The following is a 72,089-nucleotide window of genomic DNA, read 5'->3' on the forward strand; positions in this document are numbered from 1 at the left end:
TGCCATAAGGGTGGTGTCATCTGCATATCTGAGGTGACTGATATTTCTCCTGGCAGTCTTGATTCCAGTTTGTGCTTCTTCCAGCCCAACGTTTCTCATGGTGTACTCTGCATAGAAGTTAAATAAGCAGGGTGACAATATATAGCCTTGACGTACTCCTTTTCCTATTTGGAACCAGTCTGTTGTTCCATGTCCACTTCTAACTGTTGCTTCCTGATCTGCATATAGGTTTCTTAAAAGGCAGGTCAGGTGGTCTGGTATTGCCATCTCTTTCAGAATTTTCCACAGTTTATTGTGATCCACACAGTCAAAGGCTTTGGCATAGTCAATAAAGCAGAAATAGATATTTTTCTGGAACTCTCTTGCTTTTTCCATGATCCAGTGGATGTTGGCAATTTGATCTCTGGTTCCTCTGCCTTTTCTAAAACCAGCTTGAACATCTGGAAATTCACGGTTCATGTATTGCTGAAGCCTGGCTTGGAGAATTTTGAGCATTACTTTACTAGCGTGTGAGATGAGTGCAATTGTGCGGTAGTTTGAGCATTCTTTGGCATTGCCTTTCTTTGGGATTGGAATGAAAACTGACCTTTTCCAGTCCTGTGGCCACTGCTGAGTTTTCCAAATTTGCTGGCATATTGAGTGCAACACTTTCACGGCATCATCTTTCAGGATTTGAAATAGCTCCACTGGAATTCCATCACCTCCACTAGCTTTGTTCCTAGTGATGCTTTCTAAGGCCCAAGTGACTTCACATTCTAGGATGCCTGGCTCTAGGTGAGTGATCACACCATGGTGATTATCTTGGTCATTAGCTACCCTGCGTCCGAGGTCAGGGGTGGCGGCCTGGAGGAGCTAGCCCACGCCTGAGGCCAGGGGAGGCGGCCAGGAGGAGCAATCCCACGTCCAAGGAGCAGTGGCTACACGGGTGCAGGAGAGCCTAGAGGAGCTATTCCATGTTCAAGGTCAGGAGGGGCAGCGGTGAGGAGATACCCCTCATCCAAGGTAAGGAGCAGCAGCTGTGCTTTGCTGGAGCAGCCATGAAGAGATACCCCATGCCCAAGGTAAGAGAAACCCAAGTAAGATGGTAGGTGTTGCAAGAGGGCATCAGAGGGCAGGCATACTGAAACCATAATCACAGAAAACTAGTCAATCTAATCACACTAGGACCACAGCCTTGTCTAACTCCATGAAACTAAGCCATGCCCATGGGGCCATCCAAGACATGCAGGTCATGGTGGAAAGGCCTTACAGAATGTGGTCCACTGGAGAAGGGAATGGCAAACCACTTCAGTGTTCTTGCTTGAACCAGATTGGTGTGCATCAACTCTACTTCCTTTAGTTTGAATTCTTCATAAGAGGTTTCTGGGTGCCATGTGAAAAAAAGACCCAAGTAAACCAATCCTTGTGCAGACTCATCACCATGACCTTCCCCTCAACACAGCTCTACACTCATCTGGTTCATAGACACTGGCCCAATCTCATCAAAGCAAAGGGAAGCTGCCAATTTCTTACCTACCAGCCTGGGACACAAGTCATGTGGCAACCATGAAGGAAATTTGCTTTGGACTATGTGATTCATTGTTTCACCATTTTACCCCAAAGTACCAATTTTAGACGGAGAAGGCAATGGCACTCCACTCCAGTACTCTTGCCTGGAAAATCCCACGGATGGAGGAGCCTGGTAGGCTGCAGTCCATGGGGTTGCTAAGAGTCAGACATGACTGAGCGACTTCACTTTCACGTTTCACTTTCCTGCATTGGAGAAGGAAATGGCAACCCACTCCAGTTTATTGCCTGGAGAATCCCAGGGACGGGGGAGCCTGGTGGGCTGCCGTCTCTGGGGTTGCACAGAGTCAGACACGACTGAAGCGACTTAGCAGCAGCAGCAGCATCAATTTTAGAAGATGACAAAACTGGTCCCAATTTCATAAAATGTATTCTCTCAGCCCTGGTGGCTCAGAGGTAAAGAATACATCTGGCAATGCAAGAGATGTGGGTTCATTCCCTGGATTGTGAAGATCCCTTGGAAAAGGAAATGGTCATCCATTCCAGTATTCTTGCCTGGAAAATCCAATGGACAGAGGAGCCTGGAGGACTACAGTTCATGGGCTTGCAAAGAATCAGACACAACTTAGCGATTAAATATTTGTCTCAGTCCCTCCATCTTATGGCTTTTTATTGGTATGTCTTGTAGAAATGGTCATCTTCATTTTAATTATTTAGTGCTTTCTCCTTACATTTCCCCCAACTTCCACCCACAGGAACCAGTTAAATGTTTTCCTGATTGGGCCCTGATGTCTGAGAGCTCACTCAATAATGGGGAGAAGTATAAAGTTAGAATAATGCTCCCTGAAAGATAGAAAGGGAGTATGATTGGTAACTTAGAGATCACACCTCATTATAAAGACCTCTGAGGCATTTCTCTATCCCACTGTATGTGCCCAAACTTGAAAAACAAAAGTTACTAATTTGTTCTCCCCTGCAGCTTCCCACAGCCAAAGAGCCTGAAAACTTACTTTCTACATGCCTACTGATTTTTTTTTCTCATTCAGGTGTGCACTGAAAAAGATCCTAATGCTGGGAAAGATTGGGGGCAGGAGGAGAAGGGGTGATAAAGGATGAGATGGTTGGATGGCACCACAGATTTAATGGAGATGAGTCTGAGCCAACTATGGGAGACAGTGAAGGACAGGGAATCTTGGTGTACTACAGTCCATGGGGTCACAAAGAGTCAGACCTGACTGAGCAAGTGAATGACAAGTGTGTATATGTGACCAGAAATTAGTAAATACAACTTTCATTTTGTAATTAAGTCCAGAGGCTAATTTGCTTTCAATAAGGGTTCAATTAATTTTCTCTTTTGGAAAGTAGCATTGGCGTGGAGCATCCTTTCATGGTTATACTGGTCCATTTTCTCTAGTGCACAGAAAGATACCTTCAGGCTGCCAGGCCAGCAGCAACAAGAATGGCACGAATGTTAATGGGTTTGTGATCAGGTATCCACTGACATTTCAGGTGTGTGCTGTCTCCTCCAGGCTTTTCTGTGTTCCCAGAAAGTAAAATCCATCAATTCTTCTTCCCTGAGATAAATGTTTATGATTTGTTCACACTTTCCAGAATACTAATGCTATTTAGGATGCAGACAAGCTTTCCAAAACTTCTTCAGAGGTTTTCTTTAGAGCTGGAAAAAAGCTTAAGGTTCAGTTCAGTTCAGTTACTCATTAATATCCGACTCTTTGTGACCCCATGAACTGCAGCATGCCAGGCCTCCCTGTCTATCACCAACTCCCGGAGTCCACCCAAACCCATGTCCATTGAGTCAGTGATGCCATCCAACCATCTCATCCTGTCGTCCCCTTCTCCTCCTGCCCTCAATCTTTCCCAGCACCAGGGTCTTTTCAAATGAGTCAGCTCTTCACATCAGGTGGCCAAACTATTGGAGTCTCAGCTTCAACATCAGTCCCTCCAATGAACACCCAGGACTGATCTCCTTTAGGATGGACTGGTTGGATCTCCTTGCAGTCCAAGGGACTCTAAAGAGTCTTCTCCAACACCACAGTTCAAAAGCATCCATTCTTAGGTGCTCAGTCCTCTTTATAGTCCAAATCTCACATCCATACATGACCACTGGAAAAACCATAGCCTTGACTAGATGGACCTTTGTTGGCAAAGTAATGTCTCTGCTTTTTAATATGCTGTTTAGGTTGATCATAACTTTCCTTCCAAGGAGTAAGAGTCTTTTAATTTCATGGCTGCATTCACCATCTGCAGTGATCTGGTGCCCAGAAAAATAAAGTCAGCCACTGTTTCCACTGTTTCCCCATCTATTTGCTATGAAGTGATGGGACCAGACGCCATGATCTTAGTTTTTTGAATGTTGAGTTTTAAGCAACTTTTTTACTCTCCTCTTTCACTTTCAAGAGGCTCCGTAGTCCTTCTTCACTTTCTGCCATAAGGGTTGTGTCATCTGCCTATCTGAGGTTATTGATATTTCTCCCGGCAATCTTGATTCCAGCTTGTGCTTCTTCCAGCCCAGCGTTTCTCATGATGTACTCTGTAAATAAAGTTAAATAAACAGGGTGACAATATACAGCTTTGATGTACTCCTTTTCCTATTTGGAACCAGTCTGTTGTTCCATGTCCACTTCTAACTGTTGCTTCCTGACCTGCATACAGATTTCTCAAAAGGCAGGTCAGGTGGTCTGGTATTGCCATCTCTTTCAGAATTTTCCACAGTTTATTGTGATCCACACAGTCAAAGGCTTTGGCATAGTCAAGAAAGCAAAAATAGATGTTTTTCTGGAACTCTTGCTTTTTCCATGATCCAGTGGATGTTGGCAGTTTGATCTCTGGTTCCTCTGTCTTTTCTAAAACCAGCTTGAACATCTGGAAATTCACAGTTCACGTATTGCTGAAGCCTGGCTTGGAGAATTTTGAGTATTACTTTGCTAGCGTGTGAGATGAGTGCAATTGTGCGGTAGTTTGAGCATTCTTTGGCATTGCCTTTCTTTGGGATTGGAATGAAAACTGACTTTTCCAGTCCTGTGGCCATTGCTGAGTTTTCCAAATTTGCTGGCATATTGAGTGCAGCAATTTCACAGCATCATCTTTCAGGATTTGAAATGGCTCCACTGGAATTCCATCACCTCCACTAGCTTTGTTCCTAGTGATGCTTCCTAAGGCCCACTTGACTTCACATTCCAGGATGTCTGGCTGTAGGAGAGTGATCACACCATCGTGATTATTCTGCGCCATCACAGCCGCCGTGCTTCCACGGCCTGAGAGGAGCTAACCCACGTCCAAGGTAAGGAGCAGCAGCTGCGTTTTGCTGGAGCAGCCAGAAGAGATACCCCACTTCTAAGGTAAGAGAAACCCAAGTAAGATGGTAGGCACTGAGAAAGAGCATCAGAGGGAAGACAGACTGAAACCACAATCACAGACAACTAGCCAATCTGATCTCACAGACCACAGCCTTGTCTGACTCAATGAAACTAAGCCATGCCATTTGGGGCCACCCAAGTCAGACGGGGCATGGTGGAGAGGTCTGACAGAATGTGGTCCACTGGAGAAGGCAATGGCAAGCCACTTCAGTATTCTTGCCTTGAAAACCCCGTGAACAGTATGAAAGCTTAAGGTTACCCAAACCATGTTTCAGACTCAGGGAGTATGAATGACCAGCTTGAGACCACCCAGGCTACAGGCAGTAAAGCCCTGAAAGGCCAGTACACCTGACATGCAGTCCTATATTTTTAAAGTTCATGTGGCTTTTGTCATGTCTTACAAGAAGTGTTCCTTACAGGATTAAACCTCCCATCTCTCAGCTCCCACTTTAAGGTGTAGAAAGCAGTAGCACGTGTTGTGAGAATAGCCTATAAAACCAAGCTGGAGCACAATGTGAGGAGCCCTGGTTATCAGCTTGTCTTGGTTGGTTGTAATTTTTTCACATAGTTGCAGCTAGTTTTATCCATTATGAAACTGAGGATAAGGTTGGTGAGTTACCTTAGCCACAGGGTTATGGTGAGGTCACCATTGTGAAATAGGTTGCAAAGACAGAGTGGTACACTTAGCATTCTACTATTATGATGTACTCTTATTCCCATTCCTTGGAAGGAAATTTATGACCAACCTAGACAGCATATTAAAAAGCAGAGACATTACTTTGTCAACAAAGGTCCGTCTAGTCAAGGCTATGGTTTTTCCAGTGGTCTTGTATGGATGTGAGAGTCAGACTATAAAGAAAGGTGAGCACCAAAGAATTGATGCTTTTGAACTGTGGTGTTGGAGAAGACTCTTTAGAGTCCCTTGGACTGCAAGGATATCCAACCAGTCTATCCTAAAGGAGATCTGTCCTGGGTGTTCATTGGAAGGACTGATGTTGAAGCTGAAATTCCAATAGTTTGGCCACCTGATGCGAAGAGCTGACTCATTTGAAAAGACCCTGATGCTGGGAAAGATTGAGGGCAGGAGGGGAACAGGATAACAGAGGATGAGATGGTTGGATGGCATCACCGACTCAATAGACATGGGTTTGGATGGACTCTGGGAGTTGGTCATGGACAGGGAAGCCTGGTGTGCTGTGGTTCATGGGGTTGCAAAGAGTCAGACACTACTGAACAACTGAACTGGACTGAACTTACTCCCATACTCCCAAAATATAAAACAATTCCATATTTAAGATATGCAGCATTGACTGATTAGAATTTGGAACCAGGACTGCTTTTAGATCATTTATCCACACAAACATTGGGTTCTAGGAAATATGTAAGCTTCTAAAGGCAAGAAAGGAGGGCTGGGTCTTTTAAAAAAAAAAAAAACATTTTTAATATTAATTTCTGCTGCTGCTACTGCTGCTGCTGCTAAGTTACTTCAGTCGTGTCTGACTCTGTGCGACCCCATAGACGGCCTCCTACCAGGATCCTCTGTCCTTGGGATTCTCCAGGCAAGAACACTGGAGTGGGTTGCCATTTCCTTCCCCAATGCATGAAAGTGAAAAGTGATAATGAAGTTGCTCAGTTGTGTCCGATTCTTAGTGACCTCATGGACTGCAGCCTACCAGGCTCCTCCGTCCATGGGATTTTCCAGGCAAGAGTACTGGAGTGGGGTGTCATTGCCTTCTCTGTATTAATTTCTATTGGAGTATAATTGCTTTGGGGCTTCCCAGGTGGCACTAGTGGTAAAGAATCTGCCCACAGTGCAGGAGCCACAGGAGACTCAGGTTCGATCCTTGGGTGGAGGAGATCCCCTGGAGGAGGGCATGGCAACCCACTCCAGTACTCTTGCCTGGAAAATCCCATGGACAGAGGAGCCTGGTGGGCTACAGTCCATAGGGTTGCAAAGAGTCGGACATGACTGAAGCAACTCAGCAGGCATGCCAGTATAAATGCTTTACAATGTTTGTATTAGTTTCTACTGTACAACAAAGTGAATCAGCTATACGTATACATATATCCCCTCTTTTGGGGTATTTCCTTCCCATTTAGGTCACCACAGAGCACTGAATAGAGTTTCCTGTGCTATACAGTTGGTTCGCATTAGTTATCTACATTATACATAGTATCAATAGTGTATATATATATATATACATATATATATATATATATATATCAGTTCAGTTCAGTCGCTCAGTCGTGTCCAACTCTTTGTGACCCCATGAATCACAGCATGCCAGGCCTCCCTGTCCATCACCAACTCCAGAGTTCACTCAGACTCACGTCCATCCAGTCAGTGATGCCATCCAGCCATCTCATCCTCTGTCATCCCCTTCTCCTCTTGCTGCCAATCCCTCCCAGCATCAGTCTTTTCCAATCAGTCAACTCCTCCCATGAGGTGGCCAAAGTACTGGAGTTTCAGCTTTAGCATCATTCCTTCTGAAGAAATCCCAGGGCTGATCTCCTTCAGAATGGACTGGTTGACTCTCCTTGCAGTCCAAGGGACTCTCAAGAGTCTTCTCCAACACCACAGTTCAAAAGCATCAGTTCTTTGGCGCTCAGCCTTCTTCACAGTCCAACTCTCACATCCATACATAACCACAGGAAAAACCATAGCCTTGACTAGACGGACCTTTGTTGGCAAAGTAATGCCTCTGCTTTTGAATATGCTGTCTAGGTTGGTCATAACTTTCCTTCCAAGGAGTAAGTGTCTTTTAATTTCATGGCTGCAGTCACCATCTACAGTGATTTTGAAGCCCAAAAAAATAAAGTCTGACACTGTTTCCACTGTTTCCCCATCTATTTGCCATATGTATCAGTCTTGATTTTATTACAGCATCTGCATTTCTTTCAAGACTTGGACCTTGCCCTGTGATTGATGAGACACCTCTTTTCTTTAGTTATGCTAGTCTCCACAGACTTTTTATTCTAGTTTTCATTCCAAAGCTTGGCCACTATTGTCAAAGATGAAAAAGTCCATGATCAGAAACACACATCAGTGCTGGGTGTGACCCACATTTATAGACTCTGACAACGGTTTCTTCCAATCAAATAAAAGCCAGAGAAAGGGAATATAGTATTGCAGTAGGATGTGAGAACTATACTTAAATCAAGGCTTATAAGAGCTTTTCTAAGCAAGTCCAAATTGAACAGTAAATTTCATGAGTGGCCAACAAATAAGTAATAAAGGAGACACAGAGATTCTATATGTAACCCAATATCCCAAGTTGAGAAGATGGTCTCTGAGAGCCTGAGATATTAGTCTTATAAACACTGGTTTTCAGTTTTTATCAACAACTGGATCACTTTGTAGTTTGCAGACCTAAAGACCCTAAGGATACCTCTATTGCCTTTTTATTCACATCTAACAAAATGTTAATACCATTTCAGCATTTTTAGACTCTTGAACTAAAGCATAACAATGATTATTTGTTTAAATGCTATTCTGTCAACTTCTTAAATTTTCCTAGAATACAAAAATGGCAGGAAATTAACATTTCATGACACACTATATATTCAGTTCCAATATGAAAGTAACTTCTATTCCTATTTAATAAATCTTGAATAAGATTTCCTTAGGACAGAGCCAGCTGTCAAATTCTGACTGGATTCACATTTGATATGAAAGGACTTCTGTTGAATAATATTGCTCAGAAGTCTTCATTGTATTAGCAATAGTTTGCATTTTAATAGAAATTTCAATAAAATTTGGTCTCAGCTCTACTGAATGGGCATTATAATGTTCCAAAAAGCAATAGTTTATTTAACAAAAATGCAATCTTAGGTGGGGAGGCAAGAGTTGGTAATTCATATATCAATTTAAAATATCAGCCTTGCTATGAATGTATCTTATGAAAAATATCATTCATCTCAGCCTTTCCTTTCTCACATCATCAGCCTATTTGTCCATAACACATACCCATCAGAAACACCAATGGCCCATCCTCTTTGTTTCTTTTATATAACTTTGGCTTTACAGAGACTAGAAAGTAGAAATTTTTCTAAACGTTTAGTCTATATATATCCATTTTACTTTTCAATTAACCATGTGTAGCTTAATAGCTTTTTCAAATTTATTTTATTATTATTAAGGGCTTCCTAGGTAAAAAATGTGACCATTAATGTGAAAAGAATAGTGAAAATTATGTTGATAAAAAGATGCATTATAAATGCATGAAGACGGAGACCCACTGGATTAGCTAATTGTTGTTGAATAACCAACCATCTCAACATTCAGTGGCTTTGGGAATTCCCTGGTGGTCCGGTGGTTAGGAGTTGGCACTTCCACTGCCAGAGGCCCAGGTTCAGTCCCTGGTCAGGCAACTAAGATCATAATCCCACAGGCCTTATAACAGGCCAAAAAATAAAAAACCCTTAGTGGCTTAACAGCAAACATTTACTACCTCACAGTTTCTGAGGATGCATCTTAGCTGAGTCCTCTGGCTCCAGGTGTCTAACAAGACTCTAGTCAAGGTGACAAACAGGGATGACGTCATCTCATAGCTTGGGTAGAGATCTACTTCCCAACTCACTCATGTGGCTGTTGTCATGATTCAATTCCTCATGGGTTGTTGGACTGTAGGACTCAGCTTTTCACTGGCTTTTGGTAAGAGATGAATCAAGGAACCAACCTCCGTTCCTTTCAATTAGCCTTCTTCAACACAGCAATTTACTCACCAAAGTGTGCCAGTAAGAAAAGTCAAAGAAAGAGAGAGAATGAAAGCAAGATGGAAGTCATAGTCCTTTTTAAGGTACTCAGGAGTGACATTCCATTACTTTTGTCATATTTCATTTGTTACAAGCAGGTTAGTAGGTCCAGGCATACTCGGTGGGTTTCCCAAGAAAAGCTCAGTTCTAGTTACAAGAGGTAACACATTAAAGATGATAGGTAGAAAGGGGATGCTAAAAGTTGATATCCCGGACAATGTTCAGTGGTGACAACTGAAATAGCAGGGATTGCTTCAATTACGAATGATATTGCTACCTGGGGCATTTAATGTAGAGACGAATGGAAATATTATCAGAGGGCATCGGACCAGTACAGGACATTCTTCAGGGGAATCAAGCCATGGCACTGTGAAACAAAGGAACTCCTTCACATATCCTTTTGAGTGATAGAGTAATAAATCAGATAATGAAGAAGAGTGCCTTCCCAGCAAGGCATAGGCTCTCTGAACTATTATAAAATTCTCTGCCATCAAGGATAATGGGAAATAAATTCTGACATAAGCCACAATCTAGATTTTAATATGGAATTTTGTTTCATTGGCTGAATCTTTCACCAAAATTACCAGCAGGGCACCAGACTAGAAATGCATAAGATACAGGTATAATCAAGAATCTGCTCTGAAGGAGTGCACTCTTTCTGAGAAGGAAGCTGTGTTTCCAGCAGACTCTAATACTAGGCAGAATAGTGGCAAAACACTGCTTCTTGATAAATACTGGGACTCTGCTCCTCAAAGTAGACCCGAAGTCCAACAGCACAGGTGTCCAGTGGGAGGTTATTAGAGATTCAGAATCTCAGCTCCATTCCAGAGCTACTGAGTCAGAATCCACATTTTAACAAGACCTCTAGGAGACTTGATAAAGTCTGAGAAACATTTCTAATAGAGCTTTGAGAGAACCATGGAGAGAATGACCAAGTTTAACTAGAGAAGTTAAAGAGTTAGATAGAGAAGGTATCATTTGAGCTAAACATGAGATGTGTATGATTTCTACAGAAATAAAAAATTTCTTTGTTGGGGGAAGTTAAAGCATTGACAGTAGTCTAGGGCAGGGAAGTAGACTGTTCCTGAAATTAAAAAGGAACACATTTCAGTTGCAGTCAGTTTACAAAGGGCCTTGACCATTTGCTAAGGAGTTTTTACTTTATTCTGTTGGCAATAAGTGAGACCTTGGAAGTTTTTGAGCAGAACACAATAGCAATAAGAAATACAATATAGTGGTAGCATGGAAGATGTATTGGCATAAGGAGAGGCCAAAGACACCCTAGTTGGGGGTGATTAATATGGATAGATTTCAAGTTAGAAGCTATAGTTCAGGGATGAGGTTATTCAACCTTGAAATGCTAGAGCAGTAGTCATGAAAATTAAGGGGAAGTAATGAAAGTCAGAGACATTTCAGAGGTGGAAATTACAACTCTTGGTAAACATCAGGGGCTTTCTGCCCAAGGGATGGGGAGGAAAATGATGTCATTCAGAAAGATGGGGTCACAAAAACACGAGCAGATTTTGAGAGAAGAAGATTGTTTGTCTTTGGTCATGAGATAGTTGCTGAGAATTTTGACCCTGTCAGTGATGTTATAACCTTTCCTGCTTTCTTCATGTAGCACTATTGTCTTTCTGGTTTTACAATTCTCAGGCTTTTTGTGTCTTCCTGAGATTCCCAGCCAAATGCCTGAAGAATTCAGTACACCTTAATCCAACTGACGAAGTTTTATTCTTTTTTTGGTTTAAGGTGTCCACATGGAAAAAAATAACTTTGAAACATGAATCACATCTTTGTCATTTCCTAGAAAGCTCTCGACTCAGTTTCATGTTGGACAAATTGAATAAAAGGAATCCCTTTCAGTAGAGTGCCCAGAGAAATTGGTTGTGTCAAATTTCAAGAAAGAACAAAAAAAGAGAGTGTGAAAGAAAGGTAGTTATTGTCCTGATTGGAAAGAGGGAGCGACTCTTCACAACAATTCCCCAAAGAAAGAAATCAATCATTTTTTTTTTTTTTTTTTTTTTACTGATTTTACTTTGTATTTTAAAAATAAGGATTCCCAAACCCATTGGTGTTTCCATTGTAAATGAAAGAGAAGCCTAAAATAAAGCACCCAGCTAATGGCAAATTAATATTACCTGAAATATGCTTTCCCTTAAAAAATTAATATGGCTAATTAATGACAAACACTACAAAGTTAAATGAAAAAACCTAAATGGCATTTATTTATTTATTATTTTGTTGTTGTAATAATATTCTTTTTTTTAATTTTATTTTATTTTTAAACTTTACAATATTGTATTAGTTTTGCAAAATATCGAGATGAATCCACCACAGGTATACCTGTGTTCCCTATCCTGAACCCTCCTCCCTCGTCCCTCCCCATACCCTCCCTCTGGGTCATCCCAGTGCACCAGCCCCAAGCATCCAGTATCGTGCATCGAACCTGGACTGGCGACTCGTTTCATACATGATATTATACATGTTTCAATGCCATTCTCCCAAATCTCCCCACCCTCTCCCTCTCCCACAGAGTCCATAAGACTGATCTATACATCAGTGTCTCTTTTGCTGTCTCGTACACAGGGTTATTGTTACCATCTTTCTAAATTCCATATATATGCGTTAGTATACTGTATTGGTGTTTTTCTTTCTGGCTTACTTCACTCTGTATAATAGGTTCCAGTTTCATCCACCTCATTAGAACTGATTCAAATATACTCTTTTTAATGGCTGAGTAATACTCCATTATGTATATGTACCACAGCTTTCTTATCCATTCAGCTGCTGATGGACATCTAGGTTGCTTCCGTGTCCTGGCTATTATAAACAGTGCTGCGATGAACATTGGGGTACATGTGTCTCTTTCCCTTCTGGTTTCCTCAGTGTGTATGCCCAGCAGTGGGATTGCTGGATCATAAGGCAGTTTTATTTCCAGTTTTTTAAGGAGTCTCCACACTGTTCTCCATAGTGGCTGTACTAGTTTGCATTCCAACCAACAGTGTAAGAGGGTTCCTTTGAGGTAGCCCAAAACTTCTTAACTGATTGAAAATGACACCAAAGAAGACATACAGATGGCTAACAAACACATGAAAAGATGCTCAACATCACTCATTATCAGAGAAATGCAAATCAAAACCACTATGAGGTACCATTTTACGCCAGTCAGAATGGCTGCGATCCAAAAGTCTACAAGCAATAAATGCTGGAGAGGGTGTGGAGAAAAGGGAACCCTCTTACACTGTTGGTGGGAATGCAAACTAGTACAGCCACTATGGAGAACAGTGTGGAGATTCCTTAAAAAACTGGAAATAGAACTGCCTTATGATCCAGCAATCCCACTGCTGGGCATACACACTGAGGAAACCAGAAGGGAAAGAGACACATGTACCCCAGTGTTCATCGCAGCACTGTTTATAATAGCCAGGACATGGAAGCAACCTAGATGCCCATCAGCAGATGAATGGATAAGAAAGCTATGGTACATACACACAATGGAGTATTACTCAGCCATTAAAAAGAATACATTTGAATCAGTTCTAATGAGGTGGATAAAACTGGAACTTATTATACAGAGTGAAGTAAGCCAGAAAGAAAAACACCAATACAGTATACTAACGCATATATATGGAATTTAGAAAGATGGTAACAATAACCCTGTGTACGAGACAGCAAAAGAGACACTGATGTATAGATCAGTCTTATGGACTCTGTGGGAGAGGGAGAGGGTGGGGAGATTTGGGAGAATGGCATTGAAACATGTATAATATCATGTATGAAACGAGTCGCCAGTCCAGGTTCGATGCACGATACTGGATGCTTGGGGCTGGTGCACTGGGATGACCCAGAGGGAGGGTATGGGGAGGGACGAGGGAGGAGGGTTCAGGATAGGGAACACATGTATACCTGTGGCAGATTCATTTCGATATTTTGCAAAACTAATACAATATTGTAAAGTTTAAAAATAAAATAAAAAAAAAAAAGAAAATGACAGGGCTTTAAGGAGACTTGTTAAAAGGTGTTTCTGAAAAGCTACTTGCAAGCTGTGTTCAGCACAGTGCACTTTCAGTGGGTGGAAGTGATACTCCTTCCATAATGCATGGAGTGAAGTGTTTCACCAGCCTTGTAATAAATTAGTTTCTAACAACCTATTTGCAAGCTGTGTTTTGTACAGATTTCTTTAAGGGAATGAAAGTGATATCCATTTTGTAATACATGGTTGTAATAGTTTCCACTTTTACAAGCCACTTAAAAGCTGCATTCAATGTACTGTTCATTCAGTGAATGGAGGTGATACCCATTCTGTAGTGCATAGAGTGAAGTGTTTAAGAAGACTTGTAATAAGGATGTTTCTAACAAGCTTAAAAATGAGCAGGTGGGACGAACTGAGAGAGTAGCATTGAATCATATACATTATCATATGTACTAGCCAGTGAGAATTTACTACATAATGTGGGAGCTCAAACCTGGTGCTCTGTGACAACCTAGAGGAGTGTGATGGAGTGGGAGGTTGGGAGAGAGGTTCAAGTGGGAGAGGACATATGTGTACCTATGGATGATTCATAATACATGGCAGAAACGAACACAATATTGTACAGAAATTAACCTCCAATTAAAAATAAATAAATTTAAAAAAATGATTTGGCATCATGTTCCAATCAAAAATTTTTCTCTCTTGCTTCATAACCTCATTACTTTCTTGACTGATTATTTTTCATGTTATTATCATATCATTTGTCATTGAACATTCATGTGAAGTGCTTTGTGTATGGTGCAATCTCCATAAGAGCTCTAAAGGGCAGATCCTTTTATATTAGTAGGTTTAGATATCTTCAAATATGGCAAGAGTTTTTGGTTAATTAATCACATAGTGAATCTATGTTGAAAGTATAACAATAGTCATAATATATCCCAAAAGACCCTCCATAAGTCATCTGGATGAAATATATGAAAAAAGGGGAAGTTTAACTAAAATTAATAAGGCCAGATTCCATCTAATGTTGGATAGCAGTTAAAATCAACTTTTAACTGCTAATATTTCTCAATTTTTTTCTGAGTGTATTATTGATTGAAAAACTTGACAAGAACATTATGAAGAGGTATGATTTCTTAGAAGGCCAGTCATAGACTGGCAGAAAACTTGCAATATATATGGATACCCTCTATATCTATATCTATATCCATATACACAATACATTAAAAATTCCTGGGACTTCCCTGGAGGTCCAGTGGTTAAGACTTTGCCTTCCCATGCTGGGGGATGTGGGTTAGATCCTTGGGTGGGGAACTAAAATCCCACATGCATGCAATACAGTGAAAAAAAAAGAGAGAGAGAGATGGTAAATCAGTGGTGTTTTGGAATGCTTGATCAAAGAGCAAAAATATTTTTTAATCAAGAAAATCATGAATAAAAATCTACCTCTTCAGTTCAGTTCAGTTCAGTCATTCAGTCATGTCCAACTCTTCGCAACCCCATGGACTTCAGCATGCCAGGCTTCCTTGTCCATCACCAACTTCTGGAGCTTACTCAAACTCATGTCCATAGAGTTGGTGTTGCCATCCAACTCTCTAACCTTCTGTTGTCACCTCCTCCCATCTTCAATCTTTCCCAGCATCAGGGTCTTTTCAAATGAGTCAGTTCTTAGCATCAGGTGGCCAGAGTATTGGAGTTTCAGCTTCACTATGAGCCTTTCAATGAATATTCAGGACTGATTTCCTTTAGGATTGACTGGTTGGATCTTGCAGTCCAAGGGACTCTCAAGAATCTTCTCCAACACCACAGTACAAAAGCATCAATTCTTCAGTGCTCAGCTTTCTTTATAGTCCAGCTCTCACATCCATACGTGACCACTGGAAAAACTATAGCTTTGACTAGACAGACCTTTGTTGGCAAAGTAATGTCTCTGCTTTTTAATATGCTGTCTAGTTTGGTCATAACTTTTCTTCCAACTACTCCTTTACTTCTTAATTAATTTTAACTAAAATTATGGCTACACTTACAAATGCAGATGGGGATAATAATTGAGAGGACCATTAAGGGAGTTTTTGAGGTACAACTTTCTATTTCTGATGCTGCTTACGTGGTCACTTTGTGACAATGTATTGACCTGTAACTTTTTGGTTTAGCACTTTTCCAGGTGTTAGTAAAAATTATTAGTTAGTAAAAATTATCAGCTTCTTCTATGGGTTTTTCAACTTCTGGATAATATACAAAAGCAATCAAGCCAAACAGAAGGGGAAAAAATCTACCAAGTCCATTTTCAACATCAGAAAATATAATCTTGTCTCTGAAAATGTGGACGAGCATTTAAAAGAAGCTAAGAATGGATAAAATTATTGAATTGGGAATGATAAATGGTAGGGAAGAAAATGTTGATTTTCATTATAAACCTCATAGAACTAATCAGCTTTTTAAACTATGTATTTGTATAGCTTTGATTCTTTTAAATGTTAAAAGGACTGTAAAATCAATAAAGAGTGTTTTCATAGTTGTAATAGTTTCAGAAAAGTCTAAAAGGTAATGGTTTAGTCAAAGGCTTCAGTCACTGGTTTTACTATCCACCTGTGGGAGTCCTTCGTGAAAAAGGAAAGGACACTCCTCCCACCTCACTTTCTGTTCTCTTCTCCTGGAATCTTCTGAGGTTTCATGAATGACTACTTTTCACTTATGAATAATTCTTCTGTTTGGCGACTGAAGAAACCAAGACAGAAGAAAATCTTTGTCTTTGCAATAGGAATCTAGCTCTTCTGAGAAAAGAATCTCTCAATGATAAGAAATTAAGATGGCCTTTCAACCATGCAAACCTGGTCATTGTAGAGCTTTTGAAAAGCCAAAGGCACATGGGAGGCTGCATTCTCTATTTTTGTTTGTTGATTTTTTTAAATTTATTTAATCTTTCAAACTTAAGCATTCACTGTTGATAGATCTCCTTACCTCTCCCCAGGTATGCAGAGGGCTGTGGGCTCTTCCATGAGGACTTGGGTAGAAGAGAACATACAGGCTAGAAATTGACTGTACACTGGAGAGTTTTTGTCTGCTGGCCAACTCCTGCCCAGAGGACTGGGGAGGGGAAAACTGCTATTTAATGTACCTTTTGTCAAAGCCCAGAATACTTTGCAGAAAGCAGAGGCCAAAAGAACCTTCATGGTGGATGCCTGGATTCTGCACTACCTGGCTTTGCATCCTGAGGGATGGAAGTGGAAGAGGGAAGCCAGAGAATTCTTCCTCAGGTTCATGGCCTGTGTCTTACAGCCTGCCCCAAATGCAAAGGCTTTTGTTCACTCTGAGAATATTGATAGGTTACATTATGCAACATACAGTTTCACATGGGGGAAAAAGTTTTCTCTCAACTCACTTTTAGCCTTTTAAGTCATGGTTTCTTTGCATTCCCAGATACATTTTGGCTGATGATGAGTACGTAGGCACTTATCAAAATAGCAGCCAGTGTGCAGTGTTTTGATTATTTTCCCTGAAACCTAAGATTTGGACAACATTTTACGCACAATTAAACTATTCAAGCAACACAGACTTTGGAAGGAAAAAAGGTTCTGGCATAAAAAGTTGAATGTTGCTCATGAAGGGTTCTGTTGCTACATATTTTCCTGTAATTGCTATTAGCAGAAGACATTAGTCATTTTCCTTCTGAAGCAGAACAGTAAAAAAAAAAAAAAAAAAAAAGTGGCAAAATGAATCTCATAGTCATTGAACTGATTCCAAAACAGATATAAATTCATTTAAATGACAGTATAATTAAGTTGGTGTGGATTATTGCCTTTAAATTTAAAAGGAGAAAATATAAGATACTTGCCAAAAAAATTATATAATCATATTAGTTGTGCCATATAGTATGTCTGGTTGAATTAAAACAATGAACATTTTTCCAGACAATGAAAACTATTTCAAATGGGATGAACTTCAGATTACATTGCTACAAGGACATAAAACTGCTGCCTAGAAAAAATATCAACTTGTATCAGACTATTAAATGACTCACATCACTTTGCATTACTCTGTGTGTGTGTGTGTGTGTGTGTGTGTGTTCAGTCGCTGAGTCATATCTGATTCTTTGCGACCCCATAGAGTGTAGTCCACCAGGATCCTCTGTCCATGGGATTTCCCAAGCAAGAATATTGGAGTGGGCTGCCATGGAAATGTAGCAGCAGCCATTTCCTACTCCAGGGGATCATCCCATGCCAGAGATAGAACCCAGGTCTCCTGCATTGCAGGCAGATTCTTTACTACTGAGCCTCATCTGCTGCTGCTGCTAAGTCGCTTCAGTCGTGTCCGACTCTATGCGACCCCATAGACGGCAGCCCACCAGGCTCCCCCATCTCTGGGATTCTCCAGGCAAGAACACTGAAGTGGGTTGCCATTTCCTTCTCCATCTAGAGACACTAAAATGTGCTATCTTACTCTTGAAACTGATGTTCTGGGATAGAATATTGATTTATCTATTGGAAGGTTGACCATTTGGTTTTGGGTCCATGTCATTCCCATAGTGAAGATGGAAACAGTGGTGTGGCTGTCACTTCATAGCTCTTGCTGTGTTTACTGTCATGTTATTATCTGACTAAAGGCAGTATTCACAAAACAAGTCACTACTTTGAGCATTCATGGTCTACTGCCACTGTAGAAAACAAAAAATTGTTTCTATGAATATAAGTGCTGCTTTAAAGTCATTTTAAGTGTATCTTTTCATGACTTCTCGACTTATTTTGACCTCTGACCTACTTAACAACTTTCTTTTGTCTTTCTAGAACTGAGTTTAACTTTGTAAATTTCCTTTAAAGCAGTGGTTCTCATCAGGTACAAGGGGACATGTGATAATGTCTGGAGATATGCTGGGGGTGGGAGGAGGGAAGCATCAGGGAGTGGTCCAGGACATGCTACTGGCATACTGGCATCTGGTGAGTGGGGCCCCAGGGCACTGCTAAATCTCTTTCAAGACATAGGACAGCCCCTGCCACAAAGAATTATCCTGTCCAAACGTTCAGAGTACCAAGATTGAGAAATGCTGTTTCAGAACAGGGGTCAAAGGTGATAATGATCTTGTTCAAAGTGATCAAAATAAGATTCAAGCCAGTAATTTCGAAACATGCAACTAAAATTCACCTGAAGAAGCTCCTGGTATCCCACCAGGAAAAACATGCTCCTGCAAATTATACTGGGGCAAGAGTTCCCTCTGTATTCACCAGAAATGAAAAATGAACAAGCAGAAGTGCCTCTGTGGAGAAAAAAATTGAAATAATGAGATTTTTAAATGTCACGAGATTAAGACTGGTTGTGAGAGGGAAAAGATTGCAAGAAAGCCAAAAGGCGATAGCAGAATTAAAATCTGCACTGAAGGTAAAAAGAAAGGGTTAGCACTGGATGAAAGCACGATCTTTGATTATGAAGGGCAGACCTGAAAAGCTTGCCAAGAATGTAAGGAGGAAAGACAAAGGTATTCAAATTATGATAAGGAAGAAAGAAATAAAAGAGAAGGTAAATCACACATGAGAATTATACATATACCTACATAATAATTCACTACAACAGGCAAAATCAAAGTACCAGGCAAGATATTAGAAGACATCCACAAAATGTCTCCAACGATACTATCGAATTGAAAAGATATAGGGAAAATTTCTACAACTTTTATACAAAACGCATCAGAGTGTTCTCTCTACTGCTAAATGTCAGAGAACTGTGAAGCAATATAAACAGAGGTTTTAGGTGAAAACGCTTTTTTAAAGAGGCTTTTTTAAAAACCTTTTTTAAAGAGCCCTTATAACAAATCCCAAATAATTTGTTATTCATATACATAAAGACAGCAAAGTCCTTCTCATATGTGCACAGCCACAAAATATAAACCACTGACAGGACTTTTCTTTAATTACTTGAAGTTATTTTCCAGCTAAGGTATGGATTAAAAATTAAGAACCCAATATATAAATTATACTTTTAATAAGCCTTCCACATTCTATCCAGCAGTCCCACTTCTGGTATAGATCCAAGGAAAACAAAAATATTAATTTGAAAAGATATATGTACCCCAATGTTCATAGAAACTTTATATACAATAATCAAGACAACCTAAGTGTCCATCAACTTAGGACACATCACATCTTAGAACATCTTATCTTAGAAGATGTGATACACATAGACAATGGAATATTACTCAACCATTAAAAAGAATGAAATTTTGCCATTTACTTAACACAGTTAGTCGTGGAGGGTATTAAATATAGTGAAATAAGTCAGAAAAAGACAAATATATATGTTTTCACTTATACATAGAATCTAAAAAATAAAGCAAATGAATATAATAAAACAGAAACAGACTCAGATACAGAAAATAAACTAGTGGTTACTAGAAGACAATAGTGGAAAAAAGGAGAGGCAAACTAGGCAAAGAAGGTTAAGAATATAAGAATGTTATATACAGCATAAGGATATACTCAATATTCAAAAACAACTTTGCATGAAGTATAATCTATAAAAATATCAAGTTACTATGTTATACACCTGAAACTATAATATTTTAAGTCAACTATACTTCCGTCTAAAGTATAAATAAATAATAAGCCCACCAAGAAACACTGAAAACATAAAGTTAAATCTAACTGCCTGTTGTAACAATGACAATAAAAATTAAATTCATATGCTGAAATGATTCCTGAAAGAGAAGATAGGTAGTGTAAAAATAGTAATTTTCAATTATCATTTTAAAGGAAAAAACTCCAGGATATTAACAAAAGCTAAAATGACAAGGATAAGGAGAAATTAGGTTAAGGAAAATACACTAAATTCCTCATCCTACAAAGGTAAGAAAGAGGAGTTCAAATGTTTATCCTTCATTTTTTGAGTACTAAAGATGTAAATAAATATACTTTTAAAACATTATCAAGGTAATCTAGTGATAAAGTTAAAGGTCATTTCCTTCTCCAGAGGATCTTTCTGACCCAGGGATTGAACCCAGGTCTCCCGCACTGTAGGCAGATGCTTTACTGTCTGAGCCACCAGGGAAGTCCAAAAATAAATTTATTTTTTTTTTTTTCAAAAATAAATTTAAAAGTTTCAAATCTCCAAGAAAGAAAACAAAAGTTAAAGTAAAAAAAAAAAAAAAAAAAAACACACACACACACACAAAGAAGAAAACAAAAAAATGCTAAATGTACGACAATTTTTAAAAAGAGACTTAGCTCCTTCAATAAAAGAATAAAAATGTAATACTCAACTATAAATTATTTATGAGACATTCTAATATTAAAGGCATTAAACGTGGAATATTACTTTGCACTTATAAAACTGATTAATGTTTTAAAAACTCATACTAGACTTGGGAGGAGTGTGATGAGTCAGAAATTCTCATAATTTGTGAAGTGCTACTGGAAAATTTTTTCCACACACATTAGGGGTCTGATATAAGTTTACAGTCTGTGACCAACTAAATTAAGTTCTTGAAAATCATCATAATTAGTATAACAAGATATAGACAAATAGCAATTAGTTTTGTTGAAACACTATTTTGATACAGAAAACCTAGACATTTCTTTATGTCCAATAATAGAGAATAAGTGAAACAAATTGTCATTTATCCACATTGTGGACTATTATACAGCTATTAAAAATTATGACTTCTAAAATTAATTAATAATGTCAAAATGCTAAATACATAATTCTAATTAAAAATAGAAGGCAAAATTGCAATATGAAATTAAAATATGTAATTTAAAATAAACATACCTATGATGGCTGAAGCTGAAACTCCAATACTTTGGCCACCTGATACAAAGAGTTGACTCATTGGAAAAGACTCTGATGCTGGGAGGGATTGGGGGCAGGAGGAGAAGGGGAAGAAAGAGGATGAGATGGCTGGATGGCATCACTGACTCGATGGACATGAGTCTGAGTGAACTCCGGGAGCTGGTGATGGACAGGGAGGCCTGGCATGCTGCGATTCATGGGGTCTCAAAGAGTCAGACAAGACTGAGTGACTGAACTGAACTGAACTGATGGTGAAAGTGGCCTTCCCTGATGGCTCAGATGGTAAAGAATCTGCCTGCAGTGTGGGAGACCTGGGTTCAGTCTCTGGGTTGGGAAGATCCCCTGCAAGAGGGCATAGCAACCCACTGCAGTATTCTTGCCTGGAGAATCCCAGGACAGAAAAGCGTGGTGTGCTGCAGTCCATGCAGTCACAAAGAGTCAGACACGACTGAGAAACTAAGCACAGCACATTGTGAAAGAGTTAGCTGCTTAGTCATGTATGACTCCTTGCGACCCATGGACTGTAGCCTGCCAGGTTCCTCTGTCCATGGAGTTCTTCAGAGAAGAATGCTGGAGTGGGTTGCCATTCTTTATCCAGGGGATCTTTGTGACCCAGGGATAGAAACTGGATCTCCTGCATTGCAGGCAGATTCTTTGCCATCTGAGCCACCAGGGAAACATACCTATCGGTTCAGTTCAGTTCAGTTCAGTCACTCAGTCATGTCCCACTCTTTGCGACTCCATGGACTGCGGCACGCCAGGCTTCCCTGTCCATCACCAACTCCCAGAGCTTACTCAAATTCATGTCCATACAGTCAGTGATGCCATCCAATCATCTCATCCTCAGTCATCCCCTTCTCCTCCTGCCTTCAATGTTTCCCAGCATCAGGGTCTTTTCAAATGAGTCAGTTCTTCACATTAGGTGGCCAAAGGATTGGAGCCTCAGCTTCAGCATCAGTCCTGCCAATGAATATTCAGGACTGATTTCCTTTAGGATTGACTGCTTTGATCTCTTTGCAGTCCAATTGACTCTCAAGAGTCTTCTCCAACACTGCAGTTCAAAAGCATCAATTTTCGGTGCTCAGCTTTCTTTCAGCTTCCCTGATAGCTCAGTTGGTTAAGGAATCCGCTTGCAATGCAGGAGACCCCAGTTTGAATCCTGGGTGGGGAAGATCTGCTGGAGAAGGGATAGGCTTCCCACTCCTGTCTTCTTGGGCTTCCTTGTGGCTCAGCTAGTAAAGAATCCACCTGCAATCTGGGAGACCTGGGTTCAATCCCTGGGTTAGGAAGATCCCCTGTGGAACGGAAAGGCTACCCTCTCCAGTATTCTGGCCTGGAGAATTCCATGGACTGTAAATACAGTCCATGGGGTCACAAAGAGTCAGACAGGACTGAGCGATTTTCACTTGCAGTTTTCTTTATGGTCCAACTCTCACATCCATACGTGACTACTGGAAAAACCATGGCTTTGACTAGGCAAACTTTTGTCAGCCAAGCAATGTTTCTTCTTTTTAATATGCTGTCTAGGTTGGTCATAGCTTTTCTGCCAAGGAGCAAGAGTCCTTTAATTTCATGGCTGCAATCACCATCTGCAGTGATTTGGAGCCCAGAAAAATAAAGTCTGACACTGTTTCCACTGTTTCTCCATCTATTTCCCATGAAGTGATGGGACCGGATGCCATGATCTTCGTTTTCTGAATGTTGAGCTTTAAGCCAACTTTTTCACTCTCCTCTTTCACTTTCATCAAAAGGTTTTTTAGTTCCTCTTCCCTTTCTGCTGTAAGAGTGGTGTCATCTGCATATCTGAGGTTATTGATATTTCTCCTGGCAATCTTGATTCCAGTTTGTACTTCTTCCAGCCCAGCGTTTCTCATGATGTACTCTACATATAAGTTAAATAAGCGGGGTGACAATATACAGCCTTGACATACTCTTTTCCTGATTTGGAACCAGTCTGTGGTTCCATGTCCAGTTCTAACTGTTGCTTCCTGACCTGCATATAGGTTTCTCAGGAGGCAGGTCAGGTGGTCTGGTATTCCCATCTCTTTCAGAATTTTCCACAGTTTATTGTGATCCCCAGAGTCAAAGGCTTTGGCATAGTCAATAAAGCAGAAATAGATGTTTTTCTGGAACTCGCTTGCTTTTTTCGATGATCCACGTCCGAGGTCAGGGGCAGCAGCCAAGAGGAGCAACCCTACATTCAAGGAGTGGTAGCTGCGTGGGCGCAGGAGGGCCAAGAAGAGCTACTCCACGTTCAAGGTCAGGAGGGGCAACCTTGTCCAAGGTAGGAGCAGTGGCTGCTCTTTGCTGGAGCAGCCATGAAGAGATACCCCACGTCCAAGGTAAGAGAAACCCAAGTAAGACGGTAGGTGTTGCAAGAGAGCGTCAGAGGGCAGACACACTGAAACCATAATCACAGAATACTAGCCAGTCTGATCACATGGACCACTGCCTTGTCTAACTCAATGAAACCAAGCCATGCCGTGTGGGGCCACCCAAGACGGATGGGTCATGGTGGAGAGGTCTGACAGAATGTGGTCCACTGGAGAAGGGAATGGCAAACCACTTCAGTATTCTTGTCTTGAGAACCCCATGAACAGTGTGAAAAGGCAAAATGATAGAATACTGAAAGAGGAACTCCCCAGGTCAGTACGTGCCCAATATGCTACAGATCAGTGGAGAAATAACTCCAGAAAGAATGAAGGGATGGAGCCAAAGCAAAAACAATACCCAGTTGTGTGTGGGACTGGTAATAGAAGCAAGGTTTGATGCTGTAAAGAGCAATATTGCGTAGGAACCTGGAATGTTAGGTCCATGAATCAAGGCAAATTGGAAGTGGTCAAACAGGAGATGGCAAGAGTGAACATCGACATTCTAGGAATCAGCAAACTAAAATGAAATAGAATGGGTGAATTTAACTCAGATGACCAATATATCTACTACTGTGGGCAGGAATCCCTTAGAAGAAATGGAGTAGCCATCATGGTCAACAAAAGAGTCCAAAATGCAGTACTTGGATGCAATCTCAAAAACGACAAAATGATCTCTGTTCATTTCCAAGGCAAACCATTCAGTATCATGGTGATCCAAGCCTATGCCCCAACCAGTAGCACTGAAGAAGCTGAAGTTGAATGGTTCTATGAAGACCTACAAGACCTTTTAGAACTAACACCCAAACGAGATGTCCTTTTCATTATAGGGGACTGGAATGCAAAAGTAGGAAGTCAAGAAACACCTGGAGTAACAGGCAAATTTGGCCTTGGAATACGGAATGAAGCAGAGCAAAGGCTAATAGAGATATACCTATAAATGTACTTAAATTGAAGAAAATTTGCCAAAATGTTCACACGGATGATGTGTGCTCAATTTTTGTTAACTTGGCACTGTTATGCATCTTCCAAATACTCTACAAAGACCATAAACTCTTTGATTCAATGAGTTTTGTTTTTGTTTTAGATGCTGGATAAGCAGCCAAATGACCTGATGTAAAACTTTGAGAAAATGAACAGAAGAAAATGTGAAGTTACCCATTTGCACAAAAATTGTTACCAGTAATTTAGTACATTTTTCTTCAAATTCCTGTTTTTTGCTCTATTTTTGATTTGGGTTTCCAGTGGGGGGTAGGGTGTGGGAATCCCTAGAATTTCTTTCAATTAATATTTCCTTATTTCCACTAACTCCAAGTGATTTTTCCTTCCAGGAAGCAACTGACTTTTCTTAGTTGTGCTTGAGTTTTAACTCTTAAGAACATAATAATTCACTTTAGGGAATGAAAAGAATAGGAGAGGGTCCTCCAGGATACAAGAGGTATCAATAAATTTTGGTGGATTAAGAAAAGTAGAGTGAAAGAGGATCTGTATGAAAGCATGAAGAAGTGGTGACTATAAAGGCAAAAAGAAAAAGAAAAAGGAAACCCGAAACTTGGGGAAAATAAATGCAATGGAGATTGAGTAAGAAACATAGCTGGAAAACAAATCAATTAGTTAGAAGTCAATATACAATGTCATATAAACCCACTCAACATCACTCTACACCTATGACACAAAATGCCAAAAGGCAGGTATTTCTACTCCATCATGGGGGAAAAAGTAAGGATATTCTATATAAAAATTGAACACAATTTTAAAGGAAAATCAGAACAGCTTTTGTGGGTGTCAGCACCACTGTGAGAATTTCCCACATGATAGTATTTGGGGGACCACCACCAAGGACAAACAACAAACTCCTGCTTTTGTATGTGGAAACAGCAAAATAAATGAAAAACAACCTGTGAAATGAAAATGGCATCTTCTCCTCCACAACATTTAATGCTAGAAGAGAACAGTATCTTCAAAAGTCTGAGAGACAGGATTTACAACCTAAAAGTCATTTCCCAATAATTTTATGAATATATTGAATGTGAAAATAAAGACAAAAAGGAAATGAGAAGAAAGAGTAAAGACATACCCAGATATGCAAAGATGCAGTTATCTCCCACACACCCTTTAATTAGGAAGTTAGTCAAAAGACATAGTCTGTAATTAATTATAATTGATGGAATAAGAGATAATATGTACTTTATTATGTGAAGTTACAAAAGTAAGTAATTAAGTAATTAAATGTAGTAATACAACTATGTTGGAAGAAGAGAAGGATGAGATGATGTTATAAGTGAATTAAATCATCAACCATAATTCCAGGAAGTCAGTATGTAGTGATATAAATACAAGTATCAAAATAATTCAAGCTAGAGAAAGTTAAAAAGAATGGGGTAGGAAAGGAGTGGGAAGACAAAATAAAGATGCTTTTTTATTAGTATAAGTCCTTCTACTCTAAATTATTGTGAAATTATGTACATGAATAATTTTTCAAGTTATAAAAAATTTAAATAAATTGCAAGTGAGGATATAGAGATAGTATGTACAGTCGATTCACAAGATAAACTTACCTATTAAAGGGAGCAGAGAAATGGGGAAATCAATCAGCAAAGATGAGGTCAAGGAAAACTATGTCAATTTGGTTTTTAATGGAAAATTAATATTATTTCTGCATTGATTGGAATGATACAAAAAGACAGAGAAATTGATAATACTTTCTGCCCCATCCATTGCAGTAGAAAGCCAGTACCCAAGCTGTGGGGTCGCAAAGAGTCGGACACAACTGAGCAACCACACTTTCATTTCACATGTAAGATAGATAGCCAGTGGAAATTTGCTGTATGACTCAGGGAGCTCAAACCGGTGCTGTGTGACAATCTAGAGGGGTGGAATGAGGTGGGAGGGAGGTTCCAGAGGGAAGGGATATATGTATACCTATGGCTGATTCATGTTGATGTATGGCAGAAACCAACACAATATTGTAAAGCAATTATCCTTCAATTAAAAATAAAATTTTTTAAAAAGAAACTGCTCAAAGAATTCTAGCTTTTCACAAAGCATCAAATTGATTTAGTTTCTTTTTTCTGTGAGGTCTGGGCTGCCATCTTAGTTCAAAGCCCACCTGGGACTCTTCCCCCAAGAAGTACTAGCCAGGAGTTATAACCGATGGTCTAATAGCTCTGCATATGCTTCCCCCAGCACTTTGTTTCACTAAAAGTAGAGGTGAAAGATAGTTCAGTCAGGAATCCATACCAATTTTGAAGGATTCTTCTGAACTTACCTCAAACAGACTTTGCCCAGATATTAAACATCAGGCGCCACAATCAAAGCCCTACACTGTCATGTGAACAGTTGGATTGATTACCTGACATCCTCTGGCAAAAGGCCAGTCTTTGCTTCAACTGTATTTTGTAATGTGTATACTGATCATTTGTCACTAGTAAGACTAAGACAAATTTCCAGTCTGACATAAGGATGCCCAGGAAAGGAAGACTGAAGGTAGGGGCAGATGAGCATTACTAGGTTTCTAATCATTAAAGACATCACCCTATCTTTAAGAATAGGAGTTATTACTGCTAAATTACTCATGGAATTCATGTCTTTGATTTATGACAACTATTCCTGTTTAGACTTAGCTGAGGCATACAAGTAATAAAGATCAGCAATGTGGTTTGGGGAAATATCTGTTCAGTTCCTTTGCCGTTTTAAAAAATAATTTTAGTTATTAATTTTTGGCTGTGCTGGGCCTGTTTTGCTGCTTGGGCTATTCTCTAGTTGCAGCAATTGGGGCTACCTCCTAGCTGGGGTGTATGGGCTTCTCACTGGGGTGGCTTCTCTTTACTGTGGAGCATGGGCTCAAGAGTGCACAGGTTTCAGTAGTTTCAGCACGTGGGCTCAGTAGTCGTGGATGTGGGATCCTCCCAGACCAGGGATGGAACCTGCAGATTCTTTACCACTGAGCCACCTGGGAATCCCCCTGTGCAAACTTTTAAATCAGGTTGTTTGGGATTCTTTGTTGTTGAGTTGTATGTGTTTACTATATATTTTGGATATTAACCAAATTCACAAATTTCTTCTCCCATTCTGTAGGTTGTCTTTTTGTTTTGCTGATATTTCCTTTTTAGTTTGGCGTGATCATATTTGTTTGCTTTGTTTCCCTTGCCTGAGGAGACATATTCAGAATGATATATATTGGCCAACATCAAAGAACACACCGCCTAACGTTCTTTTTAGGAGCTTTGTGGTTTCAGGTCTTGCATTGAAATCTTTAATCTATTTTGAGTTGATTTTTGTATATGATGTGAGATAGTTCAAAAGAAGACATATGGATGCCCAATAGGCATATGAAAAGATCTGCATCACTGATTATTGGTGAAATGCAAATCAAAGCCACAATGAGATGGAATGGTTCACATTGTTAGAATGGCTATTATCAAAAAGGCCAGAAATAAAAAATGTTGGACAGAATGTGGAGAAAACGAAATTCTCATACTCTATTGGTGGGAATGTAAATTGGTGCAACCGATATGGAAAACAGTGTAAGTTTCTCAAAAAATTTAGAACAAAACTACCATATAATTTAGCTATTCCATTTCAGGGTATGTATCCAAAGAATATGAAAACACTAGTTTGAAAAGATAGATGTACCATTATCTTCATCATAGCACTGTTTACAATAGCCAAGATATGGAAACAACCTATATGCCCATCAACTGATGAATGGATAAAAAATATATTATATATATGTATATATAGGGGCTTCCCAGGTGGCTCAGGTGGTAAAAAATCTGCCTGCAGTGTGAGAGAACTGGGTTCAATTACTGGGTTGGGAAGATCCCCTGGAGGAGGGCATGGCAACCCATTCCAGTATTCTTGCCTGGAGAATCCCCATGTACAGAGGAGCCTGGTAGGCTATAGTCCATGGGTCACAAAGAGTCAGACACAACTGAATGACTAAGCACAGCACAGCATGTACATGTAAGATTATGTTGACTAAACAAGAATGATTATTACTTATGCCAGAGGATTCTGTTTCTGAACTGGTATTTGTGCCTTTGAGTTTTTGACAGCCATAAACTACAAGAAAGTAGAGCATGAATTCAGTTATTTCTAGCAGTGAGTAAGCTTTTCTTGCTGAAATATGCTCATCTTCTAGCCACTACTGATCCCCAAACTGAAGACCTTATGGTCAAGTCAAAAGTGATAAAATGGTGCCCTTTTTTTGGCTCAGTCAGGCCATTAAACAAAGCCTACTGAAACTCTACCTAACAGCTTATTAATCTAAAATCATTTTTTCTTTTTTTTTCTGTTTATTTTTATTTTTTTAATTTAAATTTATTTATTTTAATTAGAGGCTAATTACTTTACAATATTGTATTGGTTTTGCCATATATCAACATGAATCAACCATGGGTGTACACGTGTTCCCAATCCTGAACCCCCCTCCCACCCCCCTCCCCATACCATCCCTCTGGGTCATCCCAGTGCACCAGCCCCAAGCTTCCTGTATCCTGCATCAAACCTAGACTGGCGATTTGTTTCTTATATGATATTATACATGTTTCAATTCCATTCTCCCAAATCATCCCATCCTCTCCCTCTCCCACAGAGTCCAAAAGACTGTTCTATACATCTGTGTCTCTTTTGCTGTCTCGCATACATGGTTATCGTTACCATCTTTCTAAATTCAATAAAATGTAATTTTTAAGAAAAAAATATCATTTTTTCCTTAAAAATTACACTTTAGAGAGATCTTTCAGAACCAATCTTGCAGCAAAAAATTCAAGTGGGACATGATAACAAGTTGTATACACATATATTAACTAAGCCATTCTCAATTTTGAAAACTATTAGCTTAAATATACAGCCAATTTTTTTTTTCTGTTTATACATTGCTTTTTAATAGCTTTAGAGAGTTATTGATACCAAACTTTTTTTTTGTTTTGTTTCATCTCTGTTAGGCTTTTTATCCCTAGTGGCTGTTAGAGACTACACAAATAAAAAGACTCCAATGCCAGCAGAGTTCAGTTCAGTTCAGTTCAGTTCAGTCTCTCAGTCATGTCCGACTCTGTGAACCCATGAATCGCAGCACACCAGGCCTCCCTGTCCATACCATCTCCCGGAGTTCACTCAAACTCACGTCCATTGAGTCGGTGATGCCATCTAGCCATCTCATTCTCTGTCGTCCCCTTCTCCTCCTGCCCCCAATCCCCCCAGCATCAGAGTCTTTTCCAATGAGTCAACTCTTCGCATGAGGTGGCCAAAATACTGGACTTTCAGCTTTAGAATCATTCCTTCCAAAGAAATCCCAGGGCTGATCTCCTTTAGAATGGACTGGTTGGATCTCCTTGCAGTCCAAGGGACTCTCAAGAGTCTTCTCCAACACCACAGTTCAAAAGCATCAATTCTTCGGTGCTCAGCTTTCTTCACAGTCCAACTCTCACACCCATACATGACCACTGGAAAAACCATAGCCTTGACTAGACAGACCTTTGTTGGCAAAGTAATGTCTCTGCTTTTGAATATGCTATCTAGGTTGGTCATAACTTTCCTTCCAAAGAGTAAGCATCTTTTAATTTCATGGCTGCAATCACCATCTGCAGTGATTTTGGAGCCAAAAAAATAAAGTCTGACACTGTTTCCACTGTTTTCCCATCTATTTCCATGAGGTGATGGGACCAGATGCCATGATCTTCGTTTTCTGAATGTTAAGCTTTAAGCCAACTTTTTCACTCTCCTCTTTCACCTTCATCAAGAGGCTATTTAGTTCCTCTTCACTTTCTGCCATAAGGGTGGTGTCATCTGCATATCTGGGCTTATTGATATTTCTCCTGGAAATCTTGATTCCAGCTTGTGTTTCATCCAGCCCAGCGTTTCTCATGATGTACTCTGCATAGAAGTTAAATAAGCAGGGTGACAATATACAGCCTTGATGGACTCCTTTTCCTATTTGGAGCCAGTCTGTTGTTCCATGTCCAGTTCTAACTGTTGCTTCCTGACCTGCATATAGGTTTCTCAAGAGGCAGGTCAGGTGGTCTGGTATTCCCATCTCTTTCAGAATTTTCCACAGTTTATTGTGATCCACACAGTCAAAGGCTTTGGCATAGTCAATAAAGCAGAAATAGATATTTTTCTGGAACTCTCTTGCTTTTTCCATGATCCAGTGGATGTTGGCAATTTGATCTCCGGTTCCTCTCCCTTTTCTAAAACCAGCTTGAACATCTGGAAGTTCATGGTTCATGTATTGCTGGAGCCTGGCTTGGAGAATTTTGAGCATTACTTTACTAGCATGTGAGATGAGTGCAATTGTGTGGTAGTTTGAGCATTCTTTGGCATTGCCTTTCTTTGGGATTGGAATGAAAACTGACCTTTTCCAGTCCTGTGGCCACTGCTGAGTTTTCCAAATTTGCTGGTATATTGAGTGCAGCAGTTTCACAGCATCATCTTTCAGGATTTGAAAGAGCTCAACTGGAATTCCATCACCTCCACTAGCTTTGTTTGTAGTGATGCTTTCTAAGGCCCACTTGACTTCACATTCCAGGATGTCTGGCTCTAGGTCAGTGATCATACCATTGTGATTATCTGGGTTGTGAAGATCTTTTTTGTACAGTTCTTCTGTGTATTCTTGCCACCTTTTCTTAATATCTTCTGCTTCTGTTAGGTCCATACCATTTCTGTCCTTTATAGAGCCCATCTTTGCATGAAATGTTCCCTTGGTATCTCTAATTTTCTTGAAGAGATCTCTAGTCATTCCCATCCTGTTGTTTTCCTCTATTTCTTTGCATTGATCACTGAAGAAGGCTTTCTTATCTCTCCTTGCTATTCTTTGGAACTCTGCATTCAGATGCTTATATCTTTCCTTTTCTCCTTTGCTTTTCGCTTCTCTTCTTTTCACAGCTGTTTGTATGGCCTCCCCAGACAGCCATTTTGCCGTTTTGCATTTCTTTTCCATGGGGATGGTCTTGATCCTTGTCTCCTGTACAATATCATGAAGTAAATGGTAAAATGAACAATAAACAATACAGTGTTGAAAATGGAGCAAAAGATCTGGCTCCTTCCAGGGTGTAACTTCGGTTTTATCGCTTGCAGGCTGTGTGACTTTAGGCAAGTTACTTAACTCTTTATAAAATCAAGATAGATATATTGACATGTCCAGATTGTTGGGAGAACAAACTAGGATAATGAAAATCAGGAATAGTACTTGTCACATGAAAGTCACTTATGGCGCTGAAGGAACCATTAGGATGTAAAGGAGGACAAAGAATAGACTTGTTGGCACTTCCCTGGTGGTCCAGTGATTAGGACTCCCTGTTTCCATTGCAGGGGACATGGGTTCAATCCCTGGTTAGGGAATGAAGATCTCACATGCCACAAAGTGTGACCAAAAATTAGTAAAAAATTGTATTTAAAAAATAGAATAGACTTGTTAGGGACTGATAGTGAAGAGCTGGGGAAAAGCTAAAATTTCTCTCAGTGTGGATAAAAGAATAAGAACCAGTGCCTGCTTCTCTGTTTAGAAGTCGTGGCATTAGTGTTTCCTCTGCTATCATGGCAGCTAGGCTCTGTGAAGGATGAGTCCAGGAGATGGAGAGCTGGGGAGGCAGGACTAAACTGGAGAGTCTGCAGTGGTAACAGAGAAACCAAGCCAGGAAGTGGTGGAGCTGGCACATGCTTGTCTCCCTGCGATTGGTGGGCCACCACCTCTGCTCCAGAAAAGCTGAGAGCTAGAGCACTCACCCAGAGCAGAAACAGGAATTTGTTAGAGACTCACCAGTGGGCTTCCCTGGTGACTCAGTGGGTAAAGAATCTGCCTGCAATGCAGGAGACCCAAGTTCGATCCCTGGGTCGGGAAGATCCCCTGGAGAAGGGAATGGCTACCCACTCCAGGATTCTTGCCTGGAAAATTCCATGGACAGAGGAGCCTGGTGGGCTACACTCCATGGGGTTGCAAAGAGTCAGACACAACTGAGCAACTAACACCAGTGGGCACTTACTGGAAAGCAGGGGGAGAGGTAGAAGCTGGCTGGAGTTCCTGGAGGCTGTGTTAATCAGTCTAACAGCTAAAACAACAAACTCAGTAGTTTACAAAATAACAGTTTATTTCTCACATTACAGTCCCCAGTGGGTGGTCAGTGGGGTGAAGAGGGGAAGTCTTTTCTCTGCAGTTGTTTAGAGACCCCAGGTATCCCTCTGTCCTGAGACTCCTGGGTCCCCAGCAGTGGGTGGGAAGGTGAGAGTAATAGGGAATATGGAGGCTCTTGAAGAGGAGAAAGAAAGAAGAAACAGAAAGAGGGGTAGATGAACACATGGCAGAGTCATTTACATAAAAGCAGACACTAAAATGATATTAAAGGGACATCAGAAGAAGCACACAAAAAATTACTAGAATAACATGTGGAAAAACAGAAGATAAAAAAAAAAAAAGATAGCTTTGAAACTGGATCCTGGCTATCAGCAAAAACAAAAGAAGAATCAACATAAACCAAGGATAAGAGTCAGGGTCTTCACATGCTAGAAACTATCATGAATGAGAAAGAAAGCTATACTTGGTCATTGCAGGTCACCTTGACACTCAAAGTGGTAACTGTTCACTTCATGAGAGAAACAGAGAAAGAGGAACAAAGGGACAGAGGTAGACAGGACAGGCAACACGGACTGTGAGGTGGACACCCAGACCTGATGCCCCAGAAAAGACTGTAGGAGGTCAGATGAGGGCGAGCCTTTCACAGCCAAGTCATCACAGGGTATGGGGAAGTAGATTCTGAAAGGGAACCAGAAAACACACACATACACACAAAGAAAGTGGTCATTACAAAAGCCTACTTTGGTCTAAGGACTAAGTCACTTCAGTTCAGTTCAGTCGCTCAGTCGTGTCCAACTCTTTGCGACGCCATGAATCGCAGCACGCCAGGCCTCCCTGTCCATCACCAACTCCCAGAGTTCACTCAGACTCACATGCATCGAGTCAGTGATGCCATCCAGCCATCTCATCCTCTGTCTTCCCCTTTTCCTCCTGCCCCAAATCCCTCCCAGCATCAGAGACTTTTCCAATGAGTCAACTCTTCGCATGAGGTGGCCAAAGTACTGGAGTTTCAGCTTTAGCATCATTCCTTCCAAAGAAATCCCAGGGCTGATCTCCTTCAGAATGGACTGGTTGGATCTTCTTGCAGCCCAAGGGACTCTCAAGAGTCTTATCCAACACCACAGTTCAAAAGCATCAATTCTTTGGCGCTCAGCCTTCTTCACAGTCCAACTCTCACATCCATACATGACCACTGGAAAAACCATAGCCGTGACTAGACGGACCTTTGTTGGCAAAGTAATGTCTCTGCTTTTGAATATGCTATCTAGGTTGGTCATAACTTTCCTTCCAAGGAGTAAGCATCTTTTAATTTCATGGCTGCAATCACCATCTGCAGTGATTTTGGAGCCCCAAAAAATAAAGTCTGACACTGTTTCCACTGTTTCCCCATCTATTTCCCATGAAGTGGTGGGACCGGATGCCATGATCTTCATTTTCTGAATGTTGAGTTTTAAGCCAACTTTTTCACTCTCTTCTTTCACCTTCATCAAGAGGCTTTTTAGTTTCTCTTCACTTTCTGCCATAAGGGTGGTATCATCTGCATATCTGAGGTTATTGATATTTCTCCTGGCAATCTTGATTCCAGCCTGTGCTTCTTCCAGCCCAGCATTTCTCATAGACCAAGATAAACCAAATGGGATCAAGTGGGCTAATTTCTGAGGCAGAGAGTCTGAAAGGTATTCCTCTAGAAAGAGCATATACATGAATAATTTTAAATGCTTTTAAAATATAATTAAAAATGTAGAAATGGTTATGTGATATAAGAAAAGAAATGAGATGATTTCTTAGGAAAGAAGGCAAAACTATTTTTTCAGGATCTTTAAATCTCAGAGGAATACTGAAACGATTTCAGAATTTGTAAATATTGCAAACCCTCACCATCAATGTTTGTCATTTTAGCTAACCCTATTGGCTTCCCTGATGTGACCAGCAGTAAGAATGCTCATTGTCAAAATGGGGTTTCTTTGCTTATTTCAGAAACAGCAGGGAAGAGTGAAGAGTTCACTTTTGTAGCAAGGCTGGGTAGAGGAGACATTCAGAAAATAGAATAAGGTAATGACAGCGGGAAAGAAGAGAGGCAGGTCAGGTGGCAGCCTGTGGGCTCATAGGAGGAAGTGGAGGCCTTCGTGTAGATCCCAAACAGCCACATGTGAACTTTGTTTTGGCTCAAAGACCAGACAGAGCCACTCCAGCCTTAATTGTTCTTTCTAAGATCAAGGATACTGGCTGCAGCCATGTGCTCAGTCAGTAGGAAGGATAGGGAGAGGTGGTGTTGAAAGTAAAGAACATTTTTGGATTGATACATTCAAGGGAGTTTGGGGAAAGTAAATTGGTAAGTCAGATCAAGAATCATTAGACCGGTTATACACTTTTAAAAGAAAAACTTTCCACTTAAAGCAGAACTTGCCCATGCATGCTCAGTCGCGTCTGACTCTTTGGACCCCCCTGGACTGTAGTCCATCAAGCTCCTCTGTCCATGGGGATTCTCCAGGCAAGAATACTGGAGTTTCCATGCCCTCCTCCAGGGGATCTTTCTGATCCAGGAATCAATCCCATATCTCCTGTGAATCCTGCATTTCTGGCAGATTCTTCACTGCTGAGCCACCGGGGAAGCCCAGAACTTGTCCAGGCAATAACAAAATGGAATGCTTTGTTTCACGACAGCTAGAGTTGTTAAAACAACCAAAAACTTTGAGCCATTCACTGGCCTAAGCTGATAAATGATTAAGAGCTTTGAATGCCCTTTGAATATGCCGAATCTTCCTGGATCCCAGTGAAGAGTTTTACCAGATTGGAATGGACCTCATTGAATCAGTCATGTACAGACTCTAGGACTCATTCTGCCCTGTCCAAAGTGTAAACTTTCGATCATTTTCTAGCTTGCAAATTGTCCTGTTTGTTCCCTCTCAGTAAAAAACTCAGAAAATTATTTTTGTTGTTTTTAAAAATTTCTTCTATTGGAGTACAGTTCTTCAATTTTTTAAAACAATTTTTATTGGAGTATTATTGCTTTATAATGTTGTGTTAGTTTCTGCTGTACAACCAAGTGAATCAGCTGTATATGTATATACATCCCCTCCCTCTTAAGCCTCTCTCCCACCCTCCCAGTCTGCCCTTCTAGGTCATCACAGAGCAAGCCGAGCTCCCTGTGCTGTGCAGCAGCTTCCCACTAGCTTTCTATTTTACATATGGTAGTATATACATGTCAATGCCACTCTCCCAGTTCATCTCACCCTTCCCTTCCCTGCTGTGTCCACCGTCTGTTCTATACATCTGTGTCTCTATATTGGAGTATAGTTGATTTACAATGTTGTGCTAGTTTCCACTATACAACAAAGTGAATCAATTATACATATACATATATCCACTCTTTTTTAGATTCTATTCCCAAATAGGCTATTACAAAGCATTGAATAGAGCTCCCTGTGATATACAGTAGGTTCTTATTAGTAATCTATTTTATACATAGTAGTGTGTATACACCAATACCAATCTCCCAATTTATCCCTCCATCTTTTCCCCCTTGGTAGCCGCATGTTTGTTTTCTACATCCATGACTCTATTTCTGTTTTGTAAATAGGTTCATTTATACAATTTTTTTTTACTTCACATATAAGCAATATTATGATATATGTCTTTCTCTATCTGATTTACTTCACTTAGTATGACAATATCTAGGTCCATCCGCAACACTACAAATGGCATTATTTTGTTCGTTTTTATGGCTGAGTAATATTCTACTGTATATATGTACTACATCTTCTTTATCCATTCATCTATCGATGGACATTTAGGTTGCTTCCATTTTCTGACTATTGTAAATAATGCTGCAGTGAACGTTTAGTAGACCTTGTTTTCTCAGCTGGCAAGTAAACATTAATAAACTCAGAACACCCTTTGTTATCCTGGGAGTGGTCATTGCTTTGTCACCCTCCTCCTACCACTGGCAGGCTGTGCCATACTTGGACACCCTGTGGAAGAAACCACTGGGTCCTGTGCTGGTCTCTGCTAAGCTATATGTGCAGAAGGGGGCCGTCTCAACCAGCATGTCTCAATGGGCAATGAACACTCACACACACACAGCAAGGTTAATATGATAATACATACATGACATATATCACTATCCCAAACTAATCTTGTGATTTACAGACAGGATTGCAATATAGTGAGAACTTTTTACTTCTGAATTGACTTACTAATACAAAGCCCACTAAGGAAGGGCAGTAGTGCTTTATTTAAGATATCTGGCTAGTTTGAATCAGATTTTTCACCCATTTTGGAAACTTTTTTCTCTGGAAATAAGTTTTTTTTTTTTAAACTTTACAATATTGTATTAGTTTTGCCAAATATCAAAATGAATCCGCCACAGGTATACCCACGTTCCCGATCATGAACCCTCCACCCTCCTCCCTCCCCTACCCTCCCTCTGGGTCATCCCAGTGCACCAGCCCCAAGCATCCAGTACCGTGCATCGAACCTGGACTGGCGACTCATTTCATACATGATATTATACATGTTTCAATGCTATTCTCCCAAATCTCCCCACCCTCTCCCTCTCCCACAGAGTCCATAAGACTGATCTATACATCGGTGTCTCTGAAATAAGTTTTTATTAAGGTTTTATCCTGAGAAGATAAACGGTTTTAATAGAAAAAGCAAAACACGTTTTGAAGCTCAGAAAAAACCTTGCTGCTTCTCATGTCATCTTCCCCCCACTGTTGAGAACAGATAGCTCTCCCGCCCTCATAAAAGTCATACTGGTTCCTTTCTGGGCATTCAAATATCTCTATATGTTCTTTTTAAAGCTTGGACTCTATTAGTGTGACTCAGTGAGCTCTCCTCCCTCCCACTCTGGCTATATTCAGATTCCCTGCATGTAACATACATTGTCAGTTCCGTGGTGAGAAAGAGAAACCTCTGCAGAAAGAAAAAGAGAACTAGTTGGCTGGCTAGTAGGTCCCAGGTTTGGAGCTGTGCAGTGCGAAGTTGCTTCAGTCGGGTCCAATTCTTTGCAACCCCATGGACTGTAGCCTTGCCAGGCTCCTCTGTCCATGGGATTTCCCAGGCAGGAATACTGGAGTGGGTTGCCATTTCCTTTTCCAGGAGATCTTCCATACCCAGGGATAGAACTTTCATCTCTTATGTCTCCTGCATTGGCAGACAGGTTCTTTACCACTAGCACCACAGTTGGCTGGCCAGTAGGTCCCAGGTTCTGGCAGCCAGGAATAACTCTCTCATAAGTTAATGAGTTAATGTGTTAACAGTGAAATCCAGGAGATAGGTATAACAATATTCACTGTAAACCTTTTACATTTTCTTTAATTATCTCAGCTCCGCTGGGTCTTCATTGCTGCTCACAGGCTTTCCCCAGCTCTGGTGAGCAGAGGCCACCCCTAGTTGCGGTGCATGGGCTTCTCACTGTGGTGGCTTCTCCTGTTGTGGAGCATGCGCTCTAGGCCCAAGGGCCTCAGTAGTTGTGTGGCACAGGCTTAGTAGCTCCACGGCATGTCGGATCTTCCCCAACCACGGCTTGAAATTGTGTCCTCTGCACTGGCAGGCAGGTTCTTAACCACTGGAACACTGAAAAAAAGATATAGATATAGATATAGATGCCATATGGCTTCCCTGATAGCTCAGATGCTAAAGAATCCACCTGCAGTGTGGGAGACCTGGATTCAATCCCTAGGTTGGGAAGCTCCCCTGGAGAAGGGATAGGCTATCCACTCCAGTAGGTAGTGGACAACTTGACTAGAGAATTCCATGGACAGAGGAGCCTGGCAGACTACCCTCCATGGGGTAGCAAAGAATTGGACACAACTGAGCAACTTTCACTTCACTTCATATGCTTAAAACGTTGTGTAATAATATTTTAAAAAGGAATAAATGCTTGATCTATTGCTCAATTGATGGAAACACTATAAGCTCCAAATCCATCCCAGAAATAACAATTAGTGAAGAAAAGACCTACAAAACTGGACTGTCAGGGTTCTCACTTAGGTCCAATTGCAGTCAGACCATCCTGCAGTTCAGTCCAGTTCAGTCACTCAGTCGTGTCCAACTCTTTGCAACCTAATGGACTGCAGTGTGCCAGGCCTCCCTGTCCATCACCAACTCCCGGAGCATACTCAAATTCATGTCCATTGAGTCAGTGATGCCATCCAACCATCTCATCCTCTGTCATCCCCTTTTCCTGCCCTCAATCTTTCCCAGCATCAGGGTCTTTTCCAATGGGTCAGTTCTTTGCATCAGGTGGCCAAAGTATTGGAGTTTCAGCTTCAACATCAGTCTTTCCAATTAACACTCAGGATTAATCTCCTTTAGGATGGACTGGTTGGATCTCCTTGCAGTCCAAGGGACTCTCAAGAGTCTTCTCCAACACCACAGTTCAAAAGCATCAATTCTTCGGCACTCACCTTTCTTTATAGTCCAATTCTCACATCCATACATGACCACTGGAAAAACCATAGCCTCGACTAGATGGACCTTTGGTGACAAAGTAATGTCTCTGCTTTTTAATATCTGTGTAGGTTGGTCATAACTTTCCTTCCAAGGAATAAGCTTCTTTTAATTTCATGGCTGCAATCACCATCTGCAGTGATTTTGGAGCCAAAAAAAAATAAAGTCTGATACTGTTTCCACTGTTTCCCCATCTATTTCCATGAAGTGATGGGACCAGATGCCATGATCTTAGTTTTCTGAATGTTGAGTTTTAAGTCAACTTTTTCACTCTCCTGTTTCACTTTCATCAAGAGGCTCTTTAGTTCCTCTTCACTTTCTGCCATAAGGGTGGTGTCATCTGCATATCTGAGCTTATTGATATTTCTCCCGGCAGTCTTGATTCCAGCTTGTGCTTCATCCAGCCCAGCGTTTCTCATGATGTACTATGCATATAAGTTAAATAACAGGGTGACAATATATAGCCTTGACCTACTCCTTTCCCGATTTGGAATCAGTCTGTTGTTCCATGTCCAGTTCTAACTGTTGCTTCCTGACCTGCATATAGATTTCTCAAGAGGCAGGTCAGGTGGTCTGGTATTCCCATCTCTTTCAGAATTTTCCACAGTTTGTTGTGATCCACACAGTCAAAGGCTTTGGCATAGTCAGTAAAACAGAAATAGATGTTTTTCTGGAACTCTCTTGCTTTTTTGATGATCCAGCGGAGGCTGGCAGTTTGATCTCTGGTTCCGCTGCCTTTTCTAAAACAAGCTTGAGCATCTGGAAGTTCACGTTTCACGTACTGTTGAAGTCTTGAATCATGAGACCAAAGCAGCCCCTTTCTGGCCACACAGCCCATTCGGCACAAAGGAGGATAAACAGCTGGACTCAGAGTTGTGAGGCTCCCCACTTTCCTCATTTCTTTTCCAGGGGTGTCCCTTTACTCTTCCTGTTTCATCAGAGACTAAGTGCCCTCCAGTTTCTAAACTTTCCACACCAGCAAAAATGAAAAAGTTCCATATCCCATGTTCTGAGAGACCTGGGTCTTTGCATCTTATGTCCTTTTTTCTCATTTACTTCATTGAAAGTGTTTTAGCAATCAGACAAGCTGGTGTTCAAGCTTTGTGCATGAGTGTGTCTGAGCATGGAAAGGTAAGCCATCATACAGCAGAAAAGGCTCAAGTTCAGAGATGGAAGGCTCTTAGAGACTATACAGCCTAACTGTCTATCATCCAGTCTGTGCAACTCTTAGGACAAGTCTGAGCCGTAAGAACCATGGCAATATCCAAGCTCCTTTACGAATTGTACGTGGACATATAGTCAGAATCTGATGAATTATCTTTTTCCTCTGTTTATGTGAAGCTGATGAAAGATGTTGATTAGAACAAAGTTCTCATGAGCCATAGAATTCCATTGGGTTGTGCAGGCTCTATCTAGAACATTTCTAAATAAATGTTCACAATGTGAAATAGCAAAATGATCCTACAAAAGACACTGCTCTTAAAAAAAAGAAGACATTGCTCCCATAAAGTGAAAAAACAAAAAAAAAAAAAAGGTATAGTATTTGATCCTTCCAACAAATAATTTTGTTGTTGTTTTGTTTTTTTGAAGAGTATTTATTTTAAACAGGGGTTACTCAGCTAGAGAATACCTCTAGCTTCTCAGAAGCTTCTTGAATAATTTGCTTACCAAGATGGTTTAAACCCAGCTCAGAACATGTTAGATCCAGTGCTTGATTCTTCCTTCTTGAAAAGAAAGTCTCAGGTCTTTTTGACTTATTTGAGGTCTAATGGACGACTTACTGGAGACTCAATGGAGGGGCAAGAAGGGATTAATAGGAGGAGACACGTGGAGACCGTTAAGCAGCTCCAAAAACATAGAAACCTGCTCTGCTGGTGACTGGGATTCAGAAGCCATAACAGCAGGGGCTTGAGTTTCACTTGGGTAAAGATATGCGGGCTCTGAAATGGGAGGCCTGGAGACTACTATTCGATGGGTTTTACTTCTCAACAGAGATCACAACATTCTTGGGTGCAGCCCAGATATTGAAATGGCTTGTTCACTCATCCATTTCATTTCTCAGACAAGAAGAGACCAAAAGACTGAGCTCACTGACAGAGGATGAGATGTATGGATGGCATCACCGACCCAATGGACGTGAGTTTGAGCAAATTCCAGGAGACAGTGAAGGACAGGGAAGCATGGCATGCTGCAGTCCATGAGGTTGCAAAGAGTTAAATAGGATAGAGACAACTTAGCAACTGAACAACTAGACCTGCTATACAAGAAACACTAATTACACTAGCAATTATACACTAGCATGCATACTGCTACATATAAATTGAAGAGAAGTATTTTTATATAATGATAAAGTCTTTGCTTTCTGTCACAGTAAGTTTTATCCTTCTTGTCAAGGAGGAACCCCTGAGGGATATTACAGACCTGGGGGTATGTCCTCTTCAGTATTTTATGATTATTCCTAGCCCTTCAGATATCCTCTTAACTAAGTTAAGTGCCCAAAGGAAGAATGTCTTCTATGTCATTGAGAACATTCATTCATTCATTCATCTATTTGACAAACATTTGATGGTTAGCATACGCTGGATGGATTGAGTAGCAGATATAATGACTATTTTTGTACCATGAAATACTGGGAAAAATAGATGACCTGCAATTAAGCCAAACAATTTACATGTTAGAAAAGTGGAGAAAGAGTTCATTTCATACACTTGTTAATAAGAGTCATAACTCAGTTTTCCTTCTTTTCTCTAGTGGAAAGACCTCTGGATATAAATTAGAAAACTGAGCAAAACCCCAGCTTGGTCATTTTCTAAGCATTTGATCTGGGAGAAGTTACTGCTGTAACGTCTATAAAACTTTCTGTAAAATAGGAACATTATCCTTTTTCCCAGGATTACTTTAAGAAACAGAATAAAATACATGAAATATCCCAGAACAGAGTATGGCCCATTACAGACAGGTAACATTATTTAGTAACATTTACCCTACCTGCTTTAGCACACTCTTCCAGACTGTCAATATATTTCCCAAAAGGTTCACTTTTTTTTTTTTCTTTTTTTTTTCTAATTTTATTTTATTTTTAAACTTTACATAATTGTATTAGTTTTGCCAAATATCAAAATGAATCCACCACAGGTATACATGTGTTCCCCATCCTGAACCCTCCTCCCTCCTCCCTCCCCATACCATCCCTCTGGGCCGTCCCAGTGCACCAGCCCCAAGCATCCAGCATCGTGCATCGAACCTGGACTGGCAACTCGTTTCCTACATGATATTTTACATGTTTCATTGCCATTCTCCCAAATCTTCCCACCCTCCCCCTCTCCCACAGAGTCCATAAGACTGTTCTATACATCAGTGTCTCTTTTGCTGTCTCGTACACCGGGTTATTGTTACCATCTTTCTAAATTCCATATATATGCGTTAGTATACTGTATTTATGTTTTTCCTTCTGGCTTACTTCACTCTGTATAATAGGCTCCAGTTTCATCCACCTCATTAGAACTGATTCAAATGTATTCTTTTTAATGGCTGAGTAATACTCCACTGTGTGTAAAAATTCCAACATATGGAGGCTGAACAACACACTGCTGAATAACCAACAAATCACAGAAGAAATCAAAAAGAAATCAAAATTTGCATAGAAACGAATGAAAATGAAAACACAACAACCCAAAACCTGTGGGACACGGTAAAAGCAGTCCTAAGGGGAAAGTTCATAGCAATACAGGCACACCTCAAGAAACAAGAAAAAAGTCAAAAGGTTCACTTTTATTCTGCCACTGATTTATCAAAGAACTTCCCCTGTGTCCTCTGTCTTCCTATTATCTTGAGAATCTCTAGAATAACCAAGTTCCAGCCTGTGACTGAGCGATTCTTTAACCCTTCTGCTATCACAGGTGGTGACAGTGGAGATGAAGAAGAAAACATGTGTGGATGAGATATTTAGGAGATAGAATTCATCTTGGCCACTCACAAGATATGAGAGTGGAGGTTCCAGAAATCATCTGGCCAGAATGACTCAATGGGTGATAGGAAGCTTGGAGGTTCTTTTAAAAATTATTTTATGTTTTAGAAGGAAAGAAACATGAATTCACTTCTGAATGCCTTGGTTTTGAGGATCTGTGTGGGACATCTAGGGAGAGGCCTGTGCATGATGCTACATTCAAGAGGTTGTCAGGAGGACAGAGCCTCTGCTTTGGTGGTTAGGGTGTATATGACTGGAAAAATGTCTGAAACAGAACCCCATAAAAGGCCAACATTTAAGGGTATTCTCTAAGAAGATGCTAAAAGCAGATTTCAAATGAGTGGTCTGAGAAGTACAGATAGATCATGCTCAGTCACTCAGTCGTGTCTGATTCTTTGCAACCCCATGGAATGTAGCCCACTAGGCTCCTCTGTACATAGGATTATCCCAGCAAGAATACTGGAGTGGGTTGCCATTTCCTCCTCCAGGGATCAAATCTGCCTCTCCTGCAGCTCCTGCATTGGCAGCCAAATTCTTTACCACTGAGCCACCTGGGAAGCCCAAGAAAAGACTACTAGTCACAAAAATATTTTGGTAACCAAATTACTGTAAAGGTTTTTTATATGTCTTATCTAGAACTTCACTTACTAGCATGAAAGGTTGTTAACACTCCAGAATCTCAGGTTCTTCTCCAGAACGACTGAATCAAGATCTATATTTAGCAAGATCCCTTGATCAATTGATCTTCCCAGGTGGCTCAACGGTAAAGAATATGCCTGCAATGTGAGAGACATGGGTTTTATCCCTGGATCAGGAAGATCCTCTGGAGAAGGGCAGGGCAACCCACTCCATTGTTCTTGCCTGGAAAATCCCATGGACAGAAGAGCCTGGTGGGCCACAGTCCATGGTGTTGCAAAGAGTCAGACACGACTGAAGTGACTTGACACAGCACACATCTAATCAATATGTACATGTTAAATTCCGAGACGCGTTGCTCTAGAACCTAGACTGTATTTCCCACAGGAAGAATGACATATTCTGTGGCCAGTCTAAACTATATATAGATGCTCTCCAAGTATTGATGGTTGTTTTTCTAGAACCACATGTTCTAACATAAGCTAGGTGTGCAGATGATGCATTTTCCTTAGCCAAGCTCTAGAACCAAAATCATTTCCCCCAACTCACCTTCCTGATCCCGCAATGCCTTTATTCCCAGATTACCTCTAGTAAGACACAGGGATGAAAGGTAGTAGAAGAAAGGAAGAGTTTCAATAAAAACAAAAAGCTAGAACCTCTAGCAGTTTCTAAGGGACTATGCTTTATGATACGGGGTGAAATATACAAGAATCAGGCTCTACAATACAAGAATCATAGTGACCATTCCTACCATGTACAAAGGACAGAGGCAGTATCAGATGAGAAGGGCTCTGCAAGGGTCTGCAGAATCTGTGTGGGAGCTGGGACAAGGAAGCTTACGGAGGCAGAAGGCGGTAGAGCTGTCAGCCAACAATAGCTCTGGCTTCTGAGCATCAGTGGCTAACAAGGGTCTCTTCAAAGGCTGATAAAAACACAGCTTATGATTTGTAAAGGCGAGGCCATTTACATAAAAGAGCATATGTAACTCAAATGGTGATAAGAGGCTGCCTGTGAGTTCAAGATAATATTATGAATTGTTGTTTAGTTGCTAAGTCATGTCCAACTCTTTTGCAATCCCATAGACTATAGTCTGCCAGACTCCTTCTGTCCATGACATTTTCTAGACAAGAATACTGGAGTGGGTTGCCATTTCCTTCTCCAGGATCTTCCAGATCCAGAGATGGAATCCATGCCTCTCTACTGATCCATCAAGGAAGCCCCCAGTATTATGAATTAATGGATCCCCAGATTGGTCGATGGACATACCCTGAGACCATTGAAAATGGTAGGCTTCCCAGAAGGAAAAACATAAATACAGTATACTAACGCATATATATGGAATTTAGAAAGATGGTAACAATAACCCGGTGTACGAGACAGCAAAAGAGACACTGATGTATAGAACAGTCTTATGGACTCTGTGGGAGAGGGAGAGGGTGGGAAGATTTGGGAGAATGACATTGAAACATGTAAAATATCATGTAAGAAATGAGATGCCAGTCCAGGTTCGATGCACGATACTGGATGCTTGGGGCTAGTGCACTGGGACGACCCAGAGGGATGGTATGGGGAGGGAGGAGGGAGGAGGGTTCAGGATGGGGAACACATGTATACCTGTGGCGGATTCATTTCGATATTTGGCAAAACTAACACAATTATGTAAAGTTTAAAAATAAAATAAAATAAAATTAAAAAAATAAAACAATTAGAACAAAAAAAAAAAAAAAAAGAAAATGGTAGGCTTTTTATTGTTGACCTGTCTACTTTTATTTTTTGCTCCTTTTAACTTCTCCCCCAGATACCTCCAATTTAATATTTACTATTTCAAGTATTAGTTATTTTGTTTCCATTCTGAACCTATATAATCATGTAGGTGGTCAAAATTCTTTTATAAATGTCTGCAAGATTTTCTTAAAGTGACAATATACTTATCACAGACCTTGCTCACAGTCACATGTAGGAGTTCAACCAGCCAGGAAAGAAACAGGCATATACTTTTCCCATTCCCAAAGTAAGACACTTTAAAGCAAGGGTTTTCTAATTTTAGTGTGCATAAATATCTGCAAAAAAAAAAAAAAGGATTCACTGGATTCTACCACCAAAGATTTTTATTTCATAGTCATGGTAGTAGAGGCTTGGAATCTGAATATTTAATGAGTACTCCTCCAAATAAAGTGATTTTGATGTTGGTGGTCCATGCACTAAACATTAAGAAATGCATATAAGGCACTTTGCTGGTGATGAAGGGGTAAGAATCCTCCTTCCATTGCAGGGGGACACAGGTTCGATCCCTGGTCTGGGAAGATTCCACATGCTGTGGAGCAGCTAAGCCCATATGTCACAACTATTGAGACTGTGCTCCAGAGCCTGTGAGCTGCCACTACTGAGCCCATGGACCTAAAACCTGTGCTCCGCAACAAGGAAACCACTGTGATGAGAAGCCCACACAAAGCAACGAAGACCCAGCACAGAAAGAAAGAAAGAAACTCATCGTGTAAGGAATGTTGGACAGGAGGTAGCTCTTTTTGCTCAAGAGATATCAAACACCTTCTTAATTTACCATTCTTGGGGAAGGGAGGCAGCTTGCAGTGATAAGCACCTGGGCAGTCAAGTTGTTGGTGAGAAACAGAGCATCAGTCAATGAGGACCAGTCATGTGGGATGGGACACCAGAAAACAAGCCTGGTGGGGGAGAAGGATGCCCACATAGCAGTCATAAAAGGGCATGGGTGCCCGAGGCATACCCAGCTCACCTCCTAGGGCTGCCCCTGGCCAGGTCCTTGAAATAAGATAGCTCTTTCTTTGGGATATGATTCCAGCTGGCAGCTAAAGGTTGTGATCACTGTGGGTGAGGGAGAAGGGTTTGTATGTACCAGATGTTCTGTATTTTCATTCCTGCAATTATACTCAGAAGAAGCAAATTAGCCTTTACCTATCCCCGAGCTAATCCTGTCTGCGACACATTTGATACAGCACCTGGAATCTGTAGCATATTTGATAATGTTATGACTCCTGCTTAGTGCTTTACAATAACACCCATTGTGTGAGTGTCTGTCATCCAAGTAAGACAAGTTAGACAATCCCATTTATATTTGGGCAAAATATATTTCATGTGTGTGCATTTAAAATTTATTGATAAGGTGAAACTATACTTTTAAGTATGCATATGTGTGTGCTAAGTCACTTCAGTTGTGTCCGACTCTTTGCAACCACATGGACTGTAACCTGCCAGGCTCCTCTGTCCATGGAATGTTCCAGATGAGAATACTGGAGTGGGTTGCCATGCCCTCCTCCAGGGGATCTTCCCAACTCAGATCAAAACCATGTCTCCTGCATTGCAAGTGGATTCTTTACTGCTGAGCCACCCAGGGAAGCCCACTTGAAAATATACCCTCCAGCAACAGAGTTTATATACATGTATTATTTCCAAGGAATATTGTCCATGTGCAAAGTGCTGTGTTTTAGTTACTCTCTTCCTCTGGGGCCTTACAACACAGTGAGAGAATGACAACAGTTATCTGGCAAAATTGGGCAAGGCCCGTGGGGCACAGGTTGAATACAAGGGGCAAAGAAGGGAGAACTCAGGAGAGCTCCATGGAGGAGTTGTCCTTCAGGTTAAACTATGAAAATGGTTACAATTTCAGCAAACAGATGGTGGCAGGTGGGGCAGGCATTTCAAGGGGACAAAGTCACACAGATGGGGAAATACTGGGCAAATTTGGCAGCAGGGAGTGGTAGGGAATGCATATAACTTTTAAGGCACCAATAGAAAAGCAGAGCTGTAAATATAAATATGGCTCATATTTTAAAGAATCTGAAATGCTAGGCTGAGCAGTCATTCCATACTTCCAGAAGATTTTTTTTTTTTTTCTAAAGGAGCAGCGGGAATACTAGTGTTAACTCTGCGTTCAGAACATTACTCTGGCAACAGTAATGTTGCAGATGAGGCAGAGACAGAGAGACCAGGAGCAGGGAGACTAATTTGTAGGCTACAGCTGTGGACCAGAAAGAGGTGATGAAGTTGAATTGAGAAGGGAAGGGCCAAGGGGAGTGGTGCATGAGACATTGCAAAGGTGACATCCAGGTAAAGTAAATCCCCTACATACAAACCTTCAAGTTTCGAACTTCCAAAGACGCAAAGCCACCTTCCATCAACATCAAGCCTGAGTGAAATTGTGGCTTGCCCTCAATCTCCTATTGCTGATGAGCTTTCACCTCTACCATCTCCCACCTCGTCTCCCTTCTCTGGTCAGTAACTTCTTGCCCATTCACTTGATGTCAGCCCCTGTATGCCAGCGGTTATACTGTGCTCCTGTACTTCTCAAGGTACTGTACTGTAAGATTACAAATGTTTATTTTTTGTCATTTGTTTTTAATGTATCATTTGTGTGAAAACCATTATAAACCTTTTACAGTACAGTACTATATAACTGATTGTCTTAATTGGGTACCGAGGCTAACTTTCGGACTTATGAACGTGCTCTCAGAACAGAACTTGTTCATAGGTAGGGGACTTACTATATTAAACTGTCAGCTCCTATTTGTACATGCATTTGTGATTACATGGATTGATGTAGTGGCTGCAACAAAAGTAGGTTGAGTGTGAGGAAGGGAAGCTATTAGAGGCAAGAAGAAAGGCCAGATGAGCAAAGTTTAGTGCAACAAGTGCTGTCAGTGTCCTTAGGACTCACCTCTCCGTGCACTGAGCATGGATAGCTTCTTTGTGATGGCACCTGCCCTTTGCTGCCTGAGGGCTCCTTCCAGTGGCCACAGGTCCTGGGGAGTTAAGACTCTGTATGTGGCCCCAAGCAATGCCAGGCTGGATTTGGTGCAAAAAGAACCGGCAAAAAGTTTCCTCACTCCTCAGGAAACACCCTGAAACCTGTTCCACACGGTCTCCAGAGGTCCTAGTGGGGTCAAGCCCGAGTCACCCAGTGGCCACTGCTCCGTCTGCTTCCTTCCCTGGCTTCCTTTCCTTCCCTTCCCTATGGCACTTGCTCCCTCCACTCAGGGCTTCTAGGATTACCTTCCAAACACATTTTTTAGGTTATTGAATTCTTCCCAGAATCAAAGTTGTAGATAGCATCATTTCAAGTGACAACTTAAAGGAAATCTGACAAATGGCTGAAAATGAGATTAAAGTCATTAGAGATGAGCCAACATTAATGATGAAGGATGTAGATTAGACCAGAGGAAAGAATAGGGGTGAGATGGGAGAGACTAAACTAGAAGCAGGGATGCACCCAAGGGGACAGAACATCAGAGGGGTGGGCAGAAGCTTTCAGAAGAAAGCAGAGAGGATGCTATAAAGATCACGTCAGTTTCCACAGAGGGGTGGATGCTGAATGAAGACAGTTGAACCACCCCTCTGGAATCCCTTAGAAGAAATGGAGTAGCCATCATGGTCAACTAAAGAGTCCGAAATGCAGTACTTGGATGCAATCTCAAAAATGACAGAATGATCTCTGTTCGTTTCCAAGCAAAACCATTCAATATCACAGTAATAATCCAAGTCTATGCCCCAACCAGTAACGCTGAAGAAGCTGAAGTTGAACGGTTCTATGAAGACCTACAAGACCTTTTAGAACTAACACCCAAAAAAGATGTCCTTTTCATTATAGGGGACTGGAATGAAAAAGTAAGAAGTCAAGAAACACCTGGAGTAACAGGCAAATTTGGCCTTGGAATATGGAATGAAGCAGGGCAAAGACTAATAGACTTTTGCCAAGAAAATGCACTGGTCATAGCAAATACCCTCTTCCAACAACACAAGAGAAGACTCTACACATGGACATCACCAGATGGTCAACACTGAAATCAGATTGATTATATTCTTTGCAGCCAAAGATGGAGAAACTCTATACAGTCAACAAAAAACAAGACCAGGAGCTGACTGTGGCTCAGATCATGAACTCCTTATTACCAAATTCAGACTTAAATTGAAGAAAGTAGGGAAAACCACTAGACCATTCAGGTATGACCTAAATCAAATCCCTTATGATTATACAGTGAAAGTGAGAAATATATTTAAGGGCCTAGATCTGATAGATAGAGTGCCTGATGAACTATGGACTGAGGTTCGTGACATTGTACAGGATATAGGGATCAAGACCATCCCCATGGAAAAGAAATGCAAAAAAGCAAAATGGCTGTCTGGGGCGGCCTTACAAATAGCTGTGAAAAGAAGAGAAGCGAAAAGCAAAGGAGAAAAGGAAAGATATAAACATCTGAATGCAGAATTCCAAAGAATAGCAAGAAAAGATAAGAAAGCCTTCCTTAGCGATCAATGCAAAGAAATAGAGGAAAACAACAGAATGGGAAAGACTAGAGATCTCTTCAAGAAAATTAGAGATACCAAGGGAACATTTCATGCAAAATGGGCTCGATAAAGGACAGAAATGGTATGGACCTAACAGAAGCAGAAGATATTAAGAAGAGGTGGCAAGAATACACGGAACAGTACAAAAAAGATCTTCATGACAAAGATAATCACGATGGTCACTGACCTAAAGCCAGACATCCTGGAATGTGAAGTCAAGTGGGCCTTAGAAAGCATCACTACAAACAAAGCTAGTGGAGGTGATGGAATTCCAGTTGAGCTACTTCAAATCCTGAAAGATGATGCTGTGAAAGTGCTGCACTCAACATGCCAGCAAATTCGGAAAACTCAGCAGTGGCCACAGGACTGGAAAAGGTCAGTTTTCATTCCAATCCCAAAGAAAGGCAATGCCAAAGAATGCTCAAACTACCACACAATTGCACTCATCTCACACGCTAGTAAAGTAATGCTCAAAATTCTCCAAGCCAGGCTTCAGCAATATGTGAACCGTGAACTTCCTGATGTTCAAGCTAGTTTTAGAAAAGGCAGAGGAACCAGAGATCAAATTGCCAACATCCACCGGATCATGGAAAAAGCAAGAGAGTTCCAGAAAAATATCTACTTCTGCTTTCTTGACTATGCCAAAGCCTTTGACTGTGTGGATCACAATAAACTGTGGAAAATTCTGAAAGAGATGGGAATACCAGACCACCTGACCTGCCTCTTGAGAAACCTATATGCAGGTCAGGAAGCAACAGTTAGAAGTGGACATGGAACAACAGACTGGTTCCAAATAGGAAAAGGAGTCCATCAAGGCTGTATATTGTCACCCTGTTTATTTAACTTATATGCAGAGTACATCATGAGAAACGTTGGGCTGGATGAAGCACAAGCTGGAATCAAGATTGCTGGGAGAAATATCAATAAGCCCAGATATGCAGATGACACCACCCTTATGTCAGAAAGTGAAGAGGAACTAAAAAGCCTCTTGATGAAAGCGAAAGTGGAGAGTGAAAAAGTTGGCTTAAAGCTCAACATTCAGAAAACGAAGATCATGGCATCCGGTGCCATCACTTCATGGGAAATAGATGGGGAAACAGTGGAAACAGTGGCTGACTTTATTTTTTTTTGGCTCCAAAATCACTGCAGATGGTGACTGCAGCCATGAAATTAAAAGATTCTTTCTCCTTGGAAGGAAAGTTATGACCAACCTAGATAGCATATTCAAAAGCAGAGACATTACTTTGTCAACAAAGGTTAGTCTAGTCAAGGCTATGGTTTTTCCAGTGGTCATGTATGGATGTGAGAGTTGGACTGTGAAGAAAGCTGAGCACCAAAGAATTGATGCTTTTGAACTGTATTGTTGGGGAAGACTCTTGAGAGTCCCTTGGACTGCAAGGAGATCCAACCAGTCCATTCTGAAGGAGATCAGCCCTGGGATTTCTTTGGAGGGAATGATGCTGAAGCTGAAACTCCAGTACTTTGGCCACCTCATGTGAAGAGTTGACTCATTGGAAAAGACTCTGATGCTGGGAGGGATTGGGGGCAGGAGGAGAAGGGAACGACAGAGGATGAGATAGCTGGATGGCATCACTGACTCCTTGGACGTGAGTCTGAGTAAACTCCGGGAGTTGTTGATGTACAGGGAGGCCTGGCGTGCTGTGATTCATGGGGTCGCAAAGAGTTGGACACGACTGAGTGACTGAACTGAACTGAACTGAACCAGACCCTGGTCTAGTGGAATGAGATCTTTTCTCAGTGAAGCTTTTCTCTCCACTCACCCCTCATTCTAGGACACAGCATAGCTAGATTGTGGGTTGATTGATTTTGGTTAAATTAATGTTTTTAAAGTAGAAGAGCCACACTTAGGGTGAGTTTTATTCCCCTTAAAAATTATGTGAGCCATTAAATGTTTCTCCGCCCCAAATGTCTTTCTCTACCTCCTTCATCTAGGAAACTCTGCTCATCCTTCCAGAGGCAGTGAGGCTTCATGGGGCCCAAGAAACCACCCACTATAATTGCCACACCTTCTACTCATTTGCCCACATTTTCTTCTAGATACTGATTTTCATTTATCTGTCTGTGAACCCCGTGCTTAGAACACAGTTTGTGCCTAATAAATGCTTGCCGAGCTCTTAAAGCAGTCGAGTAACCAGCTTTGCTCTTCCATGGGTGATCTTGCTCGGTTCCCAAAGCAGCACTGTCCGATGGATGCTGTTATTATCCCTGATTTACTGATGAGGAAACCGAGTTTAGAGAACCAGAGAGCTCGGAGTCATTCAGCCGAAAACTGGCAGAGCATGAATTGAAGCCTAGGCAAGGGCCTCTGGATTCAGATCTAGTTCCTTAGTCATTAAGCTTTTTCCTTTCTGTCATTTACTTTCTCTAGACTCAGTGATATATTTAAACATAATGCAATTTTTGTCTAGCTTTCCCTTAAAAAAAAAAAAAAAGACCAATGACCTTAAGGCAAAACCCTTCTTAGCACAAGCAGAAACACTCAAGCTATCTAACCGGTCGATGCCGGTGCTTTGCAAGCAGCTACGACTGAATTAGAGGATTGCCTCCTATGTGATGATGGCTTCCCCAGGGACAAGGTCAAATTCATCCCCAAAATGCTCTGTGGGTTCCACAAGGCACTGCCTAGAATTGAAATCTCTACCACTGCCTCAGGAAAGAAGCCTCACAAAGATGATCTTTAGAGCAGTATTTTTCAATCCAGAGACTGTACTGCCTGATTTGCAATCCAATCCATCCTCATCTCGTTGACCAGCCAAGCTATTTCCAAATGAAAGCTCTTGGAGTTAGAGGTGAAATTGAATAAAGAAATATAAGACTGTTACACCTGCCAGTCAACCCATGTCGGCTATCAGGCATCTAATTATCAACAGTCTAGGTGCTGTACTCAAAGAGGTCAAATTTAGATTTTCCTTATGACAAGTCTAGGACCAAGATTGCATTATTTTGTTTTTCTGTTTAACATTCATTAAGAGCATTAAATAAGGATCCCATTTCTGATCTGGATTTTGTCACTGCCTTACTAAGCTGGCTAAGCTAATCATAGCCTCAATTTCATCCTCTTTAAGGTGGGAGAAATACCTGTGTGTCCTTCCTCTCAGCTATACCAAAACCATAGCAAGAATTTATACTACTTTTGTGGAGAATTTATATGGTTCTTATCTGATAAACATGTGTTTCAGCCATCTTCTGAGGTTTTGTTCTCCCTTAACCTGAAAATACATTTATATCAAAGCTGTTTATCTTTGGAAATAAATATATTTAAAACATTTAAGTATTTATGTAAACTATTTATCTTTGGAAAATGTTTCAAGGCACAGTTCTCATGTATGTTCCATGGACTATTCCACTTATAAAAGATAAAAATTCATCAATAAATTTACTTATACATTTTATATAGCTGACTTCATTAGAAAATAAGACATTCCACATAGTGTGTGAATTTCTCACAACATTGAAACTGAGTACCATCATTAAAATGTTGGCCATGTTGATGACAATGTCTCTAAAACATATTATACCAACTCTGTCAGTTGAAACCAAGAGTTTGAACACATTCACTGTCTTGCCACAGGCTGTGTTGACCTCTCCTGCTCTGTTTGTAATAAAATCTACAGATGCTCAGGTCATCTAGGCATGCCACAGGAAGTCACACTGACCCATAGATGGGTGATCATGCCAATCAGACCTAAGCAGGAGCAGGAAGTGGAGAGTGCCCTGGATTCCCCGGCAAAACACATACATTCCATCGTATAAGACGTAAACCTCCCAAATGTCTAAGATGTGCCACAGTGGTGACGTTTGGAGAAGTTCAGTGGTCTGGGACAAGCCAGGACATCTCAAAACTGAAAGAACAAGCTGTGGGACCTTACATCTTCTCCTACTAATTTTGACGCTTATAACTTGGTGCACTTCTTTGGATTTCAGAGGCAATATATACTTCATTTGGGATTACTCTCCAGTTCATTAATGGGTGACTTGAAAAGCTGTCAGTTTCAAGTAGTGCCCAGAGCTGAAGAGAGATTGGCAACAGGCCCAAGCTTCACTCTCAGACAGTGTGACCCAGCAGATTCCAGCTTCCTAGAGGGTGACCACAGCTGACAAGGAGCTGCTATGTGGAACCTCTGGAAAACTGTAATAGGTCAGTTTCTGAGTAGACTCTAAGGTTCTGGAACAATGCCATTTCCTTGGGGACAAAGAACTGTTACGAAACAGTTTCACAGTAGATTCTGAACATCTGAACCACCCATGTGGTTCAGATGTGAGCAGGTATAATTTTGAGCTAGGTGTTGTTCACTTAGAGGATATATTTGAGACCAGGTCCAGGTGGGCTCAGAAAGCACAGGTGACTAGCATTAGCAGTTGACCCAGACTCACATGTGACTACCTCTGTTTCCATAACATTCTTTTCTCAAATGACATGTAGGTCCCCTTATTTCCTGTGACAGCTGACTGAGGAGGAATGATGCCTATGGTTTACTGGTAGGCTGATATGATATCTTGATACTGGCCAGAATCAAACTGCTTGTCAGGTACAGCTTTTTCCACTGTCTACTGTAGCGGCATAACAAATAATTCCAAAAATCTAGTTTGAGAACATACATACACTCCAATGTCCATAGCAGCACTATTTACAATAGCCAAGACAGGGAAGCAACTTACATGTCTACTGACAGATGAATGTATGAAGAAGATGTGGTACATATATACAATGGAATGGAATGTTACTCAGCCATTAAAAAAAAAAAGAATAAAATAATGCCCTTTGCAGCAACATGGATGGACCTAGATGACCATACTAAGTGGAATAAGTTAGAAAGAGAAAGACAAATAACACATGATACCACTTATATGTGGAATCTAAAGTAAGACACCAATGAACTTACAACAGAAACAGGTGGATTCTTTACTACCGAGCCACCTGGGAAGCCCATCCATTTTATACATAGTATCAATAGTGAATATACATTAATTCCAATTTCCCAACACATCCCACTCCCTTTTCCCCCCTTGGTGTCCATAGTCTACGCCTGCATCTCAGCTCCTTTTATATGCACAGGTGCCTTTCCTGTTCTCCTTCCTATCTCCCCAGAAGGAGGGTCCCAGTGTGCACCAAGGACACGAGGGAATTCCTAGTGGAACGTGTTCAGGCCACCTGACAGATGGAGGGAGCCTTTGTTAGAAAGAGCAAAGCCTTAAAAACTCCTTCCCAGCTCCCATAACCAGCTTATCCATTTTCTTTCACCAGCACAGTACAAAAAAGCTGGGCTAAGCCTTTCATTTGGAAGATCCTCTCAGCTTTAATGATTGAGTTGGGTCAGATTATAGTCCTTGTAAAAGGATGCATCATGGACTACTTAAGCCAGCTCTTTCCTAGACTGTAAAGAAAAGAATATTCTTGAAGGGCATTCATTCCCTTGCTCACCTCATTATGACAGGTGAGTAGATAGAAATTATACACAGGAAGTCTTAGCAAAGGATAAAGACTGCACATTTTGCCAAAACCTTTCAGCCGCTCTCTATCCGAGAAATCTGAGGCAGGACACAGGGGGCAAAATATGGGGTCAGGAAGTCAAACACTCTTGAGTTCAAGTTTCACTTGAAACTTTCACTTGAACTTGAACTAAATAAATAGCAACTAAGATAGATAGACAATGTAATAGCAAATATTTGAAAAAAATTAAAAAGGTGATGTGATGGAGGGAGATGTTGGTGGGGGATGGGGTTGTGATTTAGATTAGATCAAGATATCTGGGCTAGGGCTTCCCTGGTGACTCAGTGGTAAAGAATTTACCTGCCAATGTAGGAGACACAGTTTCAATCCCTGATCTGGGAAGATTCCACATGCCAAGGAGCAACTGAACCCATGCGCCACAACTATTGAGCCTGTGCTCTAGAGCCTGGGAGCTGAAACTATTGAAGCCCAAGTGCCGTAGAGTCTGTGCTGCACAACAAGAGAAGCCACAGCCATGAGAAACCTGTGGACTGCAACTAGAGAAAAATCCAGCAGCAATAGAGACCCAACACAGCCAAAAACAAATAAACAACAATAAGAAAGATATATGAGCTAAACCCTAAATAACAGGAAGGAGGAAGGACTTGAATATAAGGCAAGCCTGCAAGAAGCACATTCCAGTCAAAGGGAACAACACGTCATGAAGCCCTGGGGAGGACCCACAGGAAAGTCCCTGTGGTCACAGAATAGTGTCACAGATGATGTTGAGAGGTACAAGAGGCCAGAACCCTTGGGGTCTTGAAGGCCATCACAAGGCATTTGGATTTTATTATTGGTGAAATGGGAAGGCACTGGGAGATTTTAAGTAAGGAATTGCTTTTATCTATTTTTAAGTATCATTTATTTTATTTATTTTTAAGACTATCACTCTGGTTACTCTGAGGAGAAAAGATCATAAGGGATCCAGAAAGGAAGTATAGAAACATGATCGAGAGGCTGTTTTTGATTATTCGGATGTGAAGGGACAGTTTTTGGCTAGGACAGCAGCACTAAAGATGGACAGACTGGGACAATGATTTGGATCAATTTCAGAGGATTTGATGTTGTTTTTGGTACTCCCACCAGCTTTGGGAATCACTCCTGGATCCACTTTTCTTCTCCAGAGGCAATCCAACCTTCCTCTAAAATTCCATGTGGTACAGTGCAGGAAGTCAACCACCTCCTGGAAGCCACCTGTTGACCTCCTAAAGGAAGGATCCTGTAAAGATGATACTGACAAACTCATCCAGTAAAACCCTAGAACTCACACAGCACAACCCTTGGGTCCTCAAAGCATAAATTCTCACTGCCTTCAGCAAGTTAGTTCTAACTGATAAATAACCCTGCCACTTAGACGCCTTGCCTGGGTCTACTCCAACCACTTGGTGCAATTCTTCACTCATTTGAGGGACATGAAACTTGTGTAAAACAAGATATGTTTTATATATTATAGGACACATATTCCCTGCTTTAAAACACAAGTATATACATTTTGCAGTGATTGGTGCAAAGAAATAGAGGAAAACGATAGAATGGGAAAGACTAGAGATATCTTCAAGAAAATTAGAGATACCAAGCGAACATTTCATGCAAAGATGGGCACAATAAAGGACAGAAAGGGTGTGGGCCTAACAGAAGCAGAAGATATTAAGAAGAAGTGGCAAGAATACACAGAAGAACTATACAAAATGGATATTCCTGACCCAGATAACCATTATGGTGTGATCACTCATCTAGAGCTAGACATCCTGGAATATGAAGTCAAGTGGGCCCTAGCAAGCATCACTAAGAACAAAGCTAGTGGAGGTGATAGAATTCCAGTAGGCTATTTCAAATCCTAAAAGATGATGCTGTGAAAGTGCTGCACTCAATATATCAGCAAATTTGGAAAATTCAGCAGTGGTTTTCACACAGGACTGGAAAATATCAGTTTTCATTCCAATCCCAAAGAAAGGCAATGCCAAAGAATGCTCAAACTACTGCACAATTGCACTCATCTCACACGCTAGCAAAGTAATGCTCAAAATTCTCCAAGCCAGGCTTGAATAATACGTGAACCATGAACTTCCAGATGCTCAAGATGGATTTAGAAAAGGCAAAGGAACCAGAGATCTAATTGCCAACATCCGCTGAATTATTGAAAAAGCAAGAGAGTTCCAGAAAAATATCTATTTCTGCTTTGTTGACTATGCCAAAGCCTTTGACTATGTGGATCACAATAAACTGTAGAAAATTCTGAAAGATATGGGCATACCACACCACCTGACCTGCCTCCTGAGAAATCTGTATGCAGGTCAGGAAGCAACAGTTAGAACTGGATATGGAACAACAGACTGATTCCAAATCGGGAAAGGAGTACATCAAGGTTATATATTGTCATTCTGCTTATTTAACTTATATTCAGAGTACATCATGAGAAACGCTGGGCTGGAAGAAGCACAAGCTGGAATCAAGATTGCCTGGAGAAATATCAATAACCTCAGATATTCAGATGACACCACCCTTATGGCAGAAAGCAAAGAACTAAAGAGCCTCTTTAAAGAGGAGAGTGAAAAAGTTGGCTTAAAGCTCAACATTCAGAAAACTAAGATCATGGCATCTGGTCCCATCACTTCATAGCAAATAGATGGTGAAATAGTGGAAACAGTGTCAAACTGTATTTTGGGGGGGCTCCAAAATCACTGCAGATGGTGACTGCAGCCTTGAAATTAAAAGACACTTGCTCCTTGGAAGGAAAGTTATGACCAAGCTAGACAGCATATTCAAAAGCAGAGACATTACTTTGCCAACAAAAGTCTGTCTAGTCAAGGCTATGGTTTTTCCTGTGGTCATGTATGGATGTGAGAGTTGGACTGTGAAGAAGACTGAGTGTCGAAGAATTGATGCTTTTGAACTGTGGTGTTGGAGAAGACTCTTGAGAGTCCCTTGGACTGCAAGGAGATCCAACCAGTCCATCCTAAAGGAAAGCAGTCCGGAGTATTATTGGAAGGATTGATGCTGAAGCTGAAACTCCAATACTTTGACAACCTGATGTGAAGAACTGACTCATTTGAAAGAACTAACTCATGTGAAAAGACCCTGATGCTGGGAAAGATTGAAGGTGGGAAGAGAAGGGGACAACAGAGGATGAGGTGGTTGGATGGCATTACCAACTCAATGTATATGAGTTTGAGTAAGTTCCAGGAGATGGTGATGGACAGGGAGGCCTGGTATGCTGCAGTCCATGGAATCACAAAGAGTTGGACACAATTGAGCAACTGAACTGAACTGAAGTGATACAGACATAGACACTAACGCTTGGCTATTTGAAAAGCTCATCCCTGGTGTCCTGGCTACTCGGTCAGACTCTCATCTCCTGAAATGTAGCTTAGATTAATCACTGTGATATACATCATCATATGGGCGTTACTGAGAGCTGTTTTTCATGTCATTAGAAAAGATACATTTCACTCATCACAATAAAGCTACGTGGCTGCAAAAAGATGAACAACTAATCAGAAGCCTCTGGAATGAATTAAACATACTGATGACTCAGGAATGAGACATGAGCGATCCTGTGGGGGGAAAAGTACTTTGAAATTGTTTAAATACGCTTGTCTAACATGTCACTGAAAGCTATAATCTTCCATTTTCCATTAACAATTCTATCAATTTTCCCTTTATGTTTTAAATTAACTGTCTTTTCTCAAACATGGTGCTGTTCAACAGTTGAAGAAAATAGCCCATGTTTAAAAAAAAAAATCTGTATTTAGAAAACGGAATTCATTTTTCATTTGCATTTTATCAAAGTTTATTCTTGTTAGAAGTTGGCACGTTCCCTATCATTTGAAATTTCAGAGCAACTGCCCCCAAAATAAATGTACCTGTTGTTTTGTAAATTCTTTGATATCTGTGATGCTTGAATTATAACTATGCCAAGCAGGAGGAAATTATACTGTTTTTATAAAGATACATAATATTTATAAAATTCCATAAGTTGACCACGTTTTCATTTAACTGATCTCATGCTTATACCATTGTTCTCATACCGAACATTTTCATTCCTACAGCAATACTTTTGGTAGGATAAGCACAAGGGGAAAATGTGATCCATCTCTAGCACTCTGTATTGAAGGGAATACATGCACATCTTTTGAAAGGTTTGTAGATCCCTTCACCTCATCCTGGTTAGTTGATGTAGCACATTGCTTAATAAATAAAGGACATGTTGGAGAAGGAAATGGCAACCCTCTCCAGTATTCTTGCCTAGAGAATTCCATGGACAGACCCTGGGGTCACAAAGAGTTGGACACAAGTGACTAACACATATACACAAGGAACAGGTAGTGTTCACGGATCAGAGAATTTCCACATCAATCTACCAACCAACTACCTGTGTGCATGCTTAGTCACTCAGTCGAGTCCGACTCCTTGTGATCCCATGGACTGTAGCCCACCAGGCTCCTCTGTCCATGAGATTCTCCAAGCAAAATTACTGGAGCAGATTGTCATTTCCTACTTCAGGGAATCTTCCCCACCCAAGAATGGAAACTGCATCTCCTGTGTCTCTTTCATTGGCAGGCAGATTCTTTACCACTGTGCCCCCTGGGAAGCCCAAGCAACCGTGTACCAGTGACCATACTGGGAAAGATTTCAGAGACGACCTATAAGCCCTACTGTGGCTGTTTTCTTCTGTTTTTCACTTTAGATGCTTACGAGTTCATTACAATTTAAGGAATATTTACTGAGTACCAATTCATGCACACACAAAGCTAGGGATTGTGATGCAAAACTGACTAAACATGGACCGTGCCTTCAAGGAGTTCAAAATGGTGTGAGGAAGATAAAAATCATATTCAAATTACTATTGCTAAGTCACTTCAGTCGTGTCTGACTCTGTATGACCCAGAGACGGCAGCCCATCAGGCTCCAAATTACTATACTGTGATGATATTAGACATTAGGTTCACAATAAACTGTGGAAAATTCTTCAAGGGATGGGAATACCAGACCACCTGATCTGCCTCTTAAGAAACCTATATGCAGGTCAGGAAGCAACAGTTAGAACTGGACATGGAACAACAGACTGGTTCCAAATAGGAAAAGGAGTTCGTCAAGGCTGTATATTGTCACCCTGTTTATTTAACTTATATGCAGAGTACATCATGAGAAACGCTGGACTGGAGGAAACACAACCTGGAATCAAGATTGCTGGGAGAAATATCAATAGCCTCAGATATGCAGATGACACCACCCTTATGGCAGAAAGTGAAGAGGAACTCAAAAGCCTCTTGATAAAAGTGAAAGTGGAGAGTGAAAAAGTTGGCTTAAAGCTTAACATTCAGAAAACGAAGATCATGGCATCCGGTCCCACCACTTCATGGGAAATAGATGGGGAAACAGTGGAAACAGTGTCAGACTTTATTTTTCCGGGCTCCAAAATCACTGCAGATGGTGACTGCAGCCATGAAATTAAAAGACGCTTACTCCTTGGAAGGAAAGTTATGACCAACCTAGATAGCATATTCAAAAGCAGAGACATTACTTTGCCAACAAAGGTTCATCTAGTCAAGGCTATGGTTTTTCCTGTGGTCATGTATGGATGTGAGAGTTGGAGTGTGAAGAAGGCTGAGCGCGGAAGAATTGATGCTTTTGAACTGTGGTGTTGGAGAAGACTCTTGAGAGTCCATTGGACTGCAAGGAGATCCAACCAGTCCATTCTGAAGGAGATCAGCCCTGGGATTTCTTTGGAAGGAATGATGCTAAAGCTGAAACTCCAGTACTTTGGCCACTTCATGCGAAGAGTTGACTCTTTGGAAAAGACTCTGATGCTGGGAGGGATTGGGGGCAGGAGGAGAAGGGGATGACAGAGGATGAGATGGCTGGATGGCATCACTGACTTGATGGACGTGAGTCTGAGTGAACTCCGGGAGTTGGTGATGGACAGGGAGGCCTGGCATGCTGCGATTCATGGTGTCGCAAAGAGTCGGACACAACTGAGCGACTGATCTGATCTGATTTTTCACACAATGGAAGCATGGCAGAGTGATTAATTCTGCCTGATTTGGATAGGAAGAGGGGCACAAATTCCACAAGCTAATCCTATTTTCATCTAATTGATTTCATCCATATACCCTTTTTCTGTTACTGAATGTGAAGGGAAAGCTTCAAGAAAGAGGTGGTGACATTTGAACTGGGCATTAGACAACAAGAAAAGGTCTACAACACTCCGAGCCTTTCCTCAGGCTTAAAAAAAGGATAAAGATATGGACCTATTTTTACAGTAGTTTCAAAACTTCTCCTTCTATACAGCACCATTGATAAAACATCTACATTAAAGATGAAAAGTTTCTCTATGGTGAGGGTCACTCAGAGAGGTTCACAGGGTTACATGGAGAAGAGAAGAGGGAGGAGGGAGTTAGAGGTGACCCAAATGAGATGAGGTGAATCAATAGTGGAGAGAGTGGGCTAGCCAGTAGTCACTTCCTTATGTGCACTCCACAACTGGACCACTCAGAGATGTTCACGGAGTTATACAGAGAAGAGAAGAAGGAGGAAGGTGACAGAGGTGGCCAGAAGGATAAAAGGGGGGAATGAAAAGGAGGGAGACAGATCCAGCCAGTAATCAGTTCCCTAAGTGTTCTCCACCGTCTGGAACACACAGAAATTCACAGAGTTGGGTAGAGTAGAGAGGGGTTAGGGAGGAGACACAGGCGACCTGGTGAGAAAAAAAGGAGAGTCCAAGGGAGAGAGAGCAGTCAAGCCAGTAATCTCGCTCCCTAGTGAAAAATGGGTCCTGAAGATTGGGTTCTTAAAGGTACAAAATTGGTAACAAATACATAAAAGCAAAAATTAAAAATCTAGAGTAGAGTTTGGAATTTCAAAAATATGATGTTAAAGAAAAGAAGAAGGAAAAGAAAGAGAGAAAAAACGAACAAACAAAAACAAACAAGGTCGCGAAAATTATAAAGAAAGTACAGGTACAAAATTGATAACTAATACCAAAAAGCAAAAATTAAAAATCTAGAGTAGAGTTTGGAATTTCAAAAATACAATGTTTAAAAAAAAAAAAAAGGAGAAGAAGAAAAATAAAGAGAGAAAACAAACAAACAAAAACAAACAATGTCACAAAAATAAAGAAAATACAGGTACAAAATTGATATCAAATACCAAAAAGCATAAATTAAAAATCTAGAGTAGAGTTTGGAATTTCAAAAATACAATGTTAAAAAAAAAGAAGAAAAAAAAAATAAAGAGAAAACAAACAAACAAAAAAACAAACAATGTCACAAAAATTATAAAGAAAATACAGGTACAAAATTGATATCAAATACCAAAAAGCATAAATTAAAAATCTAGAGTAGAGTTTGGAATTTCAGATATACAATGTTATATAAAAGAAGAAGAGAAAGAAACAGAGAAGAAGAAAAAAAAAAGTCACAGAAATTATATAAAAAGAACTATAGGTACAAAATTGATAACATATACCAAAAAGCTAAAAATTAAAAATCTAGAGTAGAGTTTGGAATTTCAAAAATACAATGTTAAAGAAAAGAAGAAAAAAAAAACAAGGTCAAAAAATTATAAAATATATATATATGAAGTTTGCTGAAGAAAAAAAAATAGGTCTTTTTTTTTTTTTGGCAAAGTAATAGGTTATAAAAGTGAAAATTAAAGGAACAATAGAGGACTTAAAATTTTTTTTAATTAAAAAAAAAGGAAGAATGATCGTAAAAATAATAAAAATATATCTAGGACTTTCTTGGTTTTGTTGTGGGTGTTGTGGGTTCAGTTCATTTTAAGCTTCTGCACATCAAAGGAAACTATTAGCAAAGTGAAAAGACAGCCTTCAGAATGGGAGAAAATAATAGCAAATGAAGCAACTGACAAACAACTAATCTCAAAAATATACAAGCAACTCCTACAACTCAACTCCAGAAAAATAAACGACCCAATCAAAAAATGGGCCAAAGAACTAAATAGACATTTCTCCAAAGAAGACATACAGATGGCTAACAAACACATGAAAAGATGCTCAACATCACTCATTATCAGAGAAATGCAAATCAAAACCACTATGAGGTACCATTTCACACCAGTCAGAATGGCTGCGATCCAAAAGTCTACAAATAATAAATGCTGGAGGGTGTGGAGAAAAGGGAACCCTCTTACACTGTTGGTGGGAATGCAAACTAGTACAGCCACTATGGAGAACAGTGTGGAGATTCCTTAAAAAACTGGAAATAGAACTGCCTTATGATCCAGCAATCCCACTGCTGGGCATACACAGTGAGGAAACCAGAAGGGAAAGAGACACGTGTACCCCAATGTTCATCGCAGCACTGTTTATAATAGCCAGGACATGGAAGCAACCTAGATGCCCATCAGCAGATGAATGGATAAGAAAGCTGTGGTACATATACACAATGGAGTATTACTCAGCCATTAAAAAGAATACATTTGAATCAGTTCTAATGAGGTGGATGAAACTGGAGCCTATTATACAGAGTGAAGTAAGCCAGAAGGAAAGACATAAATACAGTATACTAACACATATATATGGAATTTAGAAAGATGGTAACAATAACCCAGTGTACGAGACAGCAAAAGTGTACGAGACACTGATGTATAGAACAGTCTTATGGACTCTGTGGGAGAGGGAGAGGGTGGGAAGATTTGGGAGAATGACATTGAAACATGTAAAATATCATGTAAGAAACGAGATGCCAGTCCAGGGTCGATGCACGATACTGGATGCTTGGGGCTAGTGCACTGGGACGACCCAGAGGGATGGTATGGGGAGGGAGGAGGGAGGAGGGTTCAGGATGGGGAACACATGTATACCTGTGGTGGATTCATTTCGATATTTGGCAAAACTAATACAATTATGTAAAGTTTAAAAAAAAAAAAAGATATGGACCTAAAGATATGGATATGGATGGTTTGCTGACAAAGGTTCGTATAGTCAAAGCTGTGGTTTTCCCAGCAGTCGTGTATGGGTGTGAGAGTTGGACTATAAAGAAAGCTAAGCTTCAAAGAATTGATGCCTTTGAATTGTGGTGCTGGAGAAAACTCTTGAGAGTCCCTTGGACTGCAAGGAGATCAAAAGGAATCAATCCTAAAGGAAATAAGTCCTGAGTATTATTCATTGGTAGGCTTCCTTGATATCTCAGTTGGTAAAGAATCCACCTGCAATGCAGGAGACCCTGGTTCAATTCCTGGGTCAGGAAGATCTGCTGGAAAAGGGATAGGCTACCCGCCCCAAGTATGCTTGTGCTTCCCTTGTGGCTCAGCTGGTAAAGAATCTGTCTACAATGTAGGAGACCTGGGTTCAATCCCTAGGTTGGGAAGATCTGCTGAAGAAGGGAAAGGATACCCACACCAGTATTCCGGCCTGGAGAATTCCATGGGCTGTATAGTCCATGGGGTCGCAAAGAGTAGGACATGACTGAACAACTTTCACTTTTACTTTTTTCACTATTCATTGGAAGGACTGATGCTGATGCTGAAGCTCCAATCCTTTGGTCACTTGATGTGAAGAGCTGACTCATTAGAAAAGACTCTGATGCTGGGAAAGATTGAAGGCAGGAGGAGAAGGGGATGACAAAGGACGAGATGTTGGATGGCATTACCGATTCAAAGGCCCTGAGTTTGAGCAAGCTCCAGGAGATGGCGAAGGACAGGGAAGCCTGACGTACTACAATCCATGGGGTATCAAAGAATTGGGCATGACAGAGCAACTGAACAACAACAACAACAACAGATATGGACATGAACAAGATATTCAGGGAAATGTTGGACAAATAACTTGTCTTCTGTAATAACCTCAGTTTCCTGTATTTAACAGGTAATGAGAAACATGTGGAAGACACCTGGATTCAGATTCTAGATGATCTGATACACCCTTCCCAGGATCATAGACTCTGACCCCTTGTGATGGGAAATAATTGAAAAACTTTAGCAAGGGTTTCATAATCAGTTTTAAGTGTTTGGAGGTTTATTTTGGCAAAATGCCTTCCTGGAACATTGTTCCACTCTCTTCAAGCAAACACAGTTGCAAATTCCAGTCTCATGTGATTACCAACCCATTGATGGTGATCTAGTTTCTCTCTTTGGGGCACCTGATGGATCTTTTCTTCATCCTTGATGTTCTGAAATTTCATGATAGCTATCTCAGTGTCTTTTTTACTCTTGATGCTAGACTCAGGCTTTCCATTATTGGAAATGTCTTATATCATTTTTTAGATAATTTTCTATCCATAGTTTTACCTGCTCTTTCTTTCCAAAATTCCACTTAGTTAGATACTCAAACACCTGATCATCTTTCATTTAATTTTTCATTTTATTTTCTGGATAATTTCCTTATTATTACCTGCCACTCCTCTTTTTGATTTTTTATTTGTTGTTTTGAAGGTGGAAGATCATATTATTAAATCTCAAAGTCTCTCTCTTATGTTCTGATTATTCTTTTCCTGTATCATCTTGTTCTTGTTTCACAGAAGCAATATGTTCTGTTTTATAAAGTCTCTTCTACTCTCTTATTTCTTGGTTTCCTATGAAGTCTTCTGTTTAGTTATATAATTAGTTGCCTTTGTCTTTGCCTTTCTTGTAGGAAGCTTTCCCAAAATGTTGAATGGTCTTTGTCTGTCAAGTCTTATGTCCAAATAAGGAATGAAAAAGTGGGTCAGAAACTCTAGGTGCATGGACAGACGTTTTGAATGTCTTTGGAGTGAAGGGCACCAACTCAGACTTCAGGTGAATAACCTTAAAATATCAGTATCCTTCCAGGACTAAGATAATTCTCTAGCTTTATCTAGTCTGCAGGTTAATGCTTGGCAGCTGGTGGTCTGGGAGCAAAACAAAGAGGAGGCTGGAAGTCTCACCACTCAGTGTACACCCTCCCTGGACAACCTTGAATTCATCACTTTGCACCCACCCTCCACTGTGCCTGGGAGTTCCTGTGGCCAGAGACTCTGGGGTATTATTTCCTTGAATTTTAACTTCAATCTTGCCTTCCACTCACCCCTGAGTCTCAGTCTTTCTCAGAGTCTGTGCAAAGTGTTAACTTGCTTATCTTCACGAACCCTATCTGTAGACATTTAGGAGGAAATGCCCTCCTAATGCCCCAGTCTACCCAGTCAATTGACATCTCACTGTCCACTTTTCATCTTTAAATATTTTTTTTACATTCCTTCTCCACCCTTTCTTTCTTTCAAATTCTCTTTATGACATTGTAGCAAATATCAACCCATTCTGTGATAATTGAGTCTGCAAAGCACAAAATGAACAGTTTAATTTGGTCAGGGGTGCTTGAAAATGAAGAAACCAAATTCAGGAACATACCTGTGAGATGAAACAGAGACAGAGCTGGAAATGGGGGGCAGAGTCATTGAACTGCAATGGAGGTGAAGGGGAATGGTTGGAAAGAAGTTTGGTTGGAAAAATCTTACAAGGCAGTGACAGTTAAGGAAGTTCAGCTGGGCTGTCAGAGAAGTTCTTCGTTCACCAGTCAATAGAGTCCTGTATTTCCAGGGTATGAGCTTGTCCCACTACCTCTGCTGTGCTCGGTCTCTGTCTGGGATTAGCCCATTGCAAACAACATGAGAGTGGATATCAGAAGGTGACATCTAGGGCCACTGGTTGATAACACTCTCTGGAGATCTAAGAGGCACATTCTCATGACCAGACAAAAATTGCAAAATATACAGGGAAAATATATTCTACCACTGGAAAAAGGATTGGAGAAGTAGTTAAACTAAGTACCTATTGGAGGTATGAACACCTCAAGGATCATTCATGCCTGAATGTTAAGGTTCACCCAATGTTCCTCTGGTTTGTGGGTCAGTAAACTACAGACTGTATATGGATCACAATAAACTGGAAAATTCTGAAAGAGATGGGAATACCAGACAACCTAATCTGCCTCTTGAGAAACCTGTATACAGGTCAGGAAGCAACAGTTAGAACTGGACATGGAACAACAGACTGGTTCCATATAGGAAAAGGAGTACGTCAAGGCTGTATATTGTCACCCTGCTTATTTAACTTATATGCAGAGTACATCATGAGAAACTGGGCTGGAAGAAGCACAAGCTGGAATCAAGATTACAGGGAGAAATATTAATAACCTCAGATATGCAGATGACACCACACTTATGGCAGAAAGTGAAGAAGAACTAAATAGCCTCTTGATGAAAGTGAAAGAGGAGGGTGAAAAAGTTGTCTTAAAGCTCGACATTCAGAAAACTAAGATCATGGCATCCAGTCCCATCACTTCATAGGAAATAGAAGGGGAAACAGTTGAAACAGTGTCAGACTTTATTTTTGGGGGCTCCAGATGGTGGAGCAGATGGTGACTGCAGCCATGAAATTAAAAGATGCTTGCTCCTTGGAAGGAAAGTTATGATCAACCTAGACAGCAAATTAAAAAGCAGAGACATTACTTTGCCAACAAAGGTCTGTCTAGTCAAGGCTATGGTTTTTCCAGTAGTCATGTATTAATGTGAGAGTTGGGCTATAAAGAGGGCTAAACGCCGAAGAATTGATGCTTTTGAACTGTGGTGCTGGAGAAGACTCTTGAGAGTCCCTTGGACTACGAGGAGATCCAAAGGAGATCAGTCCTGGGTGTTCATTGGAGGGACTGATGTTGAAGCTGAGACTCCAATACTTTGGCCACCTGATGCAAAGAGCCAACTCATTGGAAAAGACCCTGATGCTGGGAAAGATTGAGGGCAGGAAGAGAAGGGACGACAGAGGATGATTTGGTTGGATGGCATCACTGACACAATGGACATGGGTTTGGGTGGACTCTGGGAGTTGGTGATGGACAGGGAGGCCTGGCGTGCTGCAGTTCATGGGGTCGCAAAGAGTAGGACACAACTGAGAGGCTGAACTGAACTAACTGAAACTACAGACTGTGGGCCAGACTCAACATGCTGCCTGTTTTACAAATAAGGTTTTATTCAAACACAGCCTCACCCATTCCTTCATTTCTGTATCATCTGTGACTGCCCGCACACTATGACAGCAGAGTTGCAGAGTTGTGACAGAGACTGCTTGAGCAAGAAGCTGAAAATATTTATCCTCCACCCCTTTACAGAGAGTTTGCAGACTGCTACTGTAATTGGAAGCTCATTTCTGTTTAATTAGAGAAGGCTTTGCAAAATACACTCAGACTTTTCACACTTTATATTTCCAATTAAAGTTTCCAAAAAATATATATTCTAATTCAATGACAAAGGGAAAGAAAAAGGGTCCTAGAGTGTACCATCAAAATCCCATCTTCTCCCAAGATAAGGGGTGTCCATGTTTCAATTTACTAAGTTGCAGAATAACTGCCAAGGTCTATGCTAGTCACTGGGAATACAAAGATAAAGATCCAGTCTTACCCTTTATGAGCCCAGAGCCCAGTAAACATGTAAATCACAGTAATGTAATGTGACATATGCTCTACATAGAGTGTGATAAGCACTAAAGAGCAGAGATAAAGAATCAATTACAGATTGGAACAAGATATGTCAAATAACATATGCATTTATTCACTGCCACCTCCCAAAATGCCACTAAAATGATAGGAAAAGAGCTATATAAACACAGAATGCATACACACATAGATATACATACACACAAATATTAAGAAACATATATACACAGACACATATATAGGTATGACAAGAAAATGTTCAGAATGTGCGTATCTGACAAAGGTCTTACATTCAGAAAATATAAAGAACCCTTGCACCTTAATGAAACCTAATGAAAATGAACAAAAGACTTGAACAGATACTTCACAAATGAAAGTATATGAATGGCTAATGCTCAACATCAGTGGTTCCCAGGAAAAGTGCTAATGAAAACCCAAGGAGATAGCAGCACATACCCACCAGAATGACTAAAAGTAAAAATACTGATATTGCCAAGTGTTAGAGTAAAGCAGCTGGAACTCTCGTAGATTGTTGATACTAGATATGATGATCGATTTTATGTGTCAGTGTGACTGGGCCACAGGGTGCCCAGAGATTTGGTCCAAACAAATCTGAGTGTGTCTGTGATGCAGGTGTTTTAGATGAGTTAACATTTGAATTGGTAGACTGTGTAAGATTGCCCTCCCTAATGTGGGTGGCCCTCATTCAATCAGTTGAAGGCATGAATTGAACAAAAAGAGCTGATCCTCCTTGAATAAGGCCTGCCTGACTGATCTGAGACATTGGGCTTCTCCTGCCCTTGGACTCAAACTGAAACAGCAGCTCTTCTGGGGTTTCAAGTTTCCTGGTTTTGTCAGTTCCTACTGACACATTTGATTCTCCTGGTTCTCAGGCCTTCAGTGTTGGACTGGAAACTTATACAGTTCTCCTGGGTCTCCAGCTTGCCCACAGCATATCTCAGGATTTCTCAGCCTTCATAAGCATGAGAGCCAATATCTTATGATGAATCTCTAAAACATACACACACACACACACACACACATATGCAGACACATATCCTATCTATTCTTGTGCTGTGGACAACCTAGACTAATTCACTAAGTAAAATGTAGAATGGTACAATCATATTGAAAAAGTTTAGAGGTTTCTTGAGAGAAATTAAGATTTGGAGTTTTTGGTTTTACAACTATAGTCTCTCAAAAACAGGAAGAAGAGATTAAGGAAATTTAGTTAAAGCTTATAAAATGCCCAAAGCCAGCCAAAAACTGCAGTTGTGAATATATGTTCAACGGTCATCTTAAAAAGTAACATTGTTCTATGTGCTCCGATAATCAGTTGTTGTTCAGCTACTCAGTCATGTCCAACTCTTTGCAACCCCATGAACTGCAGCATACCATGCTTCCCTGTCCATCACCCACTCCCAAAGCTTGCTCAGACTCATGTCCATCAAGTTGGTGATGCCATCCAACCATCTCATCTTTGTTGTCCCCTTTTCCTTTTGCCTTCAACCTTTCCCAGCATCAGGGTCTTTTCTAAGAAATCAGTTCTTCACATCAGGTGGCCAAAGTATTTGAGCTTCAGCTTCAGCATCAGTCTTTCCAATGACTATTCAGGACTGATTTCCTTTAGGATTGACTGCTTTGATCTCCTTGCAGTCCAAAGAACTCTCAAGAGTCTTTTCCAACACCCACAGTTCAAAGGCATCAATTCTCCAGCACTCAGCTTTTTTCCAAGTCTAATAAAACATTAAATGCCCTCCAACAGCAATTATCTTGATATTCCTGAGACCAGTCCCAGCAGCTTCAGCACGGGGTTCCCAGCCTCACATTGCTTGGAGCTCAGAACGTGTTCCTCCTTTTTTAAGTTTTTCTAAGTATAGTTGACTTACAAAGTTTTTAAATGTTGCTTCATTTTTTTATTATGTTTTTGGTTCCACTGGATCTTCATTTCTGTGAGGGCATTCTCTAGTTGCGGTGAGCAGGGGCTGCTCTTCACTGTGGTGTGTGGGCGTCTCATTGTGGTGGCTTCTCTTGTCGCGGAGCACAGGCTCTAGGGCACATGGGCTTCAGCAGTTACACCACAGAGGCTCAGTAGTTGCACCTTCCAGGCTCTAGAGCACGGAATCAGTAGTTGTGGCACACAATCTTAGTTGGTCTGGGGCATACGGAATCTTCCAGGACCAAGGATTGACCTCTATCCCCTGCGTTAGCAAATGGAGTCCCACTCACTGCACCACCAAGGAAGTCCTGATTTACAAATTTGTGCTGATTTCTGCTGTATAGAAAAGTGACTCAGTTATTCATATATATATATATATATTCTTTTTCATTTTCATATTCTTTTCCATTATGGTTCATTTATTTTTTTCTTTTTGGAGTATAATTTCTTTACAATGTTGTGTAAGTCTCTGCTATACAGTAAGTGAATCTCTACTGCTCATTGCCTTATTTTCTCTCTCCCTGAGTCACTTATAGCCTTATTTTTTCTTGAATAGCTACTCTCCACTTTCTACATGGAAACACTCAGAATTCTCCTATAACTGTGATTTATCAAATTTCACTTTAAAGTAAAAAGGTGTAGATTTTTCCCTTCCCTATTCATTAGGCACATTCAATCTGAATTTTTTTGAGAAATTTATTGGCATTCTTTTCTCAAATATTTCCTCTCCTCCATATTTTCTTTTCTTCTTGGACTATGTTCCCCACGTTGGCATTTCTACTTCTTTCCTTCTTGTTCTTTGTTATTATTACTTATTATTTTTATCTCTTTACCCTTTCCTGTTCTCTTCAGAATAAATTCCTCAATCACACCTTCCAGGTTACTAATTTCTTCCTTATGTGTATTTATCCTGCTACTTACTCTTGTGTTCTTCAACTCTTCCATTTTTCACTCTTACTGAAGAGGAAAAGTTAAAATTTTACATAACCTCCTTCTCCTTCTGCCTCTGTAACTCAGCTTGCCTCTTGCAAAGTCT

This window comes from Bos mutus, chromosome 9 (assembly GCF_027580195.1).
Source record: "Bos mutus isolate GX-2022 chromosome 9, NWIPB_WYAK_1.1, whole genome shotgun sequence".
Taxonomy (NCBI): Eukaryota; Metazoa; Chordata; class Mammalia; order Artiodactyla; family Bovidae; genus Bos; species Bos mutus.